This window comes from Apteryx mantelli, chromosome 2 (assembly GCF_036417845.1).
Source record: "Apteryx mantelli isolate bAptMan1 chromosome 2, bAptMan1.hap1, whole genome shotgun sequence".
Classification (NCBI taxonomy): Eukaryota; Metazoa; Chordata; class Aves; order Apterygiformes; family Apterygidae; genus Apteryx; species Apteryx mantelli.
In genome coordinates, this window is record NC_089979.1 from 3,851,347 (window position 1) to 3,923,435 (window position 72,089).

Below are 72,089 nucleotides of genomic sequence, written 5' to 3' on the forward strand. Positions count from 1 at the left end.
AGACAGATTGCTCTCTTTATGCTGTAGTTTATCTCTAAATGATTCTGACAGCCTCAGTGTAGACATCCATTTCTATATAATTCAGAGCACAGCACAAACGATGCTTTTCCTTTGGTCAGTCTCTTTGAGGGTTGTAGAGCTGTATATGATATGGAGTATAACAGAAGGACAACCAGATAGGGCAGAGGCATTGTCACTGCTAAAAGAAAAAGGTTCAGAGAGGTCACTGTAAGGCTCATCGGTCTACCGTATTGTGGCGCTCTCCAACTCTTCCTACCCCAAGGGTGAGAAGAAATGCAACTGCAGAGCTGATGTCCTGGTGATTTAGGGAATTGTGTCTTACCAAGGGTGCGCTAGATGTCCACCCAGCTCATTTCTTTAACATTGGGCATGAGTGGTGAATTATTATTGTCTTTCCCTGTGGTCTTTCCCAATATATTCGTTCTCTGTCAATCACTGACATTTATCATTCCGCTGACTTTTCTTTCCCATTAGAAAGATCTTTTACAAGCAATTCAGATGTATTCATACACATATTTTGCTCATAAAATTAGGAAGATAGACAACCAGTATGTATTAAACTTGAATTTGCATTCACTGAAATAAGTATTTTCTTCACTGGAGGGTAAGTATATCCAATGTCAGATTATTCCAGTAAGACCCACTAGTGAATCCAGACCATTATGTCTTTTGGGGAATGATTCTGCTGAAGTAAGTCACAAATGTTGCAATAATTCACAGGTCTTGTTAAAGATTTAGGCCCTTCTTTCTTCCTCCTATAATTGAATTTCTTTCAGTTTAAGACATACCCAAGAGAACCTTAAGAAGTGCAAAGAGGCCAGCTGATAGCATCTCATGATATATATGTTTTCTGTCAGGAAAAAGATAATAATAATAATAATAAAAAGATTACAGTGTTAGTTAATTTCTGCTCAAACATGCTATCTCTCCTTTAATTGAAAAATGAAGATATGTTCACACATATCTTGAGTAATTAAAAACCTATGGCTTTTTCCTTATCTAATTAATAGAGAATGTCAAAATCAGCAATTGTAAATTGGGCATAAAAACAAACAAAATTTAATTAGTTTTTTTTTTTTTTTTTTTTTAAGATCGTAACATATCAGAGAATCTGGTTAAAGGGGAATATTAATAATTGCATGCAGGTGCTTGAACTATATTTAAAATTTTGAATTAAAATATTACAAATAATTTTTATCAGTCATGTTACCAAAAGGAAAGTCATCTGAAGCAACAACAAGCCAAAAAACACAAATGCCAGTGTTTGGGAGCATTTGACATTTGAGGAGTTCGATCAGTTATAGCCGTTGTTTTACTTGTCTTGATTTAGATAGGTGTATTATTTTACTGTAATGACATTTACTTAACTTTAGCATTTATTTCCATCCTGCTGAAGGGAACAAGACTTAAATATATGCATGAAATAATCTCCAGTTAAATACTTTTCTGCACAAGGATTTAATCTTGTTCTGAAGTCTTTTTTTTTTTTTATCCTTGATTTAGAAAGACATTTCTCAGGCATGCAGCAGAAACAGATACATATTTATGCATTAAAGAATGAAAATGTCCCTTACTGGTTAGGCTTGGCTGAGATGCAGAAGTTTTGTTTGTGCTCTTTTCTGCACTAGTTGTTCTAGACTAGTACATACACTGTAGAATCATTATGTTGGTGATCATAATATATATTTATATATAAAAAGAAATCAAAAATAAAATACAAGGTTGATATAAGATGAGAATATAACACAATACAGCATGTTAAACTATGCCTTCAAGCCCTGTGGTATTTGTATCTTTGCCAGGCTTTGCACACAGTAGGAGACAATGCAATGCAAGATGAAATAGCCCATGCCCTAATGCTCTATAGCCCAAAGTCACGAAGGTAGTGAGGTGCCTGTTTTCACTGAAATCATCCAGGAACCGATCTAAATTAGTTATCTAGGCCCCATCTTTTGTCAATTAATTGTAATCATAGTCGGTCATCCCGCCCATCAGACATCCATCTTGGTATGAGATCGATCTGCCTCTCTGGTGGGTTCATTTTCTCACTGTTGACTAAAGAAGGAGCCAGGATGTCTAAGACACCTAAGAGTAAAAGAAAGCCCTGTTAATCTTCTCTTACCCAGGAGCCCTGTGGTGCACAGAGTCAATCAATTAGCAAGTCATGCAAAGGCTGCAGGCAAACACTGAACTCCACTTTTAAGGTCTAGTGCCCTCCCCAGTTGAAGATCCTTCTTGTCTATAAATTCTCCCACTGTCTCTCACTGAAGTAAATAGATCCTTTCAAAAAGTAAGTGAAAGAGTATTCATTATAAATAGTCTCCATGTGTGAAATATTGCAGCAGAGGTATAATTACACCACCTTTTTTAGATTAATTACATTATTATATCATCTCAGAGGTGTTCAGATACCATGGTGACGAGTGTGGGATAGATTATTTCAGTGTATTTTGAGATAGATAATAATATATTTATATTGTACTTTTCACACTAAAGGATTCCCATGAGCTTCGCATAATAATATATCCCATCTCCTACCCAGTTATTGGCATTTTTGACACAGATTGGAGAATGCAAACCAATGAATCCATTTCTGAGGAACTGCTGAACCAATCTGACTTTCTCAGGCAGTCACTCACCAGACTGAGACTTTCTTGCTTCTGGAGATCCTGGGAAGACAGAATGATGAAGGACCTTCATCTCACCTGATGATGTGAAAGAGACCCTATTAAGCATGGCCCCAGTTGCAATGTAACACTGCAGACAGGCCACAGCCTGTCTGTAAGAGGAGCACAAGGGAGCAAGACTCACGTTCAGTGCGTGAAGTGACGGTCCTGGAAAAATGAAAGCTGAAGAGGACTTGGGGAGTGGAACAAATCCAGGTATCATGTTTGACACTACCTGGGGAAACAGTGAGTGCAGAGAGAAGATGTTTCTTCTGCAAACATCTGAGAGAAGATCTGTGGACCAAAGAAAGAATAAGGGTGTGGAGAACTTCAGTGTACCATATTGTCATATTTGTACCAATTATTTAAATAGTCACAGGTAAAATTATCAGGCACTGGATCGTGATCATTCTGGTCCTAACTAGCATGGTCCAGAAGCTGTTCCCAGTAGGCAGCTTGCAGTCAGATACTCTGTTATAATGCATAAAATAGGGCTATTTCATGCCTGTTGGTTTTACTGCTAGAAAATTGTCCCCAATTAGCTTAGACTTATCCTGAAAAGGATAGGAAAGCAATACAAAGAGGAAGCTATTGAAGAACTTTGCATGGAAGCTGACAGTGAATCAGTCTTATCCAGGAGTGTCAATATGCATTTGACGATAACAATTTGAGGAAGATTTAATTAAAAAGACAACCTGGGTATAGAGGAAGCAGGAAAACAGGGGAAGCCACCATTCAACTTTTGAACATGGGAGATACTAACTTTTTAACAGTGGATTAAAAATCAGGACTGCTTTTAAGCAAAGAAGAATTGCATAAGCCCCTCTCTGAAGTGGAGATGAGGGGCTGGATTCAAACCCACCAGAGCAAACTGATGCCCTTCTACTGATTTTATTGGGATTTGGAGCAGAACCTGACAAATATAGAGGAAAATCATCAATTCTATCAGATTTGTACAGCAAGATGCTTTACAGCACTGCACAATCATGTATCATTAATGCTAACCTCTGGCTATTGGTGTTCCAAACAGTCGAGCATTATTTCATCTGATTTAGGCAAAATCTCAACAAAGGTCAGATACATCAGGGAAGAAATTTCTAAAATAAAACTAGCCACCTCTTCTCAGTTACAGCTTTAGCTGACAGCAATATTTGACAGCATAAATTTCCTGTGTATTACAATTTTCTTTCCTTGGATCCAAATTCACTACTTTCCTTTTTTAATTTTCTTTCTAAATTGGGTCAATTAAAAAGAAAGAAAGAAAAAAGACAGTAGCTTCAAATATCAAGAAGCTTTTCAAAGACTGTCATTGACAGAAATTGAATATTGCATTTTAAAGTAAAAATATCAAGCCAATTTTGTTTTCCAAAAAGGAATAAAAAACTGTGCCAACACAATATGCATGCATAAAAATTCGCATTTACATGTGAAAATGGTATTAAAGGGCAAGAGTTTCAGTTCATGCAAATCAACTTACCTCTACTGACTTCGGTGTAACTATGCAGCTTTATACCAGTTCTATTAGGGCTTTGCTCAGCACATCAGAGATTAAAAACAACAACAACAACAACAGAAATACCTTGGTAAGCAAACAGGGGGAAAAATATTCTGGGAACATTATAATGCCATTATTTGAATCAGTGCTACATTCTCATCTGGAACACTGAGTTCAGCTCTACTCATCCAATCTCAAAATAAGATCTACCATAAATAGAAGACAGCTAACTGAAAAAGATTAGAGCCCTGAGAGGTTTTCATGTGAGGAGAGACTGAACAGCAAACAGAAGAATAACTGCAAAGAGAATTCATGGAAATCAATGAAAAAAATGGGATGAAGGGAAATCACTCCATTGTTTTTTATTGTTTGTCATTAAGAAGAAACAAGGCAGTGCTGCATAAAACTAAAGATGAAATATTTAATTTTTTAAAGCCAAAACAGTGTTGCATCCAATGTCTTATTAAACGGGAGAGCTCATTGCTACTTGAAACACCAAGACTTTAGGACCCTTATGGTAGGCTATGCAGATGCAAATATATGTGTGTGTTCACACCAGAGAGGGACTTGACAGAATTTCTCATTGTTAAAGATGCTTGATAGCTACTCTGATAAGATCTGTTTTCCAGTGCTTATATCTTTGCAGCCTTTCAGCGATTTGAATCTGGGGTTCTTTCCACTTGACTTTAGGCATCAAGAAGTTAGTCAAGTGTAATGTAGTGCATAAAGAGAGAACAGAATTCCCAGGAGATGATCCATCTCAGATGGCATAGCCACCTACATTGGAGAGTGCCCTTCTCTCTCTACCGAGGTGAGGGGGAGCTTCAGGGCAATAAGTTAGATTCCCTATTGAAATGTTAGATGCTAGAATGAGTGGGCTTAAGCCTGTCTTAGTACCAAGATGTTCCATACCAGACATCTGACTTACACTGGATGATTATGAGAATTTGAGTCAAAATGGTTCAGGTTCATCACTACGTAAGACTATGGAAATGTGATTTTCTCACAATAGGCAATACCAGTGGTCTCTTCATTAAGAAGCTCTCCTATTTCCATGCAACGGAGCTGAGGTTTGAAATCTGGCAATGATAGTGCTGGACTTCAGAGATATGCCCTATAACATCAATCTGAAAATTCACCCTCATTTTTTTAGACACTAAGCCAGAGTCAAGAAATATCTTTTCAAGCCCTTACAGAGCATGTCATCCCATTTTAGTGTGATGTTGGAATAAGATCAAAATCTGCTGCTTCTCTCATTGACTCCTTAAGATGAAATGTCACAGAATTTTCTATGGTATTAGAATTCATAATCAGTACATGCCCAAAAATCAGAGTGAGATTATGAAGGTGACCTAGATTTTTCCATTTCATAGGATCATAGGATCACTATAGGATCACAGGATAATTCAGGTTGGAAGGGGCTGCAGAGGTCTCTAGTCCAACCTCTTGCTCAAAGCAGGGTCAGCTATGGGATCAGAGAAGGTTGCTCTGGGCTTTAACCAACTGTGTCTTCAAAACCTCCAAGAGACTGTATGACTTCTCTGGGTAACCTTTTCCCTGACTGTCCTTACCATGAAAAAGTTTTTCCCTATATCCTTACATTTCTTAATCTTGAAACACTTGGCTTTGAACCACATGTTAAAATGTTCCAAATAAGGTACTACAACTTAACAAGTTTCTGAGTGCTAGTTGAACCTGGATAACTGACTGTGCACATTCCTTGTTCCTTGTAAAATGTGTGGCAACTCATTTTATCTTAATTCTCTTTCAGTGAGATTCAGTCTAGTGTGTTTTATTTCATACTTGTTGCATGCTAAGAATATGCATGTGGTCAGTTACTGCAGCTCAGCTGACCACAGCTGACTTTTTAAACCTCCATCACTGTCATGTGTCTGGGCCAAATAAAATTATACATGGATTACTTGTATATTGAAGGGTTATGTGGATATGTAACTTTCCTGAAGGTTATTTGCAATGGAATTTCTGCCTACTTCACACCGTCTACACCCTGTGCTTGCTATTCATGCTGTGTGAATGGTTACCTGACAGAAAAGGATGGAGGTTTTTGCTGATTGACTGACTGAATCTTTTGAAACGGAGAAATGAATGGTGGCAATACTGTCTTACTCTAATATAAATTCACTATTTTTGTTAAGCCCATGTGCATTTGAGACATCAAATTGGTATCCCTTCTTACCCAACAAAGCAATTAAATGCACACTTATCTTTTTGTTGCTTGCCCCACAACTTGCAAGCAAATGCTTCCATCCTTCAAAGACCAGGGCCAGAAGGACATAGGACCTTATGTTACTTCTCTGCAAGGAGATACATTTTACCCAGGATACTTCGTACTGGCTGTAAAATGAAGAAATGCAACAGGAGTTTTTGAGATCAGGGTCTACACAGCTATACACACACAAACATCCACATTTTACTATGCATTATTATCTATTTAGGGCAGTTTAAAATATTTAGAACCCAGAGGCAACATATAAGCTATTTAAAATCATAGGAGGTTTCTGAAACATCAGTATGATAGATAGCTGATATATATACACCATGCAATAAATAAGCTTTAGTGAACACTCTGAAGTGCAAAACTTTTACCCAAGCAGACAATATAATAATAATAATATATAATAATATAATATAATAATAATATAATAATATAATATAGTAACAATTCAAAAGCAATGCCAAGCAAATCACCAACAGACATTTTCAACTTTCAGAGCCCAGAGAAAAGTCCATGCTATTTTCAGGCAAGGAAGGTATTCAACATTTAGGTTTACTGCCTGGTTACTGCCTCCTCTGAACTACAAGATAATGACCGTGCCATCAGGCAGGCTATGGACTAGTGTGACTTCACTGCCTGATCTGGTATGGCAAATCCTGTGTTCCAGAAATTTGAACACTACATTTTAAAACACAATACAGACTCCTTGAAGCTCAGGAATTATAAACTATGTCGGAAGCTGGAAGATATTAAAAGAAAATTCAGCTGATGGGGGACCTTTAGCAGTTTAACTCACATCTTCAAGGGCAGAATTTTTTCCTCAGGATTCTGAAGTGCTGATGGAGGTCCTACACCCTCATCGTGCTCTGCAGATAACTTGTTTACAGTAGAGGAGAAAGACAGCTTTTCCACCCTGCTCTCCCTTGCTAAAAGCCTGTACGTAACACAGGGACACGGACTTCGAGTTAACTGACCTTTCACTTTCTCTTGTCCTCTGCAATCATGATCAGTGATGCCTGGAGCTACTTGTTAGACACGAGTGATCTGTCTCTGCTCTCCCACCTAATTTCATTTTCTTTGCTACTGCGGGACAGGCTGTCTTTGAAAATCAAAGCAGGTCCAGGGGATACCTAATCACATGACAATATGTCCAAGCACTTGCAACTGCCACAGAAAGCGAAAGAAGCTCATTTTGGCATTGTGTGGCTGTATTTTTTCCTTAGAGAGAGTTAAGGCTACGTTCTTGCTCTTAAGTCATGACTCTCTGGATTTCACTGGAGCTATGCAGATAGATTTCAATCAGCTGAAAATCTCACCCCTTGGACAAGGCTTTTCCAAATGTACCTTAGCTCAACATGGGTTGAGCACTGGTAAATCATTCCAGGGCTTTACATGTATCGCACTCTCATATATGGAATTAGTAAATATGGTGATCTGCCTCTGTCTACAGTCTTCTGTCTCATAAGATCATCGCAAGAGATGCTCCAGCTTGGACATCCATTTGCTTACTTTTCAATTTCTCTCTCCCAGCTGAGTGTATTCTGGGTCACAGAAGCTGTCTTCCACATCTGCATGCCCAGTCAAAGCCTCCAAAATCCTCTTTCATCACAGCAATGATCCAGGATGTGCTCACAGAGGTGATAAGTCCTGCTGGTTCAGTAGAAATGAGGCACTGAAAAGCTACAAGCAGATGTCCTGCCTCAGTGATCGCCTGAGATTTAGACTAACAAGCAAAGCAGAATGGGGGATGCTACATTGCTGCAGGCTTCCCCCTGTTTCTCCAGCAAATAAACATGAAATAGCAGTCCTCCAGGATGAAATCAAATTCACTGTATCTTTAATACTTAACTAGAATAACTGACTGTTTTCATCAGTAGCAGTGTAGAAGCAACACAAAAGAACCCTGCTGCTTCCTGGAAAAAATCACAGTCCAGTTGCGTTAAATGCTATACAACATCTAGTAATTAAAAACACCCAAAAAACAGCTTGTTACACAAAATAAACAATTTTAATACCATTAGCCCAGCTTCATGTTAGGGAAAAACAGCAGAGTAGGACACTTAGCTAAAGTTAAATAAATAAATTCTTTGACAGGGCTAGAGACAACCTCTCTCCTGAGGCCTTGCCCTGTATTTTAATAGCCAGGCTCATCTTCCCACCAACCTAGAGCTTCAGGTTGAACATTTCCCACCCTTCTGATTTTGCTAATATCCCCATTTGCCTTGCTTAGAGGCTCTGCACAGATCTGCCTAACACTCCTGTCCTGTTTCACCTTGCCTTTCCCTCACTCTGACATAAGCTCTGGCCTTGAATCACTGATTATTAACCAATATGCATCTGTGGTTTATATTCCTGCCAAGAACCAGCCTGGAGGCTTGGAAAGTCAAAGAAGAGAGTCAAATATATGAAAATAGCTATCACATACAGGAAAAGATCCCATTGCTTAATCAGAATTTTCTTGTTGGGAGATCTAATCTATTTAAACCCTTATTTTCTGATAGCTGATAGAATAGAAGAGAAACTACTTTGATCAAAGTTTTGTGAGTCTCTTGTCATTTGCAATCACACTTCACATTGCTTTCTGAAGAAACTACAAATGACAGGTTTGGGTTGGGCCTTGGATTTGAAATTATATTTAATGTTATGTATGTAATGTATGTAGTGAAACACTATGGACACCAACAGCATACAAGAAGTGTAGCATTATCCTACACAGCAATTTCTGGGCAAATATTGTCCCAAAGCTGCTTACAGGACTAATGAACGCAATTTCAGACGTTGAAAGTATATAAATAAATAAATAAAAGGAAAGATAAAGAGAGAAACATGACAGGTGAGGCTAAAATGAATTTGAAAGAAATTGCAGAGAAACATGATTTATAATAATTATTATTATAATTACAGAACCCCCTATATCTCTAGAGCTACAGGGTTTAAGACTGTTTAGAGATGCAGCAAGGAGAGCAAGGATACATGCTTTTTTTGTGTTTTCTATAAGTTATTGCTTAACATTTTTCTCTCCTGGAACTGTTTACTGTAAGGGGACCTGATATTACAGGCAGAGGGACAAGAAAAATATTTGCAATAATTCTCCACAAACCCTCTCTAAAATGTTTTGAAAAGGCAGGCATCCAAACGGCATGAAGAGGAGCAGGGGAGCGAGGAGTGCATCCACCCTCAGGGCGGGTATGATAAATTCCTGGGAACTTTTCATTTCCCCTCCGCCCACACACAAAGTTCTCTTTGTTTCCCATTGGAAGAAAAGTCAAAGGTGCAGGCGAAAAAGGAGCTACAGCAGCCTCATAGCGGGTCCCGAATCCTAAATAACTGGGGAACCATCTCTAAACCCTGCTGGAGGCGTTCTCCTGGACTTGACAAGTCTTGTTATGAGTTCTTTGAACATGAGTTAGCACGTGCCCAGCGGCGATGATGTTAAACAGCAATCTCCTTTCCACGTGGGTGTGAATCTGGAGAGACCGTTCTTCTGCTCAAGCCTCTGTGCCTTTTCCTTGGAAGTGTCCTGGCACGCTCCTAAAATAGTCCAGGGACCCAAAGTGTCCTAATGTGAGAGTAAGGCCAATAATTCTGGGGGACAAAAGGATGCATCCTGTCTAATGCTTTGTCACTGATAATTAGGAAGTAAGCATGGGACAGCTGTAGAGAGATCCATCTCCAGTCAACTATCCCATTTTTTGGCAATTATTTTAGCAACTTTCAGAGACTCTTATTTTTTTTCTTTTTTTAATCCAAACAGTCATCTTAATATGCACTTACAGATCTTGCCACTTTTTTCCTTCATATGCAAGTGCAACTCAACCTGGAGGGTCTGTACTTTACCTCGTATTATGAAGATATCCACAGGTAAGAAGTTTGCTGAGTGACATCTGGTCTAGCATGTGAGATGAAGCGCCGACACAGAGTGCCCATGCTCTCCCTTGCCATCACTACCAGCAATTAATTACTTTATTGCTCTTAGGCAATTCAGAGATCACTTAAGGGCAACATAATCTCCACATTTCCTTGGCGCATTAGAGAAGGTTAAATATCTTCCTTTCAAATTATTTTCTTTAAAAGTATTATTCCCCAGAGATTTATCCATTCATATTTCAATTAGTTATGTTAATAAAGGCAAAGGTTTATGCTAATAAAGGTTAACAGGTTTTAGTTAAATAACATGATTTGAGCCAGTATCAAAGGCTCCCAGATGAGTCTGTCCCTTTAGTATCAGAATTTAAGCTAAAACAATTCTCAGGTGTTAAGTACTCATGTATAAGAAGCAAATTAACAGTGTGGTTTGGGGGATGGGGGTTAGAATTTTTACCATTAATTATATTCTCTGACTCATTTAATGAGCTCAAGCTGATTTTTTTTTTTCCCCCTACCTACAATAAGAATTGGATTTAAACCTAGTGGTTAGCCTAAGGAGAAATGAAGGAAGAACAACGGGTTGGAGGGATCGGGACAAGAAAGGAAGAAAATGATGAGTTATACTTTGCTATGCCACAGTCCAATCTATTTCCATTTTTGGGGGGTCATGACTACCTCTCTCTCTCAACTTGCATGATATATGTGTACCATTGTCCACTGCTTCTCTGGCTTTGCAATCTATTTTCCCCTACTATTACCATTTGAAACTATCAGTCATCAGGTCCTTCAAGTGCTTGAAACCTAGAATTCTTTGTTTGTTTAGCCATAGAAATGCAGCTGTGGTTGCAATTGTGGAATTCAAACATGGAATATCAAATATAGAATTGTGGAAATAAAGCACTTCACTATAAAATGCGTAATGCAATTCTGGAGCTTGTTGCCACAGAGCAGAGACAGACAGGATTAGAAGTTCAAAATGAAATTAAACAAATTGATGGGCAGCAGGTCCACAGATGGATACTAAAAAGATTAGGCAGAGATGGGCCCTCTAGCATGCCTAGTACATCATTTTAGGATGGTGGGAGACTACAACAGGAATGAATGACAAAAAGTAGCCAGACTTCTTTGCTTTCCCTAGATATCATCTCCTGTTGCTGCTGTCATAGAGAGCACAGGGCTAGACAGACTATTGATTTGACCCAGCAGGGCATTTCCACATGTGCAGCTGCATTAGCATTGCAACACACAGGCGCTTGTGGTCTATCTTTCAGCCAAAAAGCCTGTGCTGAACTTTGTCCTTTTAGGAATGTAGGTCAGGTTATATTCATGGAATTATTGGTGTCTTCTTCTGTCATTCTCTGAATGCTAAAGGACCAAAAACTCAAAAAAGTGGGAGTTTAGCCTGAGTCAGGAAGGAATAATCATGGGAGGAGACCATGAATATTTTAAGTTGTGATAGGAAAAGGAAAAGAATATGTCCCCAAATGTGGGACTGTGCACACACATAAGAAGAAATTAATCCAGCCAGTAACATAGGCAAAGGAAGCAATGGAAACATCATCATTTCTAGATGAGGGACTAATGTTTTTTCTCCACTGTGTTGTGGAGTGTAGTATGAGCCCTGAGCTAGCTCCAAATGGGCTGCGATGTCCATGCAGGACAAGGAAGTGTTATGCACAGATGTCAGTGTGGCTGCATGAGCAAAGAGGGGTCCTTTGCTATGAAGTCTTGTCTCTCTAGGAGACTAATTAATGCATTCATTAAAGTCAGTTACGGGGCTTGTGCAGATCCTGTCAGTTCAGGGGCTTCTACACTACTTTTCTTCAGTCAGTGAAGACATATTCCCCGAAGTACATGAAACTCCAAGAAACTTATCCAAGTCAGACCAGAGAAGAACTTGAAAGGAAGCCAAACCATTGACACCTGACTCCACTGCCAGAAATGTCCTCTTTCCCCATGGCTGGCCGCGTTTGTACTCTGCACAGGTCTGAGAACAGTAAGAGAGTGGCAATCACACTTCTTTCGCAATTCTTATGTTTTCTTTCCTCTCTTTCATCTAAGCTCTTAGTCAACAGACCTTTTTGATGCAGAATAAAATAAACTTTCTGGCATCAGGGAATTTCTCGTTACAAGCAAATATTTAGGGAACCTGACAATTGTATCTAAAAGTGTGGATATGCAGCAGCTGCATGTCTTTACACTTTTCTGTGTAAAACCCCAAATGTCTGTGTTTCCCTCTCCCTAATTGAGGTATTAAATACCTGTCAGAACTCTTGGCATCATGGTCTAAATGACTTCTTAATACAAAAATTTTGAATACCATGTTTTAAGCAGTGTTCTTCCTGTAAATTTTACTTACAAGAAAAACTGAGTTTTGGATTATGACAATAATAATTTCTGGAATATAATTACAGTAGGTGAGTAAAAGGAGAGCCTACATAACACCTATAACTACAAGAGACCAGTATGTGACCATAGCAGATGTCAAAAGAAATTCAATGAACTGCCTCCATGGGAAAAGCAGGAGAATCCAGGATGTTATATGAAGTGGTGCTGGTATCTCAGGCCTTTACCCAGAAGCTCATGAAGATCACTGCGAAATCAAGGAAAGTCTGTCCACTGACCGCCGTGGCCTGTGGAACGCAAAGGTGACTGAAATATTTCCTTGTATGGGCATTTCATTTGCATGTATTTCTGAGACCAGCTCTTGCTGACCAAGAAATTCATGTCATCCAGGAGCCAGTAATTACACGACATCTCTCCACTTATCTCCTTATGAAGAAGGTCAGCACAGAGACTGGGTTTTTCCAATCTTTTCACAGTGCTTCTCTGAGAAGAGCCTGGCTCCACCCTCTCTATAATCACCCACCAGGTAATGCAAGACAGCAATTAGAGGTCTTCACCTTCTTGTCCCCAGGCTGACTGAACCCAGTTCCTTCATTCTCCTCTCGTGCATGCAGTTCCCTCACCATCTGGGTTACTCACTGCTGGAGTCATTAAAGTTTACTGCTATTTATTTTTTACTGGAGGCCCCAAAACTAGACACGGTACTCCAGATGCAGCTTCACAAGTGGTTAGTAAAGAGGACTAATCACTTCCCTGGATCTACTGGATACTCTTGTGCTAACGCTGCCCCATAGGTGGTTAGTCTCCATCACCAGAAGAGCACACCAGTGACTCATGTCCAGCTTGTTGCCCACCACACTGCTTAACAGTCTGGGAGTCCTTAAGCTGGCCCACAGCAGTGTAGAGAGAAAAGCCCACCTCTCTCAGGTAAAATCATTCCAAGCCTGCCATCAAGACCTGTCAGCTGTCAACCCAGGAAACCCTTAGGCCCTCACTAAGCGGTTACTTTAGCCCAAGCTCAGTCATCCTCTGGAGAAGGAGAACTCATTTGGTACCTTGGCCTGGACCAAAACTCTTAATAGTAGAGTACAAATGTTTCTGAGAGAATAGCTGGACATGAGGCTAAAAGACTGGTGGGCTGGCTTTCGGTCCAGAGCCCCTTCATTTAAGAGTTGACTGAAATAACTTTACTTAAGAGCAAATGTATCTTCATTGTCCTCCTCCAGGCACAACATCATTCAGCTCAGCCACAGAGTCCAAGCACAGCAGATGTTTCCAAGAAAGTGTGCTTGAACAGAAACTGTTGCATGTCAGTAGCATGAATTCCCTGAACTTTAGCCTCAAAGGGAGGCGAAGAAAAGTGTGTGTCAAAGTGAGAATGACCCCAGACAGATACTGTGCACTGTAGATTTTTTTTTCCTTGAACATTTGCAGGGACATGAAAGTGAATTGCTGTGTTTGTTCAAATGGCACAGAATCTAAAAGCAATTTGTGGTGACAAGGTCACAAGGGGCAAATGGAGGCTTTTTATAACTCTGTGAAGGGCTGCTGAGCATATCTATATTATATATACACAGGGAGAAATACAAAATATTTTACTATTAATGATACAGCTACAGCAAAAAAGGAGATTCTGCTCTACAGAGGGTAATGTGTGAAATGATGCTGAATTTTCTAGGCAGCTTAACTATTTCCAGGCTTGTTAAATGGGGACAAGAGAAGCAGATGAAGAAGGCAGAATTTATAAGAACAGAACAAGAACAAGGCACATGAGAAAAGATTCATGTCTGATTGAATCACAGATTCTGAATCAAACAGAAGAAAGACAGCAGAAAGATTTTCCCTAAGTACTTTAGTTATTTTTAATATTTATTTGAAGATTCCATATTTGTTTTAAATGTTAATAATAATAATAATAATAATAATATTGCAGACACATTCACTCACTGTAAAGATGGAGTGGTCCAAACTCTATTGAGATATACAGAGGGATTCCTAATGATTCTTCTGGACTCCTGGTGAGACACATTTTGTTTCAAAACAGTTTGCACCACAAAAATGTACTACTCCAGATGAGCTAAGACAGGTGAAACCTGGAGCAATGACACTAAAGGGGTATCTTATCTTCTGAAAATCCTTCCAGTGTCCTTCACACAGCAGAAGCCAGACTTCACCAAACATCTTCATTAGCAATGTACCTCCTCATAAATTCCCAACAAAAAATTTTACTGTTCTACATCAGAGGGACAAAAAGCCCAGTGAAACCAACACTGTTTGGACACATTATTCCAATACATATGTTTGTAACAACCCTGCATTTTCCAGTATTCCCCTTTCCCTTAGAACAACTCCCCAGATAGTGACCATTATACCAATTACAGAAAACAACAATTTAATGACTATGCTTCCTGGGGGATGTTCATTAGTACTTACACCTTTATTCTTTGAGATATGTATAAAAGTGAGCACAAGCATCAGTCAGACTCTCTGGAACCATGGTCTGTGTGGTGTTTACTTGTGTTTCTGATGTAGATTGTATATAATCTGGGGCCACACCTCATTTTTTGTTTTGGGACTGTACACTGCCCAACACAGTTGTATACTGGGTTAGGGCTAAGATTCTTCAATTTTATAGCAACATATTTGGTTGGTTTGAAGCTATTTTTAACACCTGCTATCATAGGCCTCTAGGAATCCTTGGAGAACCCAAACCCAGCTGGATATATGCTGAAAAACAACACAATCTGGACCAGCTCCTGTCATAGGAATTGTAGATCAAGTTTTTTTGTCTGGGAATGGGAAAAGTCCCCACACAGGCAGATGGAGGCTCAGGGCTTGCTGGAACCCCCAAAAGGGAGAACGGTGCAACAAGTTCGGTGAATGTGACACATTGGCATATCATTCACTGAAAAATGAGCTCCCAAAAGACCAGAGGTGCTAGTCCTTATACCTTCTCTGGAGACTGCCAGAAACAAGCAAATCCCGCAATCATCTGCTTCCATCTATTAGGGGTAATACTGCATAGACACCCACTTTGGGAGTGGGTGAAGGTGTTAATAGTAATGAAGAGAGACCAGACATGTCCAGAAAAGTTTGTTACACATCTATGTATGCATAAAAGATCTTCAGTAGGTGTAAATCATCTAAGCGCCACTCAAGCCTACACCAGCTACAAATCTGGTCCAGTGATTCCGCTTGTGATTCATCAACAGAAATTGGGAAGTTTGAAGGCTGTGTTTTGAAGATGTGTCAGTAAGAACAGCTAGTGATTTTATCTGATACTATGCAATTATTGACTAATTTTAGATGGGGAAAGGCTTTTAGAGTTGATATGAGCGCCACTATTTTGTGCACAGTTTTACTAATTTTGAAGTTTGGAAAGACACTAAGATTTCGGCATATTGGAAGTGTATTTTTAAAAGTGCCTCAGAGTATATGATTCCTCTTCCTGAGAACAGGATGAATTAAATGGAGAACCTGCTGGTGATCCATCATTAGACTCTCTTACAGAGGTCAGCTAATATAATATGTCACTGTTTCCCAGTGCTGCAAAATTCGCATCCTCAGAATATTCCTGTATGGGAGCCTTTCAGATGTTGTGGAAGCTGGATACTTTGTGCATCGGAACTAAGTAGTGACCTCCCTTAAGTGAATGAGAAGTCAGATACTTACCATCTATTTCCTTTCATTCTTGCCTCCACCTAAAAGATAATGAGCAAAGATAAGAAAATATTAGCAGGTAAATTCACAAAAGTAGATCACCCCATCCCTGAAGTAGAAAGGTTGAGATTTTGCTAGCTCCTATTCATTTAGGTCCTGACCCTGTCAAGAACTGAATGAACTCAGCCTTTTTCAGAAAACCCCCAAACTGTAAGAAAACATTCTCAGAACTGGGTCCTATATGACATAAAGCTAAACTGGCCTCATATTAGAGGCACCAACCTTGCTGGCACTTTACAGTTACTAGTCAATGTCTTGGACATCATCTCTTTAGCAAACTTCTTGTCTCTTTGGGAGAAAACCAATTCAGAGAAGCTCACTGATATCAATAGGGTTGGAATTCTACCATTGGGGTTTTCCTAAGTTCTTGCACTCATATTACAGCTTTCCTGGATTCTGCTCCAGCTCCTTATGCCAATTAGAAAATGAGACTCACATTTCCTTCACATTACTTTGATTAATGTTTTCATCTGCTGTAACATTTGAACTTTGGCTCTTGGGTTGCATGTTGCTCATGAAAGTGAGGGAAACTACACATTATGCAATTTGCATGCATCAGATGCTGATTTTAAAGGGGAAATGAGTAGGTTTTGACAGAAAAAGTCAGCACTAGTCTTTTGAGGGAGAGATGAAACATGATTTAACTGCTAAATGAAATTCCTGTTATGGAGTAGGCTGCAGGCCTAAGAGGAGTTTGGAAATGATTCTTTAACAAAAATGATAGCACTATTTTCTTAAAAGATATGCTCATTTACTGCCTGACTTCTTCTTTCCCACCCTGACAAGTATGGGGCATTCTATGCAGTTGGTGCTTGATTTAAAAACTGCTGCAATGGATTGCAGCTGCAATTCATGGGTGTCTCTTGAGGATTTGGAAGATCAAGGTTAAAGGTCTCATTTTGCATGAGAAAATCCATAAGAAAATGATGCTGTAGCTTTTCCAGCATGGCTGTCTGCAACATCACTTTGAGCTAATATGCTGCTCATTGTTTTGTCTGTATGTGCAATTATATACATGTCAGGTTTTTGAAACATTCATTTATCATCCCAATAATACAGTACGTTTCTTACCTGCCAGAAATACGAAACCCAAAAGGTTTGGTTTCTGTGGTTTTCAGGTTGTCCAAAACACACATATGAAAAAGGAAAACACAGTTTCTATGATATTTGTTAAGGTAGATTTCCCTCAAAAGACCACAAATGTTCGGTGCCCTCTGATGATGGCAGAGTCTTGCTTTTGATGTCGTTTTTCATCTCTGCACACACACACACATTAAAAAGACTCACAAGCAGGCAGGCAGATCTGAGGGTGCAATAATTTCTAGCAGAGGAGCAGGATGGTGTCAAGCAAGTAGAGTGGAAGGAGACATACAACCTCTTCACTGGGCTTACCCTGAACAATATGATCAATCACAGTATATGTCCTAGCTAGGACACCCCACCCAGCCAGTAGCACTCACTGTCTCTCATCTTGACATGAAGCCAAATATCTCTCAAAGTAATGGAGACATTTAAAGTTTCGGTCACTTTACAAGCCCTACTTTATGTGCCTAACTGCTAGGAGGACACCTGAAGTCCAGAAGCCAGTGAATAGTAGGAGTGTCCAGGGCTGTCAGACATAATGGAAGGGAGTGATCTCACCTCTTTTAACTACAGTGCAGGTATCTACACCTGACCCTTGGCCTCTCTTCTACAGTCCATGAAGAGAAATCGGCCTGCTGAGGGTGCAGTCAATCTGATTTGATTTACATATCTATTTTAGGATGAGAGGAATCATGTCCCAGACTTCACTGAGTCAATCGACTCATTCTCCATTCATTCTAAAGAGAGCATGGGGTGACAGAGTTCAGATGTAGACACCTACACTGTAAATACCTATACTTCATTAAATAACTCCTCCATCTGGTTATACGGTCAATAAGAAGAAGTACTCAGTACCTAATGAAACATCTCTCATAGGTATTATGACCTCCTTTTTCTTCTGCTTGTATCGCAAACCTGGATCAGGTGAGCTAAGGGTAATGAGTGCTCCAGAGGACTCCCTTTTCATTTGGTCTAAGCACACACAGCAATCTTCAATGTGCACCAACATCCCTCATGCACCCTTTTCTGTGCCAGCCAGATGTTTGCAGACTTCTATGATAGTTCCTTTCAGTCATCTCTTTTCCAGACTGAAGAGTCCTCATCTGCTCAGTCATTCCTCAGACAAAAGCTGTTTCATATCTCTGGTCATCTAGTTGCTCTTCTCTGAACCTTTTCTAGTTTTAATAAAATCCCTTTAAGTTTAGTGAACCTGAATTGAGCACAGTTCTTTCTAATCTCTGTTTCCTGTTCTCCCTACCTTCCTCCAGTCAGTCCTTTTGGAGAGTCTTTAGAAATTTCTATGTGTGCATGGCCCATGAGGTAATTTTATTGAGAGTATAAGGAGATTGAAAGTAAATGTAGAACATAGAAGTTTTCACATAAACAGAAATGTAGTTAGAAAACAGTGTATCACATGGGTCCATATAACTTCACTTGCATTATTTCTGTAACCTTGCCACCCTGTGGGAATACATTGAGTTCATACAGGCTCCTTCCTAGTCAGAGATCTGTGATGATATATTGGAGAGCCATTTCATGAGCAGCTTGTTTGTGTGTGTTTGTCCCTGAATTTGCCTTCCTGATCACTAGATTAATGGCTTTGGAATGGAGGTTTATGCTACAATAATGGGAGGATTAAAGAGAGATATTTCATAAAAATAGATCCATGGCATCAAGCTTTTAAACCACTGATTATCTACCAGGCACAGGTTCTGGGAGGAAGGACTCCAAAGCTCTTGAGCTGTCTGATTGAGAATGAACAAGAGATAGTCAAGGTGGAAAAAAAAAAAAAATCAGCGAATGAGATCACCTAAACAACCCTGAAGGCCATATGTGGAGAACCAGCAAAGTCTGGATCTTGTTGTACTTGAAGATAGATTCAGGATGCATCCAGGAGAGAAATTTCTCATGGGAAATGGCAAAAAGAGTGCAGGAGGAGTCAGTGTATCTACCATCATCTTTGGATCCAGGGCGCAGTGGCAGTAAGAGCCAAGATCTAGCTGGCAGCTGAAATTACAAGCTCAATTCGTGACTCTGCAAGACACGAGCTCCCAAACCAGCCTTGTCTGCAGAGATTTCATGAAATGGAGAAAACAAGAAGGTGCAAGTTCTCTGAAAGTAGCACACTGGTTATACATTTGCCATTTTCATGCCCTCTTCCAGACTTTGTGAATGCAGACAGTTGGGGGCGGGGAGGGGGAAGGCGGGGAAAGGAAGAAAAAGAAGATAAGAAGAAGACACAGTGGGTGGTGTTTAATGTGAAAATAGTGATGTGGCTGCCAGTGCATCCGCTCTTCCTTTTAAGCACTCTGCTCACTGTTCCCAGCACTGCAGTCTCAGCCCATTTCACCGAGCCAACCCCACACATGCTGCTGGAGGATGTACCAGCCCCCAGGAAAAGTAGTAATCAAGAAACACTAGAACACACATGGATTTGTGGCTTAAGGATGCTTCTTGACAGCCTGAAGTGGGGAGAAGCTTTGTCCTGAGCCTAACTGGATCACATAGACATTGTTTTTCAGGTCACAAAAGCAAAACAATGAACTGGGCTGTGGAGTGATAGTTTTAGGACAAAGAGAGGAGTGCAGCATCAAAGAAGGAGAAGGACAGGGTGGGATAGGGGATCTGGATTGAGGGGATATTTGGGAGCTCTTTTATTCTTTCTTGTCTTCTGGCAGGCCCAAAAGTTTCTCTAATTGAATGTCTGACTGGCGACACACCTTCAGAGGTTGTTCTGGCAAGGAAGAGTACTTGGAGAGCTGAGGCTTCTTGCTCTGAAAACCTCCCTGGCAGATGGGGCAAAAAGAATCACACAGGTCAGCTCCTAACTTCACTGTGGCACTGGAGCACCTAGAGCAAAGCCCAGGCTCTTTTAGGGTTAAGAAGAGTTTGTAGTTGAAGGAGACTCATATGACTCTAAATAGCTTTGGCATAAGTGAGTTACTCGTTGTGACCAAGGACAAAAGTATTTGGCTGTTGTGGGTTTGGAGCCCTAGTTCATGAATAAGTCCACACATTGCAACCTATACATTCAAGGTGTATTTATTTAATGCATTAAGGCAGGACTGCATGTAAGTAGCAGGAACTGCAAGGTACCCAAAAGGCAGCTGAAAGAGAAGATGCATTACACATCTACAAGATATTCAAAGCCTGCAATGACGCCTCCAGGGCAGCTTGTCTGGGGAAGAGAGACACCTTGGGTCTGCCTGGAAATGGAGCACTGAACTGCTGCTTGCAGAGAGAGGGAACCTGGGTACCAAGCAGGGTGAGTGTCTACCTATCCTGAAGCTAATGAGAAGAGTTGTGTCTCCTCAGCTATTAATCAGAAAAGAAAAGTATTTAATGAAAGCCAAACCTCACCGCTTTTTAGCTGTAATAAATGAGCTCAAAAGGAGGTGAGGAGTTTGGGAAAGAAGTGCAGAATGGGGAGAAGCTGGACAGAATTGATGCTGATATGTCCACTCAGGTCCCTACGGCATTCTTGGGCTGGATATATCTCAGTGTGAGGAATCCTAAGACTCGCTGTGAAAAGGAGGCTGGTCTCGTCCTGGCAGAGGCAAGACAACCCTGAGAGAGAGGGCCAGTCAATGCTGACATTATAATAACAGTGGCAGACAACCAATCAATATTAGTTGCATTAGAGAAGATTATTAAGAGCATTACCAGCCTGAAGCTTAAGCCAGCAGAGCTTCATTTTTTTTTTCTTTTTTCTTTTGGTTTACTAAAAGAAAGAGTATACCTGACAGCTGAGCTTGAATTCAGAGGAAAGCTGATGTGAGATTTGTCGAAAGGCTAGCTAAGTGTTTAATGTGACACAGTATGACAGGGATAGGGAATTATGAGCTTAAAAACAAAAAAAAAAAACCAAAAAAACCAACCTTCTCTAAAACTCCATCAGCGAGAAGAAAAAAACAGGAATCCAAAAAGATGCAGGGAGAGAGAAAGATAGGGTGCCTCATGCATGTTCTGCAGTTTTTGGCAAGGGAGAGGCTAAAAAGAAAGGAAATGGGTCAGGGAAAAGAAGAACATTATAGGGGTAACTTTGCTGTATCATTGTCCATGCTGCATGAATGGAAGCATGGGGTAAAAACGAGTGGACTTAGTATATCTAGATTTTCCCTCTCCCTGGCATCTCCATTAGTGCAATAAGTTAATTTCTGGCCTGGGGAGTAAGAGATAATGAAAGAATTTTTTAAGACTAATCTGTTTGGCTGAGACTTGAAATGTAGGTTTAAATCTATGCTGTCATACAAGTCATGTTTGTATGAGCTTCCACCCGAGAGTCATGTTTCCTTTCCATTACTTGTGTATTTAAGTGGTACGTATCTCAGGACAGCGCTGTCTCTCATGCAGCATGTGCAGCATCCAGCACAATTTTGGCTGTGCAGTGCTACTGCAATGTGACTGATGATAGGCTCACCCTGACCGCAAGACTCCCCCAGATAGCTCTCGAACCTGGATCTGACATTTTCAGAGGAGCACCACAGCGTGTCCATAAAACAGACAGAGAGAGAGAGAGACCGCAATGCTCTACTGCCATGGACATGGTGGTGCCTCATAAGAAATGCAAGTTCCAGCTTTAGCTCAGGCCAACCCTAAATGAATGGTTAGTTACTTATCATTCCTGTTTATCCTTTCCATCCGACAGGTGTCCTAAATGATATTTCCAGCTCCTTGAATAGACCTTGCATGGAATACAACCTCATTCATTTCCTCAAGGACATTTCTACGGTGCTCTCACTAGCTTCTCAGAGTTCTTCATGACTTACCTTTCCCAGATCACCTATGGGCAGAGGATGATATTATTAATGCCACAATTATAAATACACAGTGTTATTTCATGGTACTTGACCAGAGAGGCTGACATATTGTTTTTTTTTCAGAATATTTAGCAATCTGGTGTATTCAAAGTCAACCTCCAAGGAGCTTCTGTTCCAATGGGGAGAGTTCAGCCCTTCAGTAAATCTGGTTTTGAATGTCTTATCCTCTGCATTCAGAAAATGAAGAAGGTGCAGTCAGCAACAACTATTCAGTTCAAGTGACTTGCTCAGTGTCAGAGACAGGGAAACAATCCCTTCCTCCAGGACAGCTTTATGCTTCCCATACCTGGAGGCCACTCCTACTCTTCTCATACACTAGCTTCTTTCCACCACCTCACTCACTTCACTTCCACTTTCTGCAACTGTGAAGATCCTACAGACAACAGCCTCCCTGAGTTCACATCTCTGATTGATCTATCCCAAAACTGTCTATCCATTCCCCATTGAAGAGGGCAGGGATCTTCTGGAAGAAACTGACTGCGAAGTTAACTGATTACAGAGGACATCAGAAAGTGTAATTAAAGCTTGCACAATGAATTTCAGTACTGGTTTTCCCTACCTTTTAAGGACGGATACTGAAATGTTAGTATTTATTTCAATACATTATTTCAATGTCACTATTTCCATTTTATGTTTTTATGACTTTTGTTTTAAAGAAAAGATAAATCCAGAAATTGCATCTCTTCACTGATGTCCTTCACAGGTCACAGGGAAGGTGTACACATTTGGCTTTGACCGTCTTGCCTGTGGAGCTGCCTAATGCCCTAAGATCTGCCCCCAAGCTCTTGGTCCAGCAGACCCCCAGCACAGTTTAAGAGACCTACATTTAACAGCTGCATCTAAAGGTCTATAATTTGGAGCTGATGTCCATCCCTGCTGGTCACAAGGGACTGCAAACCGAGGGCACCTGTATTCAGTGCTGGGTGCTATGCTGAAACCCTCTCACATAACAAGGGGCTCCCCTGTCCCAACACCTCACGTTGTTTCTATCCCCCTGATCCACATCTAACCTACGCTGTCTCCACTCCCATTCCCCAACCTTTACTCTGCCATCTCTTACTTTTTTTGATCCATCCCTACTTGAATCTGCTTTTGACCATCCATTCAAGCCTCTCCCACCTTATTTTGAGAACTGAGTACCACCAAACCATTGGAAAAGCCACAGGAAGAGTAGCCTTTTCTGGCTGCTGGTGGACATTATTATGAGGAATGGGCACCTGCAACTTCACCAGGGTTCATGTTCATCAGAGATTGAGGGGATTCGCACACTACTCCTTGCAAACGGGATATTCAGGGAGTGAACTGTGTGGCCCTCTTCTGCTCATGGGAAGCAGAGACATAGTTACTTTTCAGTGGACATTCTCTGAGCATAGTTAATTTCCAAAGGACTTTCAGGTAAAAGTCCATTGGAAAAGTCCAAAAAACCCCCTGAAACTACAGCAACCTCCCCTGCCAACTTCCAAGTCACTACACAGGATGCAAAACCTTGTCAACAGTATAGCTGACTCTTTTTTTAATGTGGAAAAAAACAATACATTTTCCCTTAGCCTTCTTGTTGAAAACAGTTATCATATTTTTGGGTTATAACATAAAAAACAACCAGCTGTCAACCCAACAAAACACTTTAGCCTCAGGCAGAGACCTGGAAAAGAAAACTTCGTCCTAAGTACAGAAAATTTATAAAGATACTAAGGAACTGAAATGCCATAGACATTGTAATGTATTGAAAGACCTTAAGCACAAGATGTGTTTCCGATAATAGGGATCCATTAAGCTTCTCTCAGTTCTGCTTGGCACACCCCCCAATGATTTTTCTCTTTAGTCAAAAAAAAAAAAAGGCTTCTAAACATTTAGAAAATATGGAATTTTAAATATGTCTGAGATATTCAAATTAATAAGACAAAAAAATAAACCCATGTTTTCCAAAATATAGAAATTAACACCCAGAGTAGAATATGTAACAGGTCCAACAAAGTTATAAAGAAACCTGGAATTAGCATAAAGATGTTTGAAACGTGCTGCCACTTTGTTAAAAATAGGTCAAATTAATGGAGGAAAAAGTACTTATGGAAAAGGAAATCTGAAAATTTCCATCAGGAATTAAGACAACAGAATTAACAGCAAGGATAAGTAATATATCTTTGGTTTCATTTGCTTTGCAAGGAGCGGCAGCTTCTATTTTACTCCATCACAGCAGGGCCGTTAATTGTGACTTTTTAACTCTACTTAGATTTCTTTTAGCCCGTTGAGACGTCGTAGGGATTCTTAGTTATTTTCAAAACAATCCTGACTAATTGCATTATTCCCCACATTGGAATCTTAAATATTTTGCAAATAACTGGCATTTTCATATAAGGGTATAACACACTGCTGTTTCCAGACCTTATCTAATGACACTTGGTCATTGCTGTTTTATTAATAACAGTAGCTGCAGCAGTAATTCAGTGATTCCTAATGATTTCAAAGGAGGTATCCTGATCCACACAATCCAAGAGTTGTGCCTTCGTCTTTTGAATGATGCCAACGCTGTCTGTTAATTTATGTCCATTGTTGTGTCTGGGTTCACCCTCTTTCTTGTGTTGCCAGCCCTAAGCCCCAGGCACAGCTCTGTGTAGAGAGGCTCACAGTGTTCCCACAACCCATTTCAGCCTCTCATTGACAGAGTCTGGATGGGTCAGCACAAGCTGGGCCGGCAGTGCAGGCCTCACACAAAAAAACAGGCTATTCCTCGTCCCATGGTGAGTTCTTCAGAACTGACATGCAGCCAGACAATGAGATCAGAAGACACATGAGCTCAAGATGACCTAGTGCGCTCTGAAATTTCCTCTTCTTTTCAGAAGAAAGAAGAATTTTCTCAATTACCTTTAGAATATCAGAGAGAATAACATCACTTTATTTCTCCTTCATTTTCTCTCTTTTCAAGCTGTAATGCTTTTGGCATAGGTGCCCTGATAGATAGGCACAACATCTTTAGATAGGAGGTAGTTGCACAGCAAAATATACAGGTTGGGTCTCCATTGCAGCCAAGTCACCCAGGCTCTTCTGAAATGCATAGGAGAACAGTGATGGTCACCTTCATGAGCTATATGCCTGAAAGGAAACTGTTAGTCAGTGACTGATTCGTAGGGTTGCTTTGTGTATTAATACTCTAAGTGCACAGGAAAAAATTGTTCGTTGTGACAGAGGCTCTTAAACCATAGTCAGAGTAAACACTAATTCTGCATATGCATGGTGTCTGCTTACGAGCCTGGCCTGAATCTTTCTTTCTCCTGATCTTTTATGAATGAGGCAAACTGCCAGTGCAATTAAAACTTTGGCTCCTGTGTCATTCTTGTTCCTTTACCAAAGGGTGAACTGCTAGACTAATCAAAATTCTGGCTGCTCCTGCTATTGAAAACATAATTTCATAAACAAGTCTTCTTCCCAGGAGAAAGGAGAAAAGGCTGATGGGCTGCAGATATGTAAGGTCATCTCAATCAGCATTCCAGTGCGTATGGGCATCAGTGATCTTTGCAAGAAGTCAAGGGCTTTGAAAAGTGCTTTACCATGCAGTGGGAAGGGAACAGTGTTTGAAGCACAGATGCCTTGACTATTTAGAACAAAATGAAAATATTTCTGCAGATATACTCCAGCTAGGCTCAAAAAACACTTTTCAAGAAGGTCTTGTTCATTAAACAAAATTGGAAATTCCTGACTTTCCTATCCTCTGAGATGGTACCATATAAAACAATTGGAGAACAAGGCTTTAATTTCAGAAATGTATCTACCTTAACGATGCTTGGGTTCGGAGAAAGGCTCCCGTTTATGACAGAAGAACATATAAGGCTTGTTGAGCTTCGGCTAGATGCAAAATCTCCCTACTTATCATGCAAAGGAATCTTGTTATAAAGATGTTCTGAGTGGCTCTTTTCTTTCGTCAGTCACAGATCCCAGTTCTCTATGTGCTAAGGATTTTCAGTTTACATTGGCTCCAGTCATTCAGAGGTTCAGGCTTAAAAGCCAAACCCGTGATGCCTTAAGAGACATATGAATGCCTAATGGGAAGTGCAAAAGCTATGAAGCTTTGGATAATTTACCATGGGATTTCAGCATGTCCTGCACCTAATTTTTGCCCTGTGACCATGAAAGATGGAGTTTCTCAGCTCAGGTATGAGCACAGGAAAAAAATTCAGCTTTGCAAGGAAATAAGTCAGGTAGGTCTGACTAATCCTCATTAAACATGCATCAGCCCAGCCAAAATGTCTTTCAGCTTCAGCAAAAAGGCTCTCAGATCTTTGGGAAATTCTCTCCTACATGTGTACACAATAAATAAAATAACTTAAATGACTTTCAGTAGCAGCTTTGCAATTGAATACCCCACACTGCAGCCTCAAAAGAGAAGTCAGTAGAGGACCATTTTGATTGACTCCATACAAGCGCATGATCCTGTCACTCAGCAACCACCAAATTCCAGTGCTGCTTTGCTCCTACCTTGCCCATGTCATTCCTGTTATTATGTTACTAGCTTTCACTCATCTCTGCAGATCCAGAGACTAGTTTTGAGAAGTTCATAGACGGTAACTAAGAAAATCACTCTATCATCACTAAGATTACATTCATACCTCCACTGGAAATTTTGGGGATCTGCCAGTACATTACATTCTAACAAGAAACAGCCAGAGGATTTCATTGCACAGTTAGAAAGGAGACTGAAGAAGCTCCAGCTTCAGAAAAGCATCCTCTTTGTCTCATCAGGGACTTGAAAGTCCTCTTGCTGCCATTCTCACAGATGTTTCAGTTGTCAGTCCTCAGGTTTGCAGGCACACAGAGGACTGAAGTGGTTGTGGAGATGATCTTAAACTTCCTCAGCTGAATTAGTAGCATTCCACGTCAAGCTTTGGTGGAGTCTAGGCTACCTTCTGGTTATGGCACATCCATACCACATACACACGGCAACAAGGTCTTAAAAGCATCTTTAGAGCACACTGGGAAAGGTGAATACAGTCTTTCGTTACCCATTACTCACTATTTGTGCCTAGCTGTAGTTTGGACGTGCTGATGCTGGGATAGGCCATTTTTTGGCCTATCCAACACAAGTTCATATATTCCATGATAACAGGTGTGATCTTGCGTATTGTCTGGGGGCAGCTGACAAGTACGCGGCATTGCTAGACAGTAGCAGCTGGAGGTCAACACTTGGGACCCAGAAGTTAGAGAGGTGGATTCCTTTATGGGCTGAACATAAGAACAGTCTCAGTGGTTCAGATTAAGGGTCTTTCTAGCTTGGTACTCCACCTCCGACACTGAACAAAAGAAAATGCCTAGGGTACAGGGCAAGCATTTGTTATACCTCCCCTTGATACTCTGCTTAGATTGGGAGGACTCCTCTGTAATCCTGATTCCTCCCACTCCATTCAGATGTAAGCTTAGAAACCCTGACTCCTTCCAAAGTCAGTCATAGAAAAGCACAGCAGAGCTGCAGCCACCTAAACCCACACTGAACTGAGCCTAGATCCTAACTTTGGCAAAGACTGTGGCTTTGTTAAAACTTTTGTTTAAATGGGCTCCAAGTTGACGGATCTGTGCAGTACCTAGCAAAATTTTTTCTTAATGGAGACCCTGTAGCATAAATAATGACACCAGCTTCATGGAGACTTAGGGAAGTAAAGAATTGTTCCAAAAAACACATCATGGTCTGTGGAGAAAGCAGGGCTCTCAGTTTTCATGTTAGAATCAAAAAAAAAAAATCTTTTAAAGTTATGTCTAGGTTATGTCTTAAAGTTATGTCTTTCTAAAGTTATGTCTTAAAAGTAACAAATGCATTTCATTGCACAGTTAGTTTTGGCCTTGAGCAAAAAAGTTTGGGCAAATTCTAAATTTTCCTGGTGTATAAAAGTCGATGAAGTTGCAGCAGATAGAGCTTTTCAGCTCCTTCTTTCCAAGGCTAGAGAGGAATCTCAGATGTGAACCTGTTGACACATTTCTAGCAGTAGTAATTGATGACTGTGGCTCCTTCTTCCACACTGCTCCTTCAAAGCAATCTGCTGTAATAGATGCGCCGCTGAAAGCACAGACCTCTGATGATGTATTACTTACCCACTAAAGGTTGTCACGAGAGGGCACTAGAAAAAGAAATACTTTTGTAGTTCTTTAAAATAGCCATATTCAGTTTGGCTTCAGAAAGACATTTGATAGTGGTTTTTTTCCCGCTGTCTTTACACACTTTTTTTTTTTTTTTTAAAAAAAAGACATCATTAGCTGCTGCTTTTTTTTTCCAACTTTCTGATTAAATGGATTATAAGACATGTTTTGCCATTTAGCTATATGCTCAATGCTCTGTTTTTGCCTGCTTCCAGAACTTGGAGAATACACAGTGATATTCTAGTACCAGCGAGTGGGCTAGTTTAAATGTTAAGACACCGGCTTCTGCTAATAGACTTTAAATCCCTATCTTTGTCAAAGAAGTTCCCTGTTGCATAGCATCAAGGAAGAAAAAAAAAACACACACAAAAAGAGAGAAAATGAAAGAGAGATAACAAGGATGCATTCACCTTTTAGTGAAATGCCTATTTTTATAGACATGGTAATTTATGTATGCCGATATACTGTTTCAGCATTTAAGGATTTTTGCAGCGACAAAGGAAGGCAGATCTCAGGCCTCTTTCAAGCCTAGTTTTTCTTCCTCCTCCACAGTATAAGTCTCAAGAGAGTATATATATCGACCCAGCTTCCAGAGTGGCTTGCAGGAGGAGAACCTCATCTTTTAACACAGGTCCAGCTCTCATGCGCATGGTTTCAAAAAACGGCGAGAGGGTGGTTAAGCATAACCACATAGCTATGCTGCGAGATATTCTAAGTCCTTCTCTTTCCAAGCACACTTTGTATGTTTTTACTCTAAGGTACAGGCAGTCTGGAAAACAGCAATAAAGGGGAAACACAGCTTTTTGTTGCCAACCTCATTCTCAAGGCTCCTCTGCACCTCACAGTGTGGATGTGGTCTCAGAGGTCCAGGAGGTGGTTTGGTGTTTGGCTGAAGGTAAAGCTTAAATTTGGAAGAGGTTGAAAGTGATGTGTGTCCCTCCATGTGTGTGTGTCTCCCCGCACGTGGTGGGCAGCAGGTCAAAGATTTTACCACTTTTATAGCAACTTTCTTGGCGACTGGTCCATGAATCTACAGCTTCTTCTCACAAAACTGACAAGAATCTCAACACCTTTAGAGCAAAGAGTATATCTCCTCTTTTTTGTGAAGAGCAACTCTCTGCAATTTTGTCAGCTACCCAGCTATCACGGTGGTGAGTAGACAGACAGAGGGTATGAATCCACTCCTGGAGCAGAACCCAGAAGTGTATTTCCCACAAATTTTGAGATGTCTTAAGCAATGAAAATTCCTTTGGATATAAAAAAATAGCTGAACATTTCTAAGAACCATCTTCCCAGTCAGGCTCCAGCAATTTGTTTTCATATGTCTTTTTTTTTCTTTCAGTGTGGAATAAGGAATATACACTTCAGGAGAAGTTTAAATAATGTTAGAAAAAATACCAGGGCTTTTTTGACAAGTAAGAAATCACTAGCAAGTTCATCTGTTGTTAGAAGTTAGCCAGACAGCCTGATTTTTTGGCAAATGATAGCATACCATCTCCGGAACTTTTACAAATTAGATCTTATAATTAGATTTCAAGATAATTACTAGAAAAATAATTAAGAAGTTATTCTGGGACAACTGCTGGAGATCAATGAGGTAATACAGATGTCGCTTCTTGTATATTTTCAATATAAATAGCAGGTTAACTTTTTGAAGATGAACTGAATTTCTAACGTGCATAAAACAACTTTATTATGAACTGAGAAAAAGGTGAAAGGGTGAGGTATGCTGAGGATCAGTATTACAGAAAATTAATACATTAGTACTGTTGCATTGCTTTAATAAGCATCTTATTAAAACCTAGGTTGAACTTCTGTACTAAGTAGTCCTAAAACAGTTCATATTGAACAGAAAAAAATAGTAGTTTTCTTAGCATTCTTTCTTAGTGAAAAATTCATTTGACTACATAGACATTCAGGAAAATCTACAAAAGGCTTCAGTGATTTATAGCAGTTGATGAGGTAAAAACAGAATAACAGTGAGGGAGCTATTAATCTCAGATTCAGTATCCCTGAAGTCCATTGATTCATGGACTCACCATCTTGTGGAATAGAAGAAGCCCCTGGCTCTGATAACTTTGAATCAAGAATGGAAAATCATGTCAAATGAAGGATATCGAGCTGCTGCTGCTGAAAAATGTAGTCTGAAACCTTCACTCAGAAGGACAGTGATTTTGAAAGGGGAATATACAGATCCGCGCTACTCAGTCAGGTAGCTGTGCATGTTGAAAATGTTCTTGGAAGGACTTACTGTGTGGTCTACTCCACCCAGACTTTGTTTTTCTCTCTGGGGATTTTCTTATCTAGATATTGGCTAGTGGAGTACTGCAATGCAGAATACCAGTCACAGTCACTTCAAAAGTAATGCAGGATTGTTTTGTTTTGTTTTGTTTTTTAAATGGGACTGTGAGAGTTACGCAAAGATGAATAATTTCACTCTTCCTCAGAATGTAGTTGTGTCTTGCATGTATCTTGGCTGTTCTTCAAATACTTAGCTTAAGAGGAGAGCAGAATAATTACACTACAGCAGAATAATTACACTACACTCAGACAATAAGAATAATTACACTACTGGTGCAATACATGTGGATATAAGACTTACACTCTTTTTGAGACTATGTTATGTGAAAAGATAAGGGGTTCCGTACTTCTTCCGGATTTAGACTATATCGAACACATGGTCCTTATTTCCTGTACAAGAAAAACAGTACATATATAAAAGGCAGAGATGAATACTTATAAATCTCCCATTTAGCAATAAGGAAACGAAGAAGCTATAAGCTAAGGTCTCTGTGCCTGATGAGAAGAGATTATTGTTTCCTAATCAATGAAGGAGCTCTGCAAGCTAGAGAAAAAACAGAAACTTCCTAATTTTGAACAGTCCCTTGTTTCGCAAACATAATGTCTGGACGTGATCTGACCACAGATCAAATAGTAGTTCACAACAGCAACAACAGCTCTTCTCTTCAGAGTTTAGCAGACTTTAGAAGCTATAAAATATAAAGATGCAAGACATTAAGTAATGTGTCCTCCTCTGTTCATTTAGATGGGGGATAATTTGGCGTCCTTCCTCCTGAGAAAGCTGAGTTGGACTAGATGGATTTTTTTTCCTCCTACCAACCAACCAACCAAAGAAAAACCTAATGAAGTAGAAGCCGGTATGCTACCGGAGTCATCCAGTACCTACAACCTTCTTGTTGCCCTTCTTGTTATGTCATCAGTGTTCTTTAATTGACTGAATGCAGATCACCACAACCCAGAAAATAACTGTCTGACTAATAATGCTTAACCTGAGCCTCTGGGACCAGCAATGAATATTGTGAACATAAGTATTTGAAAAAGATAGGAGGGTGCTTGGATAATGAAGTGGTACAAAGTGATGCTAGATGTAGCAACCATAAAGGAGGAGATAGAACTTCTCTGGATATACTCCTCCTTTCCATTAAGTGAAGAGAAGGGACACAGTTCCCAGCCATTCAAGTAGAAGACAGTGGTGCAGTCAGCATTTCCAGTCTGGAAGAGACACTTACAATACAGAAGTCAGAGACAGAGAAATGCAAGGACAGTTCTGTATTCGCATGGGAGAAGACTGTAAAACTCATCCTATACCTGATTTTATTTGTAAAAATGACAAATAAGAGAGGACAGAGTGACAGGATGTGCTCATGAAAGTTATACAGAAGGCAAAAAATTCTAGTTCATTGTTTCTGCTTCAGCACACATAACAGGAAAATTTACAGGAATGTGAAAGCTGGAAAATTTGAAACTGATCAAATATGGTTTTCATCCAAAGCACAACTGAGTTGTGGAATTCATTGTACATGATACTATCAACATCAGCTCTTTACCAGCACTCAAAAGGGATCTGGGGTATTTTTGGTACTCATGTATGTGTATATTTATGTGCTTATTTTATAACACTGCATATTAACAGAATGCAAACAATTTATTTTTTTTTTGTCGGAGATACAAAGGGTGAAGCCCAACTATAGCTAGTGTGTTGGACAGACACAGTATGCAGGAAAAACACCAAAACCTCATACAGTGAGGTTTTCCCTCTATCATACACTCAATTTGGGCCAAAATTTGAGGCAAGATCCTTGAACAGGTGAATAACTGAATTCAGGATAATGATTCCTGTGTTTCATAGGTCTATGTATATCTCGTAAGCAGTTTTTGCGGAGTCTTGTGCTCCTGCTTTGCATAATATGGTGGTGATACTGAAACAAAGACTATTTTTTCTTGTGTGCTTTGACAGTTCTGTATTCTAGCATGCCTTTTTCAGCTTTAGGGAATACTGCAATAAAGTCAAATTTAGACTAGTGAACACCAAGAGGCTGATAAGAACAATATTACTATAGCTTTCCCAGAGAAGGCATTCAGTTTAGCAATGAATAGGCAGCATAAAATGCCAGAAGAAAGCAGGGATGGGAATTTCCTACAATAGAAGTGATTTTTGTTTCTTTTTACCACTGCTTCACAATCCTATGGTTAAGGTTAAATATTCGCCAGTGTATCAGATGTTGCCAGTATGGATCATTCAACACACTCCTGAATTAATATTACCACTTTTCTTCAGATTTTCTTTCTGTTTGGACTAGACAGCTCAGCTGGATTCAAACGCCTCTAAAATCACCCAAAGTACTAACCACTATGTAATAACAACATTCATATTCTGCCCCAAACTTTTCAATATTTTTCGAATTGTTAGGAAACACCCTCTATGTAAAGTGTTATTCCTTTAATCAAAATTGTGTTTTGTCATTTTTATAACATAACATCTCTGGATTCTTTTTTTTAATGTTCTCAATTAAAGTGATGTAAGGAGACATAACTAAGTTTCTGCAACACTTATTTAGGGTAGAAAAAGATGAAATCTCTTCTAAAATTCTTATACATCTAGAAAGCTGAGTCACTTGTCAGCTGAATTCTAGTATTGTTTTTGCTGTGATTTGACCTAGCCTGAGGACATGGAGACTTTTGACAGGCTAGGAAAGGAAGAACTGATGTTAAAAAGTTTATCTTTGCTGATGAAGTATAACTCCCACCCATTTGGAGTTAAACATGCAGTCTAAGCACATTTCTAGGCTCTATGGGCAGTCAGTGCAGAGAGATGGACACTTCCAGACGGCAGTTCGTTCCAACCTCTGACGAGGTGTCTGTCTCTTCACTGACTATAAAGAGAGCTTTAAGGTGGGACTTAATGTGGACATTTACAGTGTAGGCATCACATTTTGAGAAAGTTACTTTGGGTTCCTCTTATAGTTGAGAAGAGATAATCATAAAGTCAATAAAGTGTAGATGCAATTCATCTCCTTTCACAGGATATTCCTACATTTGATCAGAGAAAACACAGTGTAAGCCCCATAGACTACGCTGGCTGGCATCCCATTGACCAGAGTGGAAACCAAAGAAACCCAGATGAAGAAAGGCACATTGCAAACAACCAGGGAACTCGCAGATGCCCTATGCTGTTCTGCGTAGCCTCCCATCTTCTCATCCAGAAGGATGTGGATTCCCAGTGGTCCTGGTCATATGTACTAGCTGTGTGATCATGCCTTGGATGCAACGATATTTCCAATGGCACTAGATGCCTATGTGTTCAACTAAGCTGATGCTTTCAGAGAGGATTCAGGTGGAGATTAAGACACCTAAATTTAAGAGTCTACATGTGTGCTGTGTGTCTAAAGCATCATTGTAATAAATAGGATATAGTCAATGGTGTCCAGAGGGCAGTTTAGCTCTCCTCAAAGTACCCAGCTACTGGCAGGTCACCTGCATCACTCTCTAGGCTGCACTTGCTGTCCTGACAGAGCTTCTGAGGGAGGTGAATGATGCTCCATGATGTATTTGCATTTCCTGCTCACTTACCATTAACAATGCCTCACCAGCACTTCCTAAATTATCGAAGCTACACCGGCCTTTCTGAAGTTGTTCCAGTCCATTTCTACCAAGTGGTCCTTGGGAAAATCATTTGCAAAATAAGATGGTTTAAAGCAACATCATAGTCCCTGGGTAATTTTGACTGTAGGGGCTGCTTCAGAAGCTATACAAATAGGCAGCTGACCTGTTGTCTCAAGGACAGTGCTCAGGATAAAATCCACAGGTCTTCCTAAGTGCAGATGCAATCTGTACAGATCACACCTAAGCTAGACATATCAGATCAACACAGAGAACTAGGAGTATTAGACAAGTTTGAGGCAGACCTTTAGCCCAAATCTCAGGGATTAACAAGACCAGCAGCTAATCAAGGTGGACCAAAGGCCACCAAGGAGCATTGTGAGATCAGTTGACACATTATCTTAATTCTCATTGAGGGAGTCAGGAAATTATGGATTTCATTGCTGCCTGGGACTTCACACGATGCTTCTAATACACGTGTTATGCTGTGAAATAAGATATGGCATGTGAATAATAAAAACTTAAATACTTATCAACACTACTGAAAACCAGCAACATGTATGTTTTACTTCCATTTACATTGTATTACTTTAATTTTCTTGATGTTAATGTTCATTCAGTGTATTGGGTTTTGCCCTGTTTTATTAAATTAAAGAGTGCGCTAATGTTAAATATTTTCTCCTTGTAAAGATACTCAAAGACCGTGATTAAACTATACCGTAAATCCTTTAGCGCTAAATAGCAGCTACCTATCTAAGCCAGGAATAACGCTCAAAAGAAAAAAAGGGTACCAAGCTTTGATTATTAAACTTTTATCAAATACAGATTTTGAATACCACAAGGACTGTGAACATTTTAAAATTTAGTTTCTTGAAAGTAATCTGTTGGAAAATCAAAATCTTATGACTCTGAAATAAACTATGCCAACAATATTTTAATTGCTTTATTTTTATAGTTGCATAAATCATAGAATCATATAATAACGCAGGTTACAGAGAACCTCAGGCGGTCATCTGTTCCAACCCCTAGTCAAAGCAGGGCTAGCTGATGTCAGGTCAGGATGCCTGGGACCTGTATTATAGTCAAACCAACAGTCCTGATGCAAAGTATGTAGATTATTTTCTATAACAAATAGTTAAAATGGATTTATTTCCACATATGTTTTAAGTCCCAACAGCATTTTCAAATGGAAGATTTTTCTGCCAGAAAATTTTGAACCCCCCACATTAACTTTCTTTCATTCAACTAACTAGATAATGAAAGCATGAAAAGAAGAAATAAAATTAAGAAGAAAAACCTTTTTGTGAAAAGGAATGGTTTGTGTGCTGAAATTTTCTTAGAAGTCAATGAAAGTATCTATTCAGACAATTTATCTCCTCTGGGGCAGTTATCTGGTTATACACATCTAGCTAGCTCTTTGGGGGAAGGCAAATTCGCAGTACCACTCTTACACTTATTACAAAAGAAATCATATGGAACATGAAATTAGAAAGCACAAATGTTACGTTATCATCTCTCCTTACCAGTATTTTTCTATGCTATTAGTGTTTCATATCCACAATTCTCTGAATAAAGCAATGCTAGTGACACACACACAATAGCAATAGAAACAGAATTGATCATTTTTGCTCAACTTTGGAATAGATTTCTATAAGAAAAAAAAACCATAACAGTAACTTTTGCTTATAAGCCTCAGAGAACATACAAAGTGACAGGAGTCAGCTAGAAAAGTCGATGATAAGAATGATTAATTCTTTCTGTAAATATCACATATTAGAAGCACTCAGTTAAGTTATTAGCTAGCAAGTGTAGAACAACGAATTGTAATTACTCTTGCTAAAGGTTTAGAATCTGTTTGTAGAATTCAGTGCCATGGGATTCACTTCACTGATCACTGTATTTAGCTCGTTTAGAGGAAAAATGTGTGCCTGAAGATGAATATTAATATTGTTTATTTTCATATATGCCTAAATAAACAAAATCATAAAGTGCCCCACGGAAAATTCTTAAGAAAGCAACAGGCATAAAAGCAGTAGAAACTATAATGAGATTCTGTAAAAGACATAATACAAAAAAAATAATCTAGAGATTTTTAATCTCCCACTGTGATATTTCAGTAACTGTATCAGAGATGTACCATGTGAGACAGATATTTGGTCTAGCTCCAATTAATTGTAGCAATGATTATGAACAAGCCACTTCATGTACTTGAAGCAAGAAGTTCTCGTCTGTTGATCCAACTTGAGTAGTGAAGTAGCAGTGGTGCTTCAGAAACCAGACTGTCTTTTCCAGAGCTAAGTTGGGCATCCTGTATCCTAATAGTCTATTCTCAAGGTTGTTCCACACTGCAATAGGAAAGTCATCATCTGCCATCCAGGTCTCTAGGACTTTCTACTCTAGTCATCAAGGAGGAATCATATTCCCTATTGCAGAAGCGAGATTCCTCAGTTCTGATGCTGGCCAGAACAGGAAACAGAATAATGAGAAACTTGCCAAATTGTTCAAATTACATATTTCAACTGACATTTGCACTGAATGTGAGAAGGAAGACCTACATAACAGAATGCCCTGGAACTAGGTTTCATTTCCCGCTTGGGTTCCCATTGACTTTTCCAGCACCACAGAGGGACCACAAAAACAAGAAATTAAAGGAATATTGCATTAACATGGACAAAGTATATTTCTGATAAGAGATAGTCCCTAAAATAAGTGAAGGGAAGAAAATGAATTACTGATTGACTGTAAGTATTGCATTTTCAGTCAATGCAAAAGTCTTAATCCTCATAGTATTCCCAATAAGTATATTAACCAAAAAAAAAAAAAAAAAAAGTAACCTTGATGTTTTTGGATAGTGTCTCTAAAGCAGTATATCTGCAGAAAAAACACTTATGCATATCTGAGCGTCTGAGACATTTTGAGGTGACCTGGGAGCTGAAAAGAATGTTTAATTCAATGGCCAAACAAGTAACTGAATATAAAATATATTCAAGAAGAAAAGAAATCTCTGAACATTTTCGTGGAAGAAGCACCAGGTACCAGATTGTTAAAACTTCTGCCAAAAGTTTCAAGCAGTAAATAAGGGGTTGTTCCTCCACTGTCCATGGTCTTTCTCTGCTAGGCATTGCTGGCATCTGGAGCAAAATTGATTGCCTATGTTTGCTATAGCCTTGGGCTGTCTCTGTGTGTGTTTGGACTTTGGGACAAGTCTCATGTTTATCTCCAAGGTAACAGAAGTTTCAACTGGAAGAGAATTGTTGGAAACATGCCATGTTGGAAGAGATTTGACCAAGCCTGAAGAAAAGATGCAGACCTCTTATATACCACTGAAAGCTGTCCAGTGACCACTCCTCACTGCCAGTGTAGAAATAGCTTACAGATGGAGACAATGAAAATGAAGTCCTTAAGCCATAGCTCCCAGTAAGTGCCTAACCAGCCCCTTCATGGGGGGACTTTCACGGCTATTGGACCGTACACCTTTCTAGGAAGAAATGTGCATGGCAAGTTTTGGAGCCCTAAGATTTTTCTATAACCTTAGGGAGAGGCAATGGAGGATGGGCATCAGTCATAGGACACCTTTCCCTACTCGACTAGACCCTGGATAATTTGCTTCAGCACAACGAAGAGGTTCTGAAGTGGTCTGCTTTAGTCTCAGTTTTGAATTGTCTGGCAACATCCATAAAATATTAAAAATACTAGCCAAACAACTGGGCCTTGATATATTGCCTGAGATCCGGACAAAGTGACTTGTTCTCTGCTAAAATCCAGACTGTTATTGCCTCGTAAAATGGGCATTCATCTCTTTTGTGTAATTTACTGACTATCTAAAAATGAATAATAGAACAACACCAACCTGCAATTGCCATCCGTGAGCCCAGTTCTTCAGCCTTTCCGATGTCAGAGCTGCCGTGGAAGCCCATGATTAAGTATTATGGGAGCAGGCCCCAGTGCTACTAAAACCAGATTTATTTTATTATGGTTGGTTTAAAATGCATACGTTTGACAGTGCTAAGGCCATTATTTTCCCCATTAAAGGAATATCATCGTCTGCGGAGTGCTTAAATCCAGGGCATTATGTTTATGAGATCCACCCTCCTCTCTGCAGCAAGTCAGCTGTGATGAGACCGAGAGAACAGGGGGCAAAGGTATTTCCAGGGTAGACCCTAGGCTGTAGACCTCTGTTCCTTGAATGACCAGTGTAAATAAATATCTACCTCCCTTCAGAACTCAAATGCATTTGATGAAACTACTGTAGAGTGTAAGGAGAGAGTAATGATTCTTTGTTAAAATGAAAGGATGTATGCTATGGTCTTTTGCTGAGTCTGTTACTGTTCTGTATTTTTGCTGTTGGCTAATAAAAAAATGGAGAGCACTTATTAAATTAATGGACAATGCCAGACTAAAAATGCTTTGGAGACCAATATTAGAATTCAAAATCACCTTGACATTTTGGGGAAATAGTGTGAGAAAAAGCAAATGTGATTCAGTAAGGACAAGAACAAAATAATACTGTTGAGCTTGGATTTATCTTACCTAATGTGAACCACCGAAGCATCAAGTCTCTAGTCCAGTTTGGTCATCTGGGATCCCTTATAACTAATGAAAGCTGGCACCTGAAGATGGTGATTCAGCCATACTGTTTTAGATACTTATCTTAGGAAGGAATAGTATCACCCTTTGAAATACTTAAGACTTTCCAGTGATCACTGAGGCGAGCTAGGACATTATGTTGGACTATGTGCCCTACTCTAGTGCCGATGACGACAGATAAGGTGAATCTTATCCTTTGTTTTGTAACTTAGGGAATATAAGTAAGGGAATGACAGTCTGGGCTGCAGCTCTTCAGAAAAGGATTTGGGGATTAGAGTGGATAGAGACCTTAACAGGAAACAACACTGTCACACTATGACAAGGAAGGGAGGACATCCGAGCTAATCCTTCCATTCTGCTTAGCACTGGAAAGCTGTCAGCTGAACATCTGCATTCATTCTTGGACACTGAAATTCAATAAAGTGGTAAATAAACTGGTGAGAGGCCAGAGGATAGCAGCAGGAGTGATCAGCAGTCTAGATCACACAGCCTTTAAGAGAATATTGAAAGAGCTGGAATTGGTTTTCCTAAAAATAGGGAGAACTGAGAGACAAGATGTGATAACAAAAGTTTAGTTAAATCTAACAAAATCTTCTGAATGGTGAGGAACATACCAGGAGTTCTTTCCTAAGTACAAGGAAAGATTACCTAGAAGGTAGTTGAACCTTAATCACTGGAGATTTTAAGAAGCTGAAGATCTACAGGTATGGTTTAGTTACAGGTATTATCTCAAGATAGGGATGGATCCTTAAACTTTTTCAAATCGAGGAATAATCTCCTCTTTTGGGGGAAAGAGAAGGGATCGTCTTATGCCATGTTGCCAAAATGGTTTCCTTAAAGAGCCAAATAAAGGTCTGTCCATAATTCAAAGTACATTCATTACCCTTAAACCCACACCCTCCATCCTGCTTGCTTCTTTGCTTGCATATGTGAGTCTTTGCATTATTGTTTAAACTATTCATCCTTATTTTTCAGACCACCTTCTAAAGTATTAATGAAATTCCGAAGCCACAATCCACAGACTGAGAAATGTTGGACTACACGACCTCCTGAAGTGCCTTTCTGCCCTGCCTTACTGCAAGGTCACATTCAGTAAATAAGCACATGAGCAGTCTCCTTCATCCAGGGGCATCACTTAGGTTTTTGAAGTTAGTCATATGCTAAAGGACTTTGCTGAGTAGGGGACTAAAACTGCAATAATTGAGTGGTGAATCAGGCTTCACATTTGGTCTATAAATATAAAAAAAGGTGAGTGTTAAATTCCCTTCTCATGCCAAAAAATTGGCTATTTCTGGACCTTTATTGTATTTTTAATCCCTCTAAATGTTTCATCTTTATAGATTGCATTATTTATATATTACAATCCTTGTCATTCCCTCCAGCTGTGTCAGGACACTTTTTCTCCCTGTACAAAATAAATAGCTTATAAAATTTTTCTTTAGGGGAACTCAGGCACAAATAATAATGTGCACTCCTTCTAAGTCACAGATAACAGGCTGATAAATTGTTGTTCTTAGTACCTGTTTTGAATTTCTCGCCCTGAAGGATATGCACTCCTCTGCATAATACAAGATGGCTTGTTACATCGCATAGACTACTTTAGCAGAGAGTTATCTCACTTAACTTTGGACACCTAATTTTCGTGTGTCTACAATTTGTGTGTAAATTAGCTGCCCAGGCTTCACCAATACTCAGAGGAGAAAGACAAGTACTTCCAGCAGGTATTTAAGCCTACCTGGTCTGAATTACTCTCTAGTGATGTGTCTCTTGACAGTAGACAGAGATTATACCAACTTAGACACCTTAGTTTATTTCCTAAAGTGAGGTGGGAATGCATCCAAGTCTAAAAGGAAGATTGTTCCCTAGCTTTGTCAGATAGTTAGGCATGTGGGAGTTAGTATTTATATTAAGGTTTCACAGCTAGCTGTTCCCAGACCATTGATTTTAATGGAACCATGCAAATTTATCACCCAGGAATCCAGCTCTATTAGCCTTGTTCTTCTTCTTTGTCTTCCTCTTGCTGGATCTCATTCACTTTTCAGAGCTGGGTCTCCAAAATCAGGAAATTCCAACAGTAAGATTGGATAATAATGTCTGCTGTTTGAGCCTTCATCATTTCAAGAGCTTATACTTCTACCTCCTGAAGACTCCCACCTCCAAGTGTAGGCATACGGTACTATTAGCAGATATCAGTTGACTTCACATAGGTAAAGCCCCAGATTGTGGAGCTGAAGTATGACTGGTATGTATAAATAATCAATGTGGAGAGAAAATGGGAAAGGACACAAGAAACTGTTCTTCACTGACAGCCAGAACCAGTCAGCTTTTTGCTTCCCCTATGAAAGTGAAAACCTGGACTGCATATCTAATTTTCAGAGGATGCATGGCTTCAGGAAGGACAGCAAGAGTCACTGAGTCTTTTTCCCCGCTGCGAGAAACAATGCCTCCCCCAGGCCAACAGACCTGCAGAACACAGGATGGTCCTCAGTTAATTCCATCCTTGATTTGCTAGTATTTTCAATTGGAATATTTTCCTGAATACCTTGCATCCACAGCTGCTCAGCAAGCTATCATCCCACCATCCACTGCAGCCCAAAATTGCTTTTGCTCATCAGGATTTCATTGCATCTTGGAGGATCAATTTTGTTTCATCACTTGCCAAAGGATTTTGAAAATGATCTTTGACTAATATTTCCAGAGCAATTGAAGTTCCCATTACTATTTTTATATCCAACACGTCTGCAAAAGGTCTCTGAAGATTTCAGTGGAGGGTTTGGTCATTTATAAACATGGTATACTTATTCTAGATTTTATAACTCCAGACACAGAATACAATGTGGGAGAAAATACAGCTTTTTGTTGTTGTTCTTATAGGGAAAGACACTGTCACAAGTACAGCTCTGGTTGTACAGCTGCACAGTTGCTCTTTTCGCTTCACCTAAACAATTTTCAACATCTATGGACAATAACTTTGCTCTATGGACAATAACTTTGCTTTGCTTTGCTTTCTGACCACTGTATCTTCACTGTGTGGCTCAGACAAACCATTTCAAGGCCTTCTCCATGAGTTTCTCAGCTGTACATAAAGCTCTATAGAAAAATCAAGTAGAATCTATTTGGAACATATAAGCTCAGATGCCCCTTCCTTCCCCTAAAATATCATCTAGCAAGTAGCAGCCAGTGCTTTTAAAGGATATAAATAGCTCTTGGGTTATGTTAATTAGGACGACAGAAAGTAGCCGCATTGTGCAGCTAGAAAGGCTGAAATCACATGCAGCTATTTGTAGTACACCTAATAACACCAGTTTTTGAAAACAAGCCAGATTTCCAGGTTCCTAAAAAAAACCATTTTTTACTTGCAAAGCTGCTAGTTGTTAATGGTTTACTACGTCTTCAAGCCCTAGGTTGTGACAAGTGTGATTTAAAAAAAGAACTCAAATTTGCTGTCATTAAAGAATTCTGGATAAGAATGTCAAAAAAAAAAAAAGAAAGAAAGAAAGAAAGAAAAGAATGTTTGGTCATATCCCTGCCACTCACAGTAAACCAAAATACAGAGGATTCATAAAGTGCCTCCCTGGAGTTTTACTCAATTTTCTGGACAGTTGTAAAGGACTTCTGCCCATGACAGGACAGTAGGTTAATTTAGGCAATAGGGCAAGCAAGATGTTTCCATATTTTCACTTCTATCCACAGCGTTTATGCATCTGCAATCCCAGGAAGTGTTGAGGAACAGGATTTTCTTGTGATCTGGGGCTGTCATGTCACATGTGTTGAGCGTGGCAGCATTTGGTTAAATTCTTCCTCACTTTCTCCAACAGACGTACCTGCATTTTATGTATTCCCAGTGCAGCTACACAATTTCTCTGTCCACAGCCTTGCACAGTCATGCGTGGTCAACCTGATCTGCAGTCCATTCACCTGCCACAAGAAGTCAGTCCATGGTAGAGACACCTGGGTGTTTGCTGCCTATAAGGGGGTAGCTGAACCTGAAACACTTGAGGGAGATAGTGAAGTTACAATCTATTTATTTTCATTTTAAAGAAATAAGGACCTATACTTTCTCTGTGACTGTGTGCGCTAAGTCTTTCTGACTGCCTTTCCTCCACCCTCATCAATTTACGGCCTGATTGGCCAGATATTTAATAGCAGAGCCAAAGTTGCAAAGATAGGTCCTTCTGAAATCATGAAAATAGGTGATAGGAGAGAAGAGAGATCCTACCAATGCTCCTATTTAGAGAAAGATGCAATACCTGCTCATCCTTAATTAAAGAGTCCATACAGAGAACAGGATTTATAAATTCTTTATCTACAGGAAAAGACTTAAACAGCACTTATGCTTTATTAGACAACCAAGAATCTAGGACCCAAATCAAGTGGAAAACAGGTTTCATCAGCTTCACTGCTCTAGGCACAGTGTGCTTGTGCATGCTATCCACATGTTTGCCCATGTATATAAAAGCATATTAATTTCTCTCACTTGGAGTGAACCTGGCACTGTGCACAGAGGTCCTGATTCTGCACATGCGCTTACAGGATGTGAGCCCCGTGTTTGAACAGTGTTGTACGTTTCAGGTTTGACATGCTTTGAGATGTGAAAACTCTCTCTCTCTCTGAAAAAAAAAAAATTGTCAAGGAATTGGATGCTGGGGCATGTTAAACCATGAAGAACAGGTTAAAGCTGAATTCCAGCACAGAGAGAATGGTAGAGTGGGGACAGGAGAAAGAGAGTAGTGTAAGGCAAGAGAATTAAAAATGATTTCTTAATGGGCTCATTGCAGAATTGCCTTCATAATAAGTGTGTAAAACATGCAGAGAGTTACTGTACTGGGTACCAGACTGGGATGGTTAGATGCCCCTGACCGATGCAGCCTCTGAGACCTCTCAGGGGTGCTATTTCATCCAGGGTCATTCCGGTCTTGAATCCCTCTGGCTACTCAAGCCCTGTACCTCTTTTTCTTACAGACCTCATGTTCACTGCTAAATTCCCTCTTGGGAAGAGTCTGGCACAGCCAGAGTCCTTGTGCTACTTGCTTGTACAAAGTCCTCAGCAAAGTCCCAATCTACTAGGTCTGCTAAATATCGAAATGGCTGGCCTTGGCATTTGGGTCTGAACACCTGCTAGGATGGCTTCTTTAAACTGTCGTGCTTTTAAAAAGTTTAAGAGAATTTAGAAGTGCAAGAAGTTGTCAAAAATTTACTTCTTTACAGTTGGTTCCTTCCACCTATCTAGAAAATAAAGATCTTCCAGTCTTTCTCTTAAGGTTACTGATGTTTGCAAGTAAAACACCTGCTACCCCCCCCTCACCCAATAACATCAATCCCTTCGTACTGGAGAAAAACTGTGATGCTATTTAAAATAAATATACAAAACAAAAAAGTATCTGAGGTGATCAGGGACTCTTTTGCAGAGTGAGTAGAAGAAAGTTTGGTTTGATCTTGCTTCATTTACTGATCTCCATTTAGGAGACAAATAGGAGCCTTGAGATATCCCAAAGGCCATAGAAAAAAGGCAGTGGACACAGCAGAGAGACGTGCAACCCTCGAAGGTCTCGCAAACGAGCACACAAACTCTGCAAGACAAACTGTTGCAGCCATGCCTTGATGGCCACTTCTCATCGGTCTGAATCTTATTGCCTCACGATCCACCCTCATTATTGTAAATTGTCAGAATGGAGTTTCCCAAGCTATAAAAATCATCATGATTAAAGCGATAGTCAACCAATTAAGGCTGGTCACCGCCGTGAGAGACGCTCTCTTCCCTGCCTCCCATGAGCAGAAATCAGTTTGTTTAATCACTGAAATAATTACACATCTCTCTCTTTGTGCAAGACAGTAGAACGTTTTCTTTTTTATTTATTTATTTAAATGCATGATGTATTCATTCTCATAATCACCAAAGTTTGCTTATTAATGTTTTTTTTCATTTCTTCACTGATTTTTGAAGTGCAAGGGTCAAGTGAGGCCTGAAGGCCAGGTTTTCAATTACTGTTGGATTATACACTATGTAAGTATTAACTAGGGATTAAAGAAATATAAAGGACCTAATTATATGTGTGAATAGCTTTGACTCCAAGGCTTACTTTTTAACTGATGTCTCTGTCATATTTTATGAGATTTCATCAATTATTATTGATGGGTGGCAAGCAAACAACTACCAATGGATGAGACTCCATTTACGAAGACTCACTCGGTACAGGAAATCATCCCAGCCCCTCCTCTCCTTGAAAAAGCATTCAGCGTATTTGTGGTTTAAAAATAGTGTTTGTTTTATTTTTACATATATTCTCAGCATCTTTTTTCAGGAACAATGCTCATTTTGGGGGGGGCCTGAAGTGGAGATGTTATTGCTTTATTCAGGTTTTTACCTGAAAAAAATATATATGGTGGTTGTTCTGTTGTTTTTTTATTATTATTTTAGGCAGATTAAAATTATTTATTTTGGGACAATGGGTGCTTTCTGGAAAACAACTGTTTTTACCAAGTCATCTGACTGATTTTTTTTTTTCTTGTCTTTAACTTTCTTCCAATTGAAATGTGAGCATTCAGTTGCTAAAAAGCAAACTACAGAATACTTAATTTTCAGCTTTTTAGTGGGAATCATTTTACAACCAGTTGTAGTGCTGTCATACTGTCTCTGTTCATAAAATTGTTTCTTCTTCTTAATTCCAAGGATTGCATTTGCAAATATATCTGTGTAAGAACAGCTCAGCTGCATCAGCCAGCAGTCCCTTTAGTCCAATATTCAGTCTCTGAAAGGAGAAAATAACAGATGTTGATGGAAAGAGTATCAGATATAAGGCAAGTGAAGATTAATATTTCTGTGTTTATGTATGTATTTAGACCTGTATGAGCTGATGATTGCATCTGACCCATCACGCTTAGCAGCTGCCAATAAGCCTATTCTCTGTGAATTTGTCCTAACTTTTTCAGTCTACGTGCACATTTGTTTTCCACAACAGCGTCTGACAATGAATTCCATGACTGAATTATGCATTTTGAGTAAAAATATGTAAATTATTCATTTTGTGTAAAACTCCGTAAAATTCTTTTATTTCAAGTCTACTGCCTGATCACTTAAGAACTTATGCAGAAGTTGTTATGCGCCAGCTTGCATAGAAAAGAAAGGGGAATATGTGCCGTTGAATACACAAAAACATATTGACTGTAGCAGCTGCTAATTCTGCACTGGAGTTTCCTCCTGTGAGTACGGAAACAGCTATTGTGCACAAGATGTGCCTGAAATCAGTCTTTTATGTTGTATTTTCTCTCCCACTCCTATACCTCAGTGTCATTCCTCATCGTTCTCAGAGTATCCTAAACAGGAAAAGATCTGTTAAGCTCTGTAACCCATATCTTGGAGACAGAATACTTTAGTTCCAAGAGCCAAATATATTTATATTTAATATATAAATATATTGGTATACAAATATATTTATGCCTTCCAAAGACTTTTGCCCTTCAGCTTTCATTTGTCTGGGGTTAATGTCGTTTTCTTGCAATGTCATAGTTTTATGCTAGTGTGTAGCTGGTGTCAATATTCACTCGCCTTCTCTACCCTTGAGGTTTATATCAATGATGTGCTTTTTAGTCAGCATAGTTCAACCCATTTCTCTGCACAGATGAAATACCACTGATCTATTTAAGTCATCGTGGTCTGGATGCATCAAGTGAACTACGCACAGGGAGCAATAGTGATCAGTGGGAAGGTTTCACTGGATGAACAGGCATCCTGGGGACTCCTGGGGAGTCTGGAAAAGTTGTAAAACACAGGAAAGGACCCGACTATATGCAGAGAGGAAGTGAATCCCCCAGCACTTGCTTAGGTGCCTTTTTGGATTTGTGAATGCTGTTCACAATATCAAAACTTTACCGGCAATTTTAAGCATTTCTTTGTTCATTCTTTAACTTTTTAATTCAATTTTCATTATAATGTTATGCAACTATGGAGGAGCAAATATGACATTCCTGACTCTCAACATAAGTCCGTCTCCTTCATAAAGAGGAGCAGATAGGGAACTGTTCTGACTTATGTTTTTTGGTAAAAGTTTCATAAACTAACAAAGTGCCAAAGGTTTCTTCTGGTCTTATGTATTCTGAAGGGATCCTCTGATGTCTCCTAAGAGTCCAGTTTATGGAACAATATCTCCCTGAGTAGGGATATTAACAATTCTCTCTCTTCTATTAGCCTGTCTGTTTTCACAGGGTATTTAAGAATTTAATGCCTCTGATTTGCCTCTCTCAAATTTGGCTGAAATTGGCCCATGCTGTTAAATGTTGCTGAACTGGGAATAGACAACAATGTTATTGCCAGATTACTTTGAAACTGAGCTCCTCCCGGTCCATGTCTAGGCAGTACAAATTAGGAATCTGGATTGCCATGGCTGGCCAGGGTACAAATCTGATGGGAATGAGCACTGTGCAAATTTCCTCAGGTCATACAGCTTGAGCCATGTTGGCATAGGCGTCGTGACACTAATAACTATTTCCTCATGTAAATCCATTCCCCTGAGCTAGATAGCTTTTTATGGAAAGCATGGCTCAGAAACCTCACATACATAGGTCAAAAAGATGAAAAGGAGCAGGAAAATCAGCCGCAGGAAAAAGAAAAAAAAAAAAAGACAGGACAATTTTTCACAAAAAAGTGCCATTTAATCTAAACACTTCACTCTGCCCTGTTTCAGTGGCATTTTTTTTAATATGAAAATGATAAAATGAACCATCTTCACATCATCTTTTAGTTTTGACAATGTCAGAATGTTTTCTTTTCAACACAGCAAAAACATTTCACTTCTTTTAATTTCACTTTAAATTAATATCTTCACATTGCTGCTGTATTTAGCCTTTTCTATTGTGCAGAGTATACTGAATAAAATATACCGTACAATAATATTTTGACACTAATGAAACATAGCTGATGATTCTAAACAACATTTTTTTTGATCTCATGGGGGAAAAGCATATATCTTTTCATTTTCAAGGAAATAAAACTTTGTAATGTTGGAATACTGGAGGAAAAGGCACGTTTTCTGATCTTGCTGCTACACAGGCACAAACTAGGATCCCTTCTGAGAACGCTAAGCAGCAGAAGCAGGACAACACAATGGCTGTCCAGTGCATAATGGTCAACTTTTGGCTGTTCTTTGTGAGCCTTCGTGACGACCAAGGCTCTCACTGTATTTTCAATTTTACTCTCATTATTTTTAGAGAAATCCAAAGGAGACAATTACAATAAATGTGATGAAAAGTCCATGGAGATGTAAGAGTGAACCCAACCTCTGATAGGCTGGTTTAACAACCGCTGCAGGAGATAATTGCCAAGAGTCAACTAGGTGAGAAGCTGGGCATAATTGCTAGGAATTGTGACTGTTTTAAGAGGGTTGGCACTGCTGACATGCACAGTTCTGCTTTCATGGTATGCAGATCTTCCCTTGCAGTCCCAAAGTTTTCTGGCCAACTGCCAAAAGCAAGTGTTATCATGGAAGGTACTTTGTCATACATTCTCACTTAGGAAGAAAAGTGAACAGCTGACTCTGCTCTGTTTTAAAATAACATTACATGCTGGACATAGGTGCTTACAGAAAGCAGACATGCAAGGCAGGGTTCACAGGACCGATGACCATTTTGGAGACAAGTCTTTCAGGATGGTAGAGATACCACCGTGAAGCCTCCTACTAACATGTCTAAAGCCCCTGTGACTAAGGCAGTGATGCGGCAAATGAATATAGTTTGGTTGCCGCAGATATGTTTTGCTCCCTCAGTCATATTGCTTAGCTGCTCTGGGGTTCTTCTTCTCCAGCTATGGAGAACAGTGGATGCTTCCCAAAGTTGTGAGGGCGCTTTCACTCTTCATTTTTTAGATGATGCTGTTCGAAGGCAACGTAGAACTGTGTGAGGGAGAAAATAAGTATGGCAAGTTCCTCTTATGAGAAACTTCAGGCACTTACCTTTCTACTTGTTTATGGGTTGAATAAAGGTACTTCTTTGAAAGAGAAAAACAGATGAGAAAATATTGTATTTATCTCCCTGCTGGAAGTACAAACACTGTGATATAGAATCAAACCAAGGAAATCCTTTCTGTAGTAACCTCTGGTTAAAGCACTGGAGGTACCTGGATAACACAGCCCATGACATCATTACTGTCATGACATCATCCAGAGACAAACAGGCAGCTGCTGTCAATCTCTGAGTGAATGTCAGGCAGACACATCAACTGCCAGCTCCAGCAGGAGCTGTGGTAACTCAGTGGCTCAGGCATGGTTAACCATGCAGCAAAATTCTCCCTTCTGAGCATCCACATGAGGCAGGGGTGGGATTGGAAAAGCCGAAGCTGAGACATCTTTGTGGATTTTCAAACCTTGCTGGATGAGCAACCTGACGTAGCTCTGAAGATAGCCCTGCTTTGAGCAGGAGGTTGGGTTAGAGGCCTCCAACGGTCCCTTTCAACTGAAATTATTCTATGATTCTGTGATGCTAGGACTATATTGGTACATCCTGCTTATGAACGTAAATGCTGAAAATGGATGTTCAAAGTTCCACACCTCCTCTTGTAAGATTAGATTAGGTCTTGAAAAGAGCTGACTCATTATATAAAGTTGCCAAGTAATTAAATTTTCCTTAAACTCTGCCAAACATATTAAGCGTTGCAAGGACAGGAGAGAGAGAAATATCAGTAGGATACTTATCTCTTCCTGGTTTCCAGAACAGGTAAGGAATTGGCAAGAAGAACAAACATACCTGAGCCTAGAGGAAGAAGTCATCCATGCTAGTTATGTGGCTCTTTTCCTCCTCAGAGCAAGGAAGGACCCAATTTATGGCTTGCTTTTTGAGTTAAGTGTGGAGACAAGCCTACGCCTCAGATCAGCACTGCCTACATTATAAGCCCTCTAGCCTGCACTAAGCGAGCACCTCCGTTCTCTGAGCAGCCAGTGCTTCCATGCTTGCTCTGTGCATGACCACCAGTCCTCCAGCAGATTTTCTGACTTCAGCTCTTCCAAAGCACAGTCTGTAGATGGATCATAAACAACAGCCTGATGGCGATGGAAAGTGTATACAAGACATGGAGCTACTTGGGTTTGCAACCTCTTTCAGACTCTGATGCTCTCAATGATTTCTCTCTCCTCTCACAAAATAATCGGAAGGTCTTTCCTTTAGCATTGCATTCATCTTATGTTAGGTATCCATCTTTCAGTTCAGTGGTGAACTGTGCTATTATGAAGAGGTAAAAAGTTTTTTTCATTGATCAGTAAGAAGACAAAAGATGCAGACACACAGACACACACATGCAAAGCTCCAGGAGGGAGAATCTGTTTACACCAAAGACCCGTTGCTCATCCATCTATGTTTGCTAGGTAATTTAGGCCTCGAAAGCAGTACAGCTAGCTCGCTGAAATGGCATTACTTGCTACTGTTCAGGGTGAAGAATGTGGCCTTATAAAGCCAGGGTCATTATCTCTCTGAGATTGTTTGTGGCAAGGTAAAGGAAAGAAATATAGTGTCTATCTAAGAAGACCAATATTTTCATTTCAGATGTGCTTTGTATGAAACACCAGCTCAGTATTTTATGGGATACGACATCATTTCCAGCACATCTTTTATAATGTTTGCTTGGGGCTGGCAGAAAAAAAAAACAATTCAGTTGAGCTGAACCCCTGGAATTGGACAAGTTAATCACAGCAACTGTTACACTTTTCCATATCAATCGTAGGATATCCACCAAGGATAACAGGCAGTGGCAATAACAAAGGAGTCCAATATAAGGAAATCAGAGCCAGGACAATGGTGTTATAACTGAGCTTTCTATTTCACCATTGTTCAAAAGGACATATTTGGACTGCTTGAATTCGGTCGAAGCAGGATTCAGCCACAAAAGAATCAGATATCTACAGCACAGGCATCTGCAGTAAGGAAACTTATCTGAGATTCTGCAGTAGTCTGGGGATGTGGAGTGAACAGGAACACTGGAGTTTAGGTTTAATTCTGATTTAAAGTGGGTACACACACTAGGAAGTCTTGAATTACACACTAAAATCTATTGAGTTTATTATGGACTCAGTTAAGGTAAGTAAATACAGGCACCCAGTACTATCCAAGGTGTATGAGGCATATCCCTCCTGGCCTCCATCTGCTAGCCCAGAGGAGCTCGGGTCTCCCAGAGATCTTGTGTCCTATCCATCAGGTGACTCAGATACACTAAAACATTTCAGACATTATTAGATGCCATTTCTTACACAACTGAATTGACCCCAGGTCTTCACTGACCATTGAGATAGCTTTATCTTTACCTATAAAAGGTAACTTTACCTTTAAAAATAGCTTTACCACCTCTGGAAAGATGATGGAGTAGCTCATCCTGGATGCCATCTCTAACTATGTGGAGGAAAAGAAGGTGATCAGGAGTAGTCAGCATGGCTTCACCAAGGGAAAATCATGCTTAACCAATCTGATAGCCTTCTAGGATGGAATGACTGGCTGGGTAGATGAGGGGAGAGCAGTGGATGTTGTCTCCCTTGACTTCAGCAAGGCTTTTGACACTGTCTCCCATAACATCCTCATAGGGAAGCTCAGGAAGTGTGGGTTAGATGAGTGGACAGTGAGGTGGCTTGAAAACTGGCTGAATGGCAGAGATCAGAGGGTTGTGATCAGCAGCACAGAGTCTAGCTGGAGGTCTGTAGCTAGCGGTGTCCCGCAGGGGTCAGTAGTGGGTCCAGTCTTGTTCAACTTCTTCATCAATGACCTGGATGAAGGCACAGAGTGCACCCTCAGCAAGTTTGCTGATGATACAACACTGGGAGGAGTGGCCGATACACCGGAGGGCTGTGCTGCCATTCAGAGAGACCTGGAGAGGTGGGTGGAGAGGAACCTCATGAAGTTCAACAAAGGCAAGTGCAGGGTCCTGCACCTGGGGAGGAATAACCCCATGCACCAGGACAGGTTGGGGGCTGACCTGCTGGAAAGCAGCTCTGCCGAGTAGGACCTGGGAGTGCTGGTGGACACCAAGTTAAGCATGAGGCAGCAATGTGCCCTTGTGGCCAAGAAGGCCAATGGTCTGCTGGAGTGCATCAGGAAGAGTGTTGCCAGCAGGTCGAGGAAGGTGATCTTCCCCCTCTGCTCTGCTCTGGTGAGGCCGCATCTGGAGTAGTGTGTCTAGTTCTGGGCTGCCCAGTACAAGAGAGATGTGGCACTACTGGAACAAGTCCAGCGAAGGGCTACAAAGATGATGGGGGGACTGGAGCATCTCTCTTATGAGGAAAGGCTGAGAGAGCTGGGCCTGTTTAGCTTGGAGAAGAGAAGGCTAAGAGGGGATCTTATCAATGCGTATAAGTATCTGAAGGGAGGGTGTCAAGAGGTTGGAGCCAGACTCTTCTCAGTGGTGCCTAGCGACAGGATGAGAGGCAACAGGCACAAGCTGAAACACAGGAATTTCTGTCTGAACATGAGGAAAAACTTCTTTACTGTGAGGGTGACTGAGCACCAGAACAGGTTTTCCAGAGAGGTTGTAGATTCTCCACCCTTGGAAGTATTGAAAACATGGCTGGACAGGGTCCTGTGCAACGTGCTCTAGGTGGCCCTGCTTGAGCAGGGGGGTTGGACTAGATAATTTCTCAAGGTCCCTTCAACCTTATCTGTTCTGTGGTTCTGTGAGCCTAGGGTGATTTGCTCAGATTTGGACAGGTGTCAATAACTCTTCAGGTGGATTCCACCCTCTTGCTCACCAGAACTATTACCTCTTCCGGTGTCAAGCATGACTGAAAAATTCACATCTCATGCTTTCCCACATTTGATGAGACTCTCACTCCATCCTATTGAAGAAAGGATAACACTTGAAACATAAGTTAATTGGTCACCTAATTAAGATGATGGTTGTTTTGGCCATAACTGCCGTGGCACCAGGATTATGGAATTAGGATTCTTCCTAGATATTTTTAATACAGTGCTTACCATTCCTTCCCTTCTACAGAGAGTTAAAGTTTCCTGATCTTAGGTAGCAGACAGACTGATTTACTCATCACTTTCTTATCATGTCATTGCATTGTTAAGTTAGATGCCAGTTTGAATTTGGCCCAACCAAGAAGCTAACCAAGAAGCTAAGAACAAGATTTTGACTTTTCCTTTTGTCCGTTAGAAATAGGAATTGCTCCCCACTTTTACTGGACTGTGAATGAATTGGGTCATCTAGAGGAAAAAAGATCCTAGCAGCAGAACTATTACTCCTGACTGTGGGTAAGGAGCATATAAAAAGGTATCCATCTCTACCCCATGTTCCATTTGTACTAGCAAACAAAACTGAATTGACGTGGAGAGACTGAACCTCGATCATGACTGTGGCATTGAAGAAACCATAATACAAATTCACAAGAGGCAATTTCTTACTACAGAAGCTACATTATTTCAGATAATTCATAATTTCTGAGTGCTCGACTATGAAGCCTTGACATTCTTTTACAATAGGGCTATTATAAAATTTATTTTCGTAAGTAAAAACTAGCCAACAAGCAACATAAGTTAATATGACAAGATTCTAATCTTGTGCAGTGATTTCATACATTGCAAGCATCATCAGCAAGCTTGAGATATTTAAATCCACTGCAAAATCATGTTTCACTAGAGCCAGTGGATAATTTGCTTGCTGTCTCCACTGTCGACATGCCATTGGGGGAGGATGAGACACCCATTTTGCAAGAAGTCACCTGGAATGAAAGAAAAATAATACACAGAAATACTGAGATGCAGAACTAATAGGTTCAAACCCAGAAGCTGGAGAGGAGCATTTCCTAGTGGTTATAGATCAAATCCCTCCTGGGGTTCATATGTGTTTTTTCTCCTAATCCCAACTTTCTTTACTTTCTGCAATGCCTTCACACTGCTCTTGTCCTCTGCCCTCTCAATCCTATTTACTCTCCCTAATTCTTTCCCTTTATCAGTCCTTTTCTGCCTTGAGGTCTGCCCCTGTCTCCAGGCCATCTCATCTCCTTTTATCCTAATACCTAGTTCCTATTTCCCATTCCTCCATCTACCTCTGGATGAGTCTAACTTCTAGCTTTGTACATTTCTATCTGAAGACTTTATAATTTAGCTATATTTGAGAATTTTTCTTCTGAGGACAACTACAGGCACATTTCTGACAGAGGTGACCCACTAGATTTCAAGTCTTCCTTCAAAAGTGTGGGGGAATTAAAATACCTAAATCAAATCAGTACTATGCAAATCAGATCATCCTGATATCCTTCATTTCTTAAGAGAGTTGCTTTAGGAGGAGCATTCTATAATCCTCTTCTTAGAAAAAGATGATTTAATTCAGAATGACAAAATTGTTACCGAAAGCTGAAAAGAGGTTCCCAGACTGAGTAATCATAATTATAGGTGAGGCTGCTTATGTCCTGAGCAAAATTAACTATGTTAGCTCTTGATCTATTCAAGTTCAGCTCTTCAGGCTGTCTCCTGTGCTGGCAACATACTGATCAGTAATCCCAGTTCTCAGCGATTAGTAAAACCAAGCCAGCAAGGATCTGCTGCTACGGACATTGCTAATTTTCTTGAGATTTAACTTCATGCTCAAACTCTGCATAATCCCACAGTGAATTGCTGGGTTCACAGTCAGTCACTGTCATATTGCTTCTAAAAGCCATTCTTGTAACTGTTTTAGTCCTGAATCCTCCTTCATATGTGGTACCTGTCTTGTGGTTTTCAGCCATTTGACAGTTTTGGCATGTAGTTTGAAAGGTCAGGAATGATAACTACCTCGCTCCAGAATGATGTCTCCATAGAAAAGTAATTATTATTGCAACAGAGTTTGATTCAGCTAGAAAAATGGTAATTTGGAATTTTAGGGCAAGCCCAAATATCATTCTGTATTCTCAGCTGCCATTTTAATGCCCTGTTGACATGGAAAAGGGCCGAGTGAGCCTTTATCATTTTGCCCCCTTTCCATAGAACATGCACGGCGTACAGAAATTCACTTTGCATTCAGCACAAAAAATGCCACTCTGAAAAGACTGTGTCAGCAGCCTTAATTACTGGGCTGGTGCCAGGATGGATGGATTTTAGACTGATGGATTATACGCTTCTGCATTTCTAGAGGAAGGATGAGAACAGATGGGATTTTGCCAATTTAAACTTCTGTACATGTTTAATGTCCTATTTATCTCTTCCAGTGAGCCTGAAATGGTAATAAATGAACTAGATTTTTACTGGAATCTGTTAATGTCACGAAAAGTGTTTGTGAAGAGCAAAAAGCTCTATTAGCCCACAATGACCTGCAAATAAACAACAGGCTGTGAGGAGTGGTTACCCACTTCCTAATTTGCTTAACGGCCTTTTAATGAGTGGGCTTGTGGCCATATAGTTAACACACGGGTCTAGCACCCTAGAGGCCTCTATTCATGCTATTTCCTGAAACTTTGAGAAAAATCTCCTATTATTTCCGTTCCTCTGTTTTTCACTTAGATGGGCTTAACAACACATCCAAACAACCCTTAAACTTTTCTAGGGGCTGGAATACAAATAAGAGTACTAAGATATTCTTGTTATAAGTCTAAGGACCTCAGTGCCCCATTCATTTACCTACCAGACTGAATTTCCCTATCTAAACCTCAATCTCCATCTTATGTCTATCTAGTAAGTTTCTTTACATAAAATGTATTTCACGCTTCACATAGAAATGCAGCCTATTTTTGCTGCTGCAGAGTTTTTTTACTAGATGTCTTCAGAAGGGCTCGGTACAGTAAAAAGCATAACATAATGGAATCACTATTGCCTGGGAAAACAAACAGAGAAGGCTGCACACACCGGGAAGACAAGGAGGAAAACAAATTGAGTTACTTTTAAATTTGCCAGTTGAATCTGCAACATGTTTTAAGTTTAGCATGGATACCTTCTGATGATCAGATATGTGTTTATTCTAGTCCACTTCTCTTGGACATGGAAATCACAACGGAATTTTCTTTCTAGTACTACTGGGCCAGAAATTCACAGGAAACCACGCTTCTGTGCAGTGTACAGGAACATCTTCAAGAGCCACAAACTCAATTACATGTGCAAATGAAAAATAATAGGGGATAACAGATTACCATCAGCTTTCAAACCTGAAAAAATTTGGATGAATTCCAGTTTGAATTTTAAGATATGGATGGATGGATGGATGGATAGAGAAAGAAGGAAAGAAGGGAAGAGGGAAGAAGGAAGGAAGCAAGCAAGAAAGCAAGAAAAAGAAAGGAAGAAAAGGATAGAAGATAGGTAGAAATACTTTCAATATTGGACATGTTTATAAGCAAAACATAGCATATCTCATAAAAAGTTTGAGGTTTTTATGGAAGAATCGCTGCTGATGGTGTACAACCTTTCTAGGCTACACACACACACACACACACACACAGAATCACAGAATCACAGAATCGCTGAGGTTGGAAGGGACCTCTGGAGATCATCTAGTCCAACCCCCCTGCTCAAGCAGGGTCACCTAGAGCACGTTGCACAGGATTGCATCCAGGCGCGTTTTGAATATCTCCAGAGAAGGAGACTCCACCACCTCTCGGGGCAACCTGCTCCAGTGCTCTGTCACCCTCACAGTGAAAAAGTTTTTCCTCATGTTAAGATGGAAGTGTCTGTGTTTCAGTTTGTGCCCGTTGCCTCGCGTCCTGTCGCTGGGCACCACTGAGAAGAGTCTGGCTCCATCCTCTCGACACCCTCCCTTCAGATACTTATACGCATTGATAAGATCTCCTCTCAGCCTTCTCTTCTCCAGGCTAAACAGGCCCAGCTCTCTCAGCCTTTCCTCGTAAGAGAGATGCTCCAGTCCCCCCATCATCTTTGTAGCCCTTCGCTGGACTTGCTCCAGTAGTGCCACATCCCTCTTGTACTGGGGAGCCCAGAACTGGACACAGTACTCCAGATGTGGCCTCACCAGGGCTGAGGAGAGGGGCGGGATCACCTCCCTCCACCTGCTGGCAACACTCTTCCTGATGCACCCCAGGATACCATTGGCCTTCTTGGCCACAAGGGCACATTGCTGCCTCATGCTTAACTTGGTGTCCACCAGCACTCCCAGGTCCTTCTCTGCAGAGCTGCTTTCCAGCAGGTCAACCCCCAGCCTGTACTGGTGCATGGGGTTATTCCTCCCCAGGTGCAGGACCCTGCACTTGCCTTTGTTGAACTTCAGGAGGTTCCTCTCCGCCCACCTCTCCAGCCTGTCCAAGTCTCTCTGAATGGCAGCACAGCCCTCTGGTGTATCGGCCACTCCTCCCAGTGTTGTATTGTCAGCAAACTTGCTGAGGGTGCACTCTGTGCCTTCATCCAGGTCATTGATGAAGAAGTTGAACAAGACTGGACCCACTACTGACCCCTGGGGGACACCGCTAGCTACAGGCCTCCAGCTAGACTTTGTGCCACTGATCACAACTCTCTGAGCTCTGCCATTCAGCCAGTTCTCAGTCCACCTCACTGCCCACATCATCTAACCCACACTTCCTGAGATTCCCTGTGAGGATGTTATGGGAGACAGTGTCAAAAGCCTTGCTGAAGTCAAGGGAGACAACACCCACCGCTCTCCCCTCAACCAGCCAGCTAGTCATTCCATCATAGAAGGCTATCAGATTGGTTAAGCATGATTTCCCCTTGGTGAAGCCATGCTGACTACTCCTGATCACTTTGTTGTCCTCCACATGCTTGGAGATGGCCTCCAGGATGAGCTGCTCCATCACCTTTCCAGGGATGGAGGTGAGGCTGACTGGCCTGTAGTTCCCTGGGTCCTCCTTCTTGCCCTTTTGGAAGACTGGGGTGACATTGGCTTTCTTCCAGTCCTCGGGCACCTCTCCTGTTCTCCATGACCTTTCAGAGATGATGGAGGGTGGCTTAGCAATAATGTCCGCCAGCTCCCTCAGCACTCGTGGGTGCATCCCATTGGGGCCCATGGATTTGTGGGTGTCAAGCTTGCCTAAATGATTTCTAACCTGATTCTCCTCCACCAAGGGAAAGTCTTCCTTTCTCCAGACTTTCTCTCTTGCCTCCAGGATCTGGGGTTCCTGAGGGCTGGCCTGAGCAGTAAAGACTGAAGCAAAGGTGGCATTCAGTAACTCTGCCTTCTCTGCATCCTTCGTCACCAGGGCACCCACCCCATTCAGCAAAGGGCCCACATTTTCCCTAGTCTTCCTCTTACTGCTGATGTATTTGAAGAAGCCCTTCTTGCTGTCCTTGACATCTCTAGCCAGATTTAATTCCAAACGGGCCTTAGCCTTCCTCGTTGCATCCCTGCATACTCTGACAACATTCCTATATTCCTCCCAAGTGGCCTGTCCCCCTTTCCACTTTCTGTATACTTCCTTCTTCTGGTTGAGTTTTGCCAGGAGCTCCTTGCTCATCCATGCAGGTCTCCTGCCTCCTTTGCTTGACTTCCTACTCATAGGGATGCACCGCTCTTGAGCCTGGAGGAAGTGATGTCTGAATATTAACCAGCTCTCTTGAACACTCCTTCCTTCTAGGGCCCTCACCCATGGGATTCCTCCAAGTAGGTCCCTGAAGAGGCCAAAGTTTGCTCTCCTGAAGTCCAGGGTTGCGATCCTACTTGGTGCCCTGCTGCCTCCTCACAGGATCCTGAACTCCACCATCTCATGGTCACTGCAGCCAAGGCAGCCCCCAACCTTCACATCTTCCACCAGTCCTTCTTTGTTTGTTAGTATGAGGTCCAGCAGCACACCTCTCCTTGTTGGCTCCTCCACCACCTGTGTCAAGAAGTTGTCACCAATGCTCTGCAGGAACCTCCAGGACTGCTTGTGCCTAGCTGTGTTGTCTTTCCAGCAGATATCGGGGTGGTTGAAGTCCCCCATGAGAACCAGGGCCTGTGATCGTGAGGCTACTTCCAGCTGTCTGTAGAAGGCCTCATCGACTTCCTCATCCTGATCAGGTGGCCTGTAGTAAACACCCACAACAGTGTCACCCATGCTAGCCTGCCCTTTGATCCTTACCCATAAGCTCTCGACTCGCTCTTCATCCACCCCTAGGCACAGCTCAATACATTCCAGTTGCTCTCTCACATAAAGAGCAACTCCACCACCTTGCTTTCCTGGCCTGTCTTTCCTAAAAAGCACGTAGCCATCCATGACAGCACTCCAGTCATGCGAGCTATCCCACCATGTCTCTGTAATGGCAATGAGATCATGGCCCTGCGACCGCACACATATCTCTAGTTCTTCCTGTTTGTTCCCCAAGCTGCGTGCATTGGTGTACAGGCATTTCAGAGAGGTGATCGAGCATGCAGGTTTCCCAGGAGGGGTAAAAGAGGGTCCTCCATAGCCACATCCCGTGCGCACTTCCCTGGCTGCATTCACCTGTTGGAGGCATCCTGACTTGAGCAGTCTTTTGCCAACTACCCTGTCACTATAACTCTCCCCTTCCCCCATCTTACCTAGTTTAAAGCCCTCCTTACCAGGTTGGCCAACCTGTTGGCAAAGACATGCGTGCCCCGCCTCGTGAGGTGGATCCCATCTCTCGCCATCAGTTGTCGGTCTTCAAACAGGGTCCCATGGTCATAGAAACCAAAACCCTGTTGCCAACACCAGCGGCGCAGCCAGTCGTTAACCTGGAAAGTCCTTCTCCTCCTCCTCTCATCCATCCCCCTCACTGGCAGGATTGAGGAGAAGATGACCTGGGCTCCCAGACCCTTGACCACCATCCCCAGAGCTCTGAAATCCTGCTTGATGGTCTCCAGTTTGCCCTTGGTGTCATTGGCGCCCACCTGGAAGAGCAGCAGTGGGTAATAGTCCGAAGCGTGGACAAGCCTTGGCAGTCTTTGCATGACATCTCTCACACAAGCCCCCGGCAGGCCACAAACCTCTCTAGACAAGAGGTCAGGTCGGCAGATAGATGCCTCCGTCCCCTGTAGCAGGGAGTCCCCCACAACAATCACCCGCCGCTTTTTCCGGGTGTTCCGGCAGGGCACAGGGTCTGTTGTCCCAGGTACTTCCCTGGCAGCCATGCCCATCTCCTCCTCATCCTGGAACACACACAGAACACAGAACTCACACACACACACACACACACACACGCACACCACACCATTGGTTTCTTCCATTGAAACACAAAGCTCTTCTTAGATGTCTTGATTTAGGCATGCAAGTTAGAAAATGTTAGCTCAAATGATTTAACCAAGGCCAAACAGCTGAGCAGTGACGCTGCTCCCCCAACTTATTCCACCCTCATCCACATGACTAAAGAATATCAAAAAATAGCATTCAAATGACCTCAGCAGGTCTTCTGTTCCTCCACATTTTATTTAGCACCTTTGTTAATGGCCTGAACACTAAAACAAAAACACTTAGCAAAAGCAAAAAGTCTGCAAATAAATTAAAGAATAATAAGTTCAAATTAGTCTCCAAATAGACTCTGTGATTACATGGTCTCTATTTAAGCAGCAGCAATACCAGACTTTTATGCAAAATTGTAAAGGCTAATAGATTCAACAGGCTTTAAACTAAATAGGGAAAAGGAAGAAAGGAAGTGTTCTCCCAGATCAGATAAAATGACTTGTATTTCAGACATTCATGTACAAAATACATTTAACTTTTTTCCTTTGCTATTAGCACTTATATGTTAATGGGATGAGGACAAAAAAAGAGAGGAAAGGGAAGTATCACTAAATGGTGGAGATATTGATCTAGAAGGCATTTATTTAACCTGCTAGGATGATTTTTTTATAAATAGAATGCCAGTCTATAAATAGGTTCCATCTTTCTGTGAGGGAAAGGGCTGAAAGGAGAAGTAGAAGGATCATAGGATATGACAGTGGTATTTAAAATGACACTAAATTACATCTTCAGAATGAAGACTGTTGAGGAAACCGGCTTGGAAGGAGGAACATAAAATAAAAGAAAATTGATACTGAGCTTCTTTCATTCTTTGAAGAGCTTGGAGAAAAGGGGGCTGCATTATATCTATGCCAACATTTCTAAGGTCTAGAACTCACGGTGGGATTTCAAATGAATCTGAAATCATTGTCATCTCATCATCTCAGTGACAGCTGAAATTTTTCTTTCTTTTTTTTTTTTTTTTTTGAAGGTTTGATAAGGAAGCTCTTAAATGGCTCAGTTCACAGGCAGACTAAACTGGTAGCTCTGTATCAGATCACGTCAGTTGACCATCTGACATGAAGCTAAAAACATAACCTAGAAATGCAGATTTTTGTAGAAATAGTTATATGTAGGAGAATTTGGACAAGTAGAACTTGCCCAGATCCATGCAACTTGTCTAGCAATTCATGGAGTTGATGCTTTAGTCTAAGCACAAATCAGAGATGATGTAGGAAAGTTGTACAAACAAGTTTTACAGCAATTCAGACAATGGTTCTTCTGGTGTCAAAATGTATCAAATGTTTTTAAAGTCAAAATCGACTTAATAGTCAGAGGTCATAAACTCTATCCAACGACCTGTGCTTGGATAAACTATGGGTGCACAGAATACTGTTCAAGCATAGATTAATTCCATTTAACTTTAATCATCTAATTAAATCAGTGAGTGAGGGGTGTAGTGAGGTATGCTCCAGCTAAATTCAAAGGAGGAAAATCTGCACTTCAGAATGATTCATATCTTAGATAGTTTGAGTTGCCCATGGTAATTACCCAAATCTATCTCCCCTGACTGCAAAGGAAACAAAAGGGAAGGAATCCTAAATGTAGATGACCTAAACCATAGAGTTACCAGAAATGAAGGTTTCAATCTTTCCTTCAGTAGTTTGTGTATAAAATTGGTGTTTAATTTCTGCTTACTATTTGTCTTCAAATTCCAAATTTTGGCCCATGTGAGATCAGGAACAAACAATGCACTGAGTGTAAACCAAGAACTTGTAGTATGCAAGAGGACTAACTCAATGGTCATGTTAGCACCTCATGGCCAGCAAACTTTTGGCTAGTAAAGTGACACATGCTTATAAAATGATGCTATTCAGCAGAAAAAATAACCAATGCAATTAAAGCCACAGCAGGATGAAAAATCTCATTTATGCGTGTATAAATTTGTTGGTCCTGACTGCTAAAAGTGGAGAGATTTTAGAGATAAATATTGAAATCCTGTCATTGAGAAAGGTCTTCCCAGTCACTGGAACAGGGTGTCTAAAAATAGTCTTAAAATACCAAGAATTAAAGAGGTAAAAAAATATATAATATTGGCATTAATGGAAAGTGCCCATTAAAATGTATTTTACATATTTAAATTTCAAAATATATTGGTACCTACTTTGAAAGAAAGAAAGATAAAGCCTGAGGGTGAAATTCATCTCATATAAATTTATTTGCACTAATCATTTTCATACTCAGGTAGAATACTTGAAGAGTTCAGCTGTCGTCCATTTGGCCGGCCAACAGCATGTGATAAAACAGAGCAATCACTTCATCTGCACAGTGACTATCAAAATCAGTGCAGACTCAGGTACTTTGTGAACATAAATCATTAATGAAATGAGTGCATGTGAATAATACAAGAACAGAAGAGGGGTTAGCACTCTTGAATTAATTGTTGGCTCAGGATAATCCTTTGGTCTGCAGTGAATAATAAAGAATGAAAATAAGTAAGGGGAATTTTAAGACAAACAGCATGATAACTTTCCAGTGGTGTACTTCATTAGTCTGCAAGAAAGGCTTCCCAGAAAAGAGGCTCAATTGTTGCGTTTGAAATCAGGACAGAATACAAGGAAACTTATAAGTAACATGAAGCGATAGAGAAACGGAGAGATCTCAAACCTCAGGTTTCAGCAAACAGACCTTAAAGAGGGAGATGGAAAAACAAGCCCTAAACAGCTGAGAACATTTCCTCATGTCCAAAGTTCTGGGGTCAAATTAAGAGAAAATATTATGTCTTGATCTTTGCCAAATTAAATGAATACCCAACAGCCTCTTGCTAAATATATGCAGGTCTTCCAAGAATAAGCACTGTCAGGATTTAGAAGAGAAAGGATGATTAGCCCTAAAACTTGATAAGTGCATCTTGGCCGCAGTCAGGATTGTGCATTTGTTGATGTTGCTGCCAGAGCAGAGTGAAAGGATATTGAGCATATCAACGGCATTATTGTTCACTGGGAGTTTGTGGCTCAGCTCTTCAACAGCAGAAGCCCAATATCTGAAATGTCATATGTTTATGCAAGCTTTACACATATTTTTGTGGGTGACTAAGCATTGGCTGTTGATTAATAAAGACTGAGGCTGAATGTAGCAAGGTGCCTCTTGTTCCCTAACACATCTTTCATTTTCAGAGTGAAAAGCTGAAATACTGTTTGGTACTTAAAAATTGCCTGCTCACAAAGTTAGGGACTGCATGATTCTGAAAAAGACTAGGCATGTCTTCAGCTCTTCCATCAAACCTTCTTACTCAGTCAATTCAAGAAATTTTTACTCCTCAGCTCCCAAGTATATGGTAGGATCCAGATTCATTTCAACTAACTTCAGCAGTCTGAGTTAGGTGTCTAACCTATCTACTTACTCGGGGCCCTTTGTAGTCAGTGGAGAGACATAATATATCTGTTGGATGATTCATCCCACTTGTGCTAGACATGTGGCTTAGGCTGGGATGAATCACTCTCTGGAACTACTGAATTCTCCTGTGTGATCACTGAGGAAGGTTAAATAATAAGTTTGTATTTGATGTCTTCTTTTAGTGGGACTTTCATGGACTGCAGCCATACATTATCTCACTATCCCCCCAAACCCTTCCAGGGTGGTATGGATTACAGCAGCCACAGTTTCCCTGTATCTCCTTTCTTATTGCTTCCTTAAAATTAAACTGATTGACCGTGTGTAATAGCACCTGACAACTCACCAGAAAGGAATCGGGCCTTGTTTGCGTGTCTACTGAAAAAGGTAAAAACATCAGATGCCTTAAGTAAAGCAAGGGCTAGACAAGTTTTACAGATAATCCCTAATAATTTTCCCTTTCTGTCTTTTTGGAAGAAAGCTGTGGTTTGAAATCCTGGACAAGAACGTCTGACCTTAATTCCTCTTGTTGTGCAGCAGGAATCAAGTCTTCCAGTTACACCAAAAGTGCTTGATCTTGTTCTGGAGGAAGACAACAAAAATTGAGTACAATTTCCACAACTGGGATTAGGGTTTCACCTCCTTGCTGAGGCTACTAACAGGAGGACTATCTGCTGTCAATTGCAGTCTCGGCTTTTGTGCCATGAACACTTATCCCCAGGCACCCCCCAACTTCATCTCCATCAAAGAGTTGATGGGTGATAACGTCTCCAGGTGTGTACAGGTCCAGGATAGGTTTGAATCAGACTTACAAGTGAAATGTCTAGTAACTAACTTCCTCTCAACTAAGCTTCAATAAATGTTGCCCCCAGCATCAATATAATTGCAATAAATAACTCAAACAGGTGCCCTCATGCACCAGGGACACAAAAAGCAGCTGGTCATGAAAAGTTGCTGAAAAGATTTGGGTTAATTTTAAACACACGTAACATTAAAACAAACAATTAAAAAGCTTAGTTTAAATCCTAATTCAAAGTAACAGATTACTAGTTGGTCAGCCTTCACTCAGGGAGTTAGGAGGTATTCCCTTAGCATTAAGTGTATTAGATTGTTTTCCATCTCCTCTAATTTTAGCCATTTAGCCTAAAGCTGCTTAAGGGAAAGCATTTCTCAAGCTTTAGCTTAATCAGAGCAACTTGAGATTGGCCATATGCTTTTACAGATGTGCACCATTTTGTCCTTTAGAGATAATGGCAATGACACTGTCATCTTCATCTTGTAATATGCTTCTATTTCATTTTTAATATGAAGCTCAATTAAGAAATAAGTGTGACTAGAACAGGTATAAGAAAAACACCACAAGCCTCCACCTCTCCCAGATTTAAGTAGGAGAGAACACTAATTTAAGACTAGAAATTATTGATGCATTTTACATGGTTTCCTATTAATCAGCATCAGAACGAGAGCAATTTGCAAAATTCATGTGGCACCTATTAGATATTTTCTTCTAAGTAAGTAAATGAAAGAGATTTACTAATTCCGGTAGACACTTCATGAATTGGTAATGGATGAGAGATACTAAACATAGAGGGACATATTAAATCTATACAAAATGCGAAATGCTCCTCAGATCTCCACTAAACTCATTTAATCCCTTTTTGCATACTTTAAGGCCTATCAGATTTTATAAATATTGATACAATGTAGTAAAAGGTGACTGTTTGAAAATAAATGTTAAAGTCTTCGTGTATTAAAGGAAAAGCATTGCGGAGAAATATTATTCAATGTGGCTAGACCGTCTGCTCCAGATTTAGATTTTGGGACCTTCTTCATTTTTACTGTGACTCTAAATCTAGCTGAAATGGCCAGTTTCACCAAATATTCTATTCATGGGATGGGGGTGGGGAAGAATGCCTATGTTAGAATGACTTGTGACTACCCTGGATTTGAACAGAGTTTTTCTCTCTTTACAAGCTATATTAATTTATGGATATCCAAATGAAATCCAGTCAGATTAGAAAACCATTTCTCAGATGGCAAGTAGCACTGCATAAATGATTTAAGAAACAGTCCTCTAGCTTTTTGGACCAGCACTATCACTGCTCAAAATTCCTGGTGGATCAATACGAACCTTTATCATGAAACGTTAAGTTGACGATCTTGGTAATGTTTCTACTTTATCACATCCAGTGGAGTACCTGTAGGTCACATATCACAGCCTCATCTCCCACGAGTGGTCTGTGAATCATGGTGCTCGGATCATGCTCTGCCCTGTCTGTACCTTTGAAGTGGGCACTTTTCATTTGTTTTTAGAAACACACATTCAGTGGCTGGTCCTACTTTGCTGACCTTCCTTTGCTCCCAGGAACAAGAGCTCATCCGCTCTTATTATTTTGCCTTTTGCATTTTTGTGGCATCCAAAAGAGCAACCAGAGACAAAAACCCGTAACAAGAAACATGGTCGTGGATAGGTCAACACTGACTCTGAGCGGTCCTGCAGATGCTACTGTAATACAAACCATAAACTTTAAATACAAACCATAAGCACTTTAACAAAACTAAGGAGCCAATGGCAGTGATGAAAAGAGGGACCTGTAGATGGGTTTATCGTTGAAGACAGCGCTATGGCATGCAGAGAGGCAGCCCCTGGCCTTGTCACTGGACAGCTGTGTTCACAGTTTGCTCTTTGGAGAGAGACAGATGAAACCTTTCTGATGAAACTCAAAGCCTGAGAAGTGCTCACTTGCTTTCTGAGCAACTTTGCAAAGTAGCCTTTCAATGTTTATAACACAGACCAAATCTGGGCTCTGCCCAAGCCTCTAACACAATTCCCCCAGACTTTGGTCCAGTTCCAGATTCATTAGAAAACATGGCAGAGTTTTCAGCCCTCCTGACTAGACAAAAATTGCCTCGCAATTTAGCTCTGTCTATTTGGGCCAATCGGCAACTTCAACACAGATGCAGATGTAAGCTCAATTTCTTGCTAAAATGGTGAGAATTTGTTCCAGCACCAAACAAATGTAATAAAAGTAGCTTTTGCTTACATCTGTACTAGAGGAAGATGAGGAGGTTACTGCTTCCAGCTGTCTCTCCACCTTTTCCTGCATCCTGATACATGGACAGTTGAACTACTGGTGAGTCTGAACTCCCACAGGCCATAGCACAGTATTTCAACATAATCCAAAATCAGCAGATTTTACCTGAAATTCCTGCTGGAACATGAAGCCATTTACGAGCGACTGAGATGCACTGCGCAGAGGGAGAGGGCGGTAGATAACTGGAGGGTTATTTCTCATTAGCCATCCCATGATATGCCTCCCTGCTTGTCAGATAGAGTAGCAGGAGTCACATATTGCCCTGCGGAAAGACCCTGCAGGGCTTCAGGGCAATGCTAGGGTTTTTTTGTTTGTTTTTTTTTTGGGGGGGGGGGAGTTTCCCCTTTGCTTATAGTCTCCCAACCTTATTCAATTTTAGCCGGCAAGAGCTGGTGGGAATGTAAATTCACTTTTACTGCACGGTTCTCTTTCTTATTTGTCTAATTCAGCTATGCAGTGCTGTGGTGCCAAAACATCATCCCAACTTATGCATTATTTACTAGTTAATATCTCAAAACAGATGTCACTAAATAAAATCATATCTTTTCCCTTGCTTGTCTGCCTGAGGGCCAAATCCAAGGAACAGAATAGAATACCGCCGTGATAATGTGCAGTAGACTAAAATCATGACATTGGGAACACTCAGCTCCTGTCAGAGCTGGACCCTGAGAGATTGAGAACTCGGTACCAACATGTGTCTCCAAGCCACTGTCAGTATTTCCCAGTTTAGGACTCTCTAAAACCTCTGGCTTTTAAACTGTCATTTTAGCCCTGCACGCCTGCTGATTTCAAGGATTATTAGCTGAAGAGCTGTGAGATAGAAAGACCATGCATCAGCCAGTCTTAAGGGACAGCCTGTCTGTGTCAGAAAAAAATATTCCCTGGAAGGAAGCAAGTGTCCATCAGAACAGGCACAGCTCTGTAATTAACTGTGTGTAGCACATGCATTAAGCACACATTGTATAATCTCTGAGTTTTCAGAACTGGTGCTGAATACTCAATAAGATGTTGAGGTGGGGTATTTATATTTCTTTTCTTCCATGAATAATTATTTTAAATTACATTATCTTTCCATTGGGTACAGGTGAGATTTGTGGTTTAGCAAAGATTTTCATAGCAAGAAATTTCACCAGTTTGAAACATCCTTGGGACTCCTGCTCCCAGTCTTCTCCCCACCACATACACAATTGGAAAATACATGCAATGGACAGCAGAGAAACAAGCCCCCAGCTAGCAATAGTGAATTCTGTGGAGGGTTTTGATGGTCAGGACCAAAGACATGAACGGGATAGGCAGTCTCCTGGGGATCAAAGCACATCTGAGGTGTGTCTTCAGCTTGTTGGCTGGGATGAAGGACAGGTCAGTGAATTTTGGAAAGTGGACCTTCTCCATGGGCGAGACTTTACTCTCAGCTTTAACGAACTGTCATAGTCACATATGTAAATCATGACTGTGTAGCTGCCAATGACTACATTACAGTTAAGAAGGGATGGGCTCAGCTTTCTGTCCAGATAAGAATTAAAATGGGAAATTTTAGACTCTAACAGATTTCTAAAGGGAACCCAGAACTGCTCATGGTCTTCACTGGTAACTCAATTGTAGATGCATTTGCTCAAATCTGAAAGTTGGTCTGGAGGGCAAGAAGCCCATGGACATTGCTTCTAATATCTTCTCCTTTCCTCTTTTTTTTGGCAGCACTCCTCTTTTTTTGGAACCCATAATTACATTCTCTCATAGTCTTCACAGATGCAGTAGGTTGATTTTGGGTAGTCCTAAATAAGTGCACTAGGAAAAGGCAGGGTTTCTTCAACACAGGATCAACCCCTAAAAGTCTCTGATCTTATCTTAAGGAAGGGGGAATAATAAGGGAGGAGAAGGAGAAGAGATATTTTAACTTAAAGTAAAATAATATTGGCTAATTTCATCTATGCAAGGCTTTGTCAAGGTACATAGCAAAGAGGTCTTCCCATTCAAGATGGTAACAAACTATAAAACAGAAGATAGAGTGGGACAAGGCAATTAGTCCTGTCCCTGTTTCAAAGAATGAGGCCCAAGAGGACAGACCATGGCAGCTCCTCATGAGAAAGTGTGGTGTGCCTGGGAGAAAGAGGGTGTACTGAGTGCCTGTAGGGAGCAGAACAAAGACTAATGTATGATTTGGGTGGTAGTAGGAGGGCAGGGTTTATAGTCTGGGCATTAGAAGGAGGAAAAGACAAGCATCTACTGAATAGAAGTAGGGGATAACAATAAGATGAAGGCAGTGAAGACAACCTAGAAAAATAAATACTTTGGGATCCACTGCTTTGGGTACAGAAGAAAGCCTGAAGTGATTAACTCATGCCAATAATCACAAAGCAGATAGGAAGCACGGTTAGGAATTATACCCTGCTGAGATTATGGTCAGAGTCGTAAGCACAAAGCCATTCTGCTCACAGCTGCACTCTGCATCTCCCCATTTGCAAGATTTCCTTGCCCCTGCAACACTTGGCAAAGCACACATTCTGAATTTCAGGGAAAATTACAGCAGAAGCAAAGCCCAGACATTTCAGAGCTTAATAGCTAGCTGGAAAGGGTGGGGAAAAAAAGAGAGAGAGACAGAGAGAGAAAATTAACAGTCATGGCACCTCATCACTAATAGCAAATTATCTAATTATAAAGGAGTTAGGACCAAAGTTAACTAACTGTTCACAGATTTCTCATTTCTCCCCCCACCTCCAATTCACATGCACCCCTAGCAATTACCAAGCAGTTATCCACAACATTCCCCAAATTAAGCAAATTACAAATGGGCCCACTATTGGCAGGGCATGCCAAGCTTGGCTCTCCAGTGAACCATGCAATGCTCTGCAGCATTTGGCTTCTCTCCGCAGGTACATTAGTTAGTAACCAGTAAGCATGACTGGAAGAGTGGAGACATTTGACTTTCGTGAGAGATCCTGACTGCTCTGCCTTTGCTTCTCTCCACCCTGTGAGCACCCACGCAAAATATTTATACAGGCTTTACTCCTGTGCAGTAATGTAGCCTCCCTTGACTTCTATCTTTGTCTCTACCGTGCATGTCCAGAGTGGGAAAAGAAACCTAGAAGGGACTTGAAATAGAGTAAAGCAATTACCAAGCACTCTCTGAAAGAATTGCTGAAGCTTTAGAGGATGTTTTCCTTGTTGTCACCTCCCAGTCAGCTCCTGGTAGTCGAACCAAAAACAAGGAGAAGGGTGAGGGAGAAATGGTGACAAGTACTGGAATAAAAAACACCCTGACTGAGGCAAGATTGAGACATCGCATTTCAAGGGCTGGATTCCAATATCGAGGCTCCACTGAGTCCGTTCAGCCTGGTCTGTCCCTAAAAAACACTGCTGGTTGGTTCCTGAGCCAGCTATTAAAGGTGCCTCCAGGAAACCTGGCTGTCTAATGCTTCTTGTCTCTTCTGGGAGTTTTACTGTCCTTACCTGGCATTGCTGGTGAATACCCATCCTTCTCCTCTCACCTTTCTTCTTCTCAGAAGCTCTGACCCCTCCACAGGGGGAGGAAATGGATCAGTGTCTGCCTCAGGCCCTGTGCACAGATGTTGTCATTTCTGGCACGGTGTAGCTCTGCCCATATCACTTGGCCTTAGGTAACTGTTCTTTCAGCTTCACAAACTAGAGAAATCTCCAGGTAGGATGGCATTTGGTCCACAGTGACATATTTGGGGCTGTAGAGGGAGAGGATGGCAAGGAACTCTTCTCACTTCTCTCACCTTTCAAGTAAGTCTAAGACTTACATTTACCTTTTAGCTACCTGAAGTCTATCTTTGCCAAAGAGAAAGACAAAAGAGCAGAGCGAGTTGAAAATGCCACTGTTTTTGTCTGACATATCTTCTGTCCCCAAGTATGCCAGTTAAAAACAGGATTATCCCCAGCCCACTGCTAGCTAGACATCTGCCTCTCACAGGAAGGTTATTGCTTCTTCAGATCTGTTAGTCAAGGTGTTCGTGTGAACACTACCTAATCCATCTCATTCAAAATGATGTTGGATTAGTCCGCAGCAAGGACTGGGTTCTGCAGCTGGTACAGGCGGAGATGAAAGAGAACCCACATCTACATCCCTATGTCATCTGGAAAAGTTGTAATAAAACACTGAGAACCTCAGAGAGATCAAGAGAATATATTCAGTATATGCTGAATGTTATATCATTCTGTACCAACAGCTATACTTTGTCATTATTCCATCAGCTAAAAATCAACCAGGTATTAACATGGGATGTTGCAATCTCTGAAGCTCCCTAGATCTCTGCTTCCCAGGAGAGCAGTGAAAATTTTGGAGAACAAAAAGGCTCTGGGGATACACACTAGATAAGTCTATAGGTCATTCTGAACACTGAGAAATCCTTTCTAACTGAAGATTTTCATTAACTAAAGAATTTAGGCATACATATTGCACTCAGATCTTGCACCTGAACTGATGCAACAGCTGGAAGGAAGAACATTCATATGAGAAACCCCAGCCAATGCAAGCTGGAGTCCCTGTCATCCATCTATTTTTTTTTTCCATCTTAAAGTTAGGTGTTTAGTGTTAGATTGTCATCCAGAATCCTTCTATGGTCAATGGAGATGAATAGGCACCTACAGAGAGTGAGTCATCCTATCTATATTAAGAAGGGGATGAATCATCCACCAGAAGTGCATCTCTCTCCATCTTTGGTTTCAGATCCGAAGAGAAGTGTGAGTAACTGAAAGACGGTTTCAAGTTTTTCCAACTGCATAAGTTGTAATAAAAATGTTACATCTCTTTACAAACTCTGTCTTGCTTATATCTTCTGACCATCATGAGAGCAACAATAATATTCTCTCCCTGCTGACTGTAGAGAGAGCTCAGCTTAGACTACAGACTTATGTTCCTGCTAGGTAAAGTTAGGTGACATGAATCCCATCCAAACAGTTTATGAACTTTTGCCTACAAGTTACACATTCTTTTCCAAAGGCTAGGAAGGATGCTTTGAACTCTTCTAATCGTTTTTCAGATACAGATGTTTATCTGATTAGGAAACTATGTGGTCCTCTTTCTTTGAAAGTTGTTTAGAGAACATTAACACTTTCTTATCAAGCTTTGCATACGATTGCCCTGAGATCCAATTTGATTAAAAATAAAATGTTTTGAAATGCTTTTGCTTTATTTTTTGTTTTTTTTTCTTCCCCCACAGAATGGAAATTCTTTTCTTGCCAGACCTGAATAAATAGTGTAAGAAATTCAGCTTTATTGCAACATTCTGTAGGGAAAGAAATTGTCAAAGAACCAATATTATGTTCAAACCCATCCGTCAATTCATTAGCAAGTCTCTCAAACAAACTTAGGAGGAAACCGAATGCATATGTTTTGTCACACTGTCATGCTATGAAGGTTCGATAGCAATGACTGAGACAGTAATATAATAATAATAAAAAAGATGTTTATTTCTTCACACAAGTTCTTGGATTAGTAACATCCATTAAAATAATGCGATTACTAATTTAGGAAGGATAACACAAAACCATCAGTTACTAATTTAGAAAGGATAACCTGAAACAGTCGATTACTGCGTTATTAATTGGAAGCACTGCTTATCCCTACTTGAAAGCTTTCTTGTTCACTCTCCTAGTGAGAGGGCTCTCAACCTCGAGGAGTTACCTTAACCCAGCGTCCCAGGAAAAGGGGAGGGGGGGGATACTC